At 33.0% G+C, this 72089-nt stretch overlaps 3 protein-coding genes, 2 long non-coding RNA genes and 1 other non-coding gene across 7 annotated transcripts; 4 read left to right on the top strand and 2 right to left on the bottom strand.

Moving 5' to 3' along the window:
* The first annotated feature begins 158 nt into the window (after positions 1 to 158).
* Positions 159 to 265, top strand: LOC150034558 (small nucleolar RNA R71). The gene has a single exon (XR_016531646.1). It is a non-coding gene; the product is annotated as a small nucleolar RNA R71 (small nucleolar RNA).
* An 8821-nt stretch (positions 266 to 9086) lies between these two features.
* LOC150034557 (uncharacterized) lies at positions 9087 to 10181 on the top strand. The gene is made up of 2 exons (XR_016531194.1): positions 9087 to 9363; positions 9452 to 10181. It is a non-coding gene; the product is annotated as an uncharacterized LOC150034557 (long non-coding RNA).
* A 1199-nt stretch (positions 10182 to 11380) lies between these two features.
* On the bottom strand, positions 11381 to 12950 carry LOC120083435 (uncharacterized). Its single transcript, XM_039039196.2, has 3 exons — positions 12478 to 12950; positions 12330 to 12391; positions 11381 to 11810 (listed from the first exon to the last, which is right to left on the bottom strand). The coding sequence occupies exons 1-3, from the start codon at positions 12563 to 12565 to the stop codon at positions 11685 to 11687; spliced, it is 276 nt and encodes a 91-aa protein (XP_038895124.1). The 5' UTR covers positions 12566 to 12950; the 3' UTR covers positions 11381 to 11684.
* Positions 12951 to 19704: 6754 nt separating this feature from the next.
* Positions 19705 to 35535, top strand: LOC120084225 (uncharacterized). 2 transcript variants are annotated; one of them, XR_005483592.2, is made up of 3 exons: positions 19705 to 20282; positions 20415 to 20837; positions 34811 to 35535. It is a non-coding gene; the product is annotated as an uncharacterized LOC120084225 (long non-coding RNA). The 2 variants fall into 2 exon arrangements; XR_016531198.1 differs by having other exon boundaries at positions 19850 to 20336.
* Positions 35536 to 53489: 17954 nt separating this feature from the next.
* On the top strand, positions 53490 to 55781 carry LOC120083801 (cyclic dof factor 1-like). The gene is made up of 2 exons (XM_039039680.2): positions 53490 to 53711; positions 54252 to 55781. The coding sequence occupies exons 1-2, from the start codon at positions 53604 to 53606 to the stop codon at positions 55434 to 55436; spliced, it is 1293 nt and encodes a 430-aa protein (XP_038895608.1). The 5' UTR covers positions 53490 to 53603; the 3' UTR covers positions 55437 to 55781.
* A 13655-nt stretch (positions 55782 to 69436) lies between these two features.
* Positions 69437 to 70378, bottom strand: LOC120083355 (uncharacterized). The gene has a single exon (XM_039039083.2). The coding sequence runs from the start codon at positions 70245 to 70247 to the stop codon at positions 69615 to 69617; it is 633 nt and encodes a 210-aa protein (XP_038895011.1). The 5' UTR covers positions 70248 to 70378; the 3' UTR covers positions 69437 to 69614.
* Positions 70379 to 72089: the final 1711 nt, after the last annotated feature.

Below are 72089 nucleotides of genomic sequence, written 5' to 3'. Positions count from 1 at the left end.
TTGCCAAGCTTCATGGTTTTTCGAGTTGCGATCAAGAATATTCTTTGCTTCATCATATGTTTTGTTCAGCAGACCTCCTGATGCTGCCGCATTGGCAATCGTCTGCGATGCAGAGTTGAGTCCATGATAAAAAAATCTCCATTTTGAGGCAATCTGGTAATCCATTGTGTGGGCAGTCGCGTACTAGTCTCTTGAATCTCGCCCATGCGTCATTGAGCGATTCATCATCTTCTTGTTCAAAATTGGTGACCAATTTCCTCCTTCTGGCATTTTCTGTTGGAGAGAAATACTTCTTCATAAACTTCTCCACAACTTACTCCCATGACGTTATCTTTCCTGGTTCGAAAGAGTAAGGCCATTTTCTTGCTTTATCACATAGTGAAAATGGAAATAACGTGAGTCGAACCTCTTTTGGGGAAATATTAGGGAACACAAAAGTGTTGCAAATTTCAATGAAGCTTCGTAGATGGGCGTGTAGATCTTCACCACGCCGTCCTCCGAACTGTGTTGCTATTTGTATCATTTATAACATTACTGGCTTCATCTCAAACCTTGATCAATCCAATGTTGGTCTCATGATTCCTGGGGAGAAATCATACAAGTTTGGTGACGCATAGTCCCAGATTGGTCTATTGAGATCATTTGTCAGTAGGATAGGATTTTCCATCATGTTGTTTTCATTTGCTACTCGTTCCTCAGGTTGTTCAGCCATTTTGTGAACTCTTCTTTCTCGTTTACGTTTGTTTCTCTGCCTTTTACAAAAAGTTCTTTCGATCTTTGGGTCGTACTTGAGTTCAAGGTTATGTCCTTCGCTCATACGATGCTTGCTTCTTCCTTCACAGGTGGAACAACAATACAATAAAGGTCGAAAACTATAAAGATCAAAGAGGTTTGATGTTAGCGCAATCTATACCATAATACCCGACAACGGTGCTAAAAACTTGATGCTTTGATTTATCATGCGATGTAAGGATGTGTGGATGCGATGATCATACAAATTTTCCTAACAAAGCCCAAGTATAAGCCTTCTTAGGGTCCTGATAAGTCCAGGGTCGAACGTAGGGATTACTAAATAGATATGCGACGGACTCTCTGATCCTATTGCGATGGTGATAAAGAAGTAGATGGTGATTTAACTTAGATTTTCTAATGCGATGGAATTAAATGTGGAATGATGAAAGGGTGGTGTTGTAACAAGTATGCGATGAAGGGGTTGAGAAGAGATTTAGCTAGCATTTCTTAAGATTTTGTACAAGTCATGCGATCATGTTATACACAAATATTAAGCACTACATTTCTCAATGCATAATGCCACATTTCCTATTTCTGGGATGCATGCAATGTGTATGGAATGTAGCAGATAGAATTTATTTCTAAGTCTCTACTTTGGCTAATGTGATCTAATTCGACTCTCTCAAGCCTAGATTCTGTCTTTAGACTACTCTCTTAAGTACTCCAAATGATGAATGAAGCATACATAAGACAAGATGATCGCATCAAGTACATAGCTTAAGTTATGCCAGCTAAGTACTTCTCAAACCATTCACAAATTTAGTTACTATGCATGGTGGGGAGAGTGATCATAAATTGAAATGAAGTTTCCATTTTTGCAAACAATGTGTTGAGTACAAAACAATAAATGGTGTAAGAAGTATCAAGCCAGGTAAGCAAAGGTCTTGCTTCCTCTGCCTTTTTACACTGCTCTTTCACTTCAACTCTTTCCTGAATTGTAGAATCTTGCTCTTGTAAGGGTTGGGTGTCTCTCCTTTGTGTTGTTTTCAGCAGTCTCTCGACCTCTCCGAAAATTAATTTCCTCTCAATAATTCCCTTCCCTCGGCTTTGCCTTGCCTCCTCACTTGCTTTCCTTTTTGGTTTGGTAGCATTGGGTATTTATAGACTTCTAAGTAAAGTAGTTCTTCTGACTAATGATTGCGTGGATGGGCAACATTAATTTTCATACCCTGTTGCATCATCTGATAGTCACCAGAAGTTCAATGTATTTACAACGGTATGGTCTTTCAGCAGCCGTCAACTATATTTCTGAATTGACCATTATCAACTTTACGTCCCATCATGTTTTATTATGATGTCGCCTTTATGTAAGGTTTTTACATGATCATCTTTGAGGTACCCTTAGATCGCAAACTCAAACGCGCCATCGCATTGTGCCCTTGGATCGTAAACTCAAGCGCGCCATCGCATTGTACCTGCACAGAATAATGCAATTTTAACTGTTTTTATGCGATGAGCGTTAGCGATCGCAACTTTCTTTTAGTTTGTCGCATTCAATTGTAATATTGCCTATTTTACCATCGCTTTCTCCCATTGTTTTAATAATTTGACTTTAATAACTTGTATTTTTAATAGTTATCAATACACACTCTAAGAGTGACCACTCGTTTGTTAATTAGGTCGCTAATGATGCATATGTAAGTTTTTATTTCGTAATGTAACTTTATTTATATAAAATTATCATTCAATAATTAGTCCTAATTATTGATGTATAGTTAGATGGTCGAGCTGAGAAAAGTCTCCACCTAGGAAGGGTCTGAACCAATATCAAAGGAAGAAATATGTGAGCAGGTGTTGGGCATAGGAGTGGCCCTTGGTAGGACACCAAAGGATAAAAAAATTAAAAAAAATAATAATAATAAATCATTGTCCAGTGCATCCTCATCGAAAGTCATACCTAGTTCAATTTATCTCTCATGAGCTATAAGATCATAACTTTCATATCATCCATCTCAGATTGTGTTATTTCTTCCAGATCGTCCAATCTAGCCAATCTAGCCAATCTAGTCTTTAAGGAACTAGGTATGACCAATTCAACTTTCGTAGTAAATTAATTAGAAGATTGTGTATGTTGTTATCCTGCAGTTATGGTAACAACATAAACGTATAATTATGTAAAGTATAGTTAGTGTTCTTAAGTTGAATTTGAATTTGAGTTTGTAGTTAAATTAAGTGGGGTTTTTAGTTGAGTTATAAGTCCTATATTGAGACTGAGAATAATGTTGAGATGGGGTATATGCTTAATTTCAATTTGTTCAGATTCTTATGTTGGGTTTAAAATTGGTAAAGGGAGTGATTGTCTAATTATGTTGACATTATATCTAACCTTTGGTTTTAAAGTTCAATTTGAGTTTGTGGTTCAAATAAGTGGGGGTAAATATATATATAAGTTTAAGTAAATGTAAATATGTCTTGTTTTGTTTCAATTGTTATGAGTTGGTTGGGTTTAAGTTGGGTTTTAAGTTCTATATTAGGTTTGAAGTTAAAGTGGGTTTTATTTGTTAATGTTCTTATATTGGTTTTAAAGTTGGTATAGGGGTAAATGTAAAATTATGATTAAATTTAAGTTGGGTTTTAAGTTCTATATTGAGTTTGAGATTGAAATATGCAAGTTTGAGTTGGTTTGTTTCAGTTCATTAATTTTCTTAGTTGAATTTTAAATTCTATATTCATTTTGAGATTGGTATATGGTATATTGAGTATTAAACTTATTAAAATTTTTATTTTATAGGTATCTCGAGATTTATGTTGAAGATGCATCTCCTGACAAGCGTATTTAGTTTGTAGATGTTAATGTTATTTTGGATTTAGGAATTGTGGATTAAGGTTGTAGATGCACCTCCCCACAGATAGTTTGTTATCATGTAATGTTATTTTGGATGTTATGGTATATTTTGGATTAAGGAACTATGGATGTTATAGTAACTTTTGAGATTCAAACATGTTTTCTATATATTATTTACTATTGTAGACATTGACTTGATTGGGCAAATTTTATTTTAGTTTGATTGATATTTGTAAGATTCAAATAGGTATGACATTTGAAAAAAAAAAAATTTAAAAAATAAAATAAAAAAAGAAGTTGATTCTGACGGTTAAATATGTAGTCCGGACGATACAAGGGGTCGGGAAAAAGCAATATTTCGTTTTCACCTTTTCCCGACGTTAAGAAACCATCCCCCGATGGTCTCAGGGGTCGGGAAATCCACTAAATCCCAACGATGAAAACGCACCCTTTGCATAAGGCACTTATCCCGATGGTCATAATTTATAAAGACCGTTGGGAGTTAAAACTTTGCCCGACGGTGTAAAGACACCGTCGGGATAATTGAATATCACTTGACGGTGACACTAATTTGTCATCGTTAGGAGTTATTCATTTGTCCCAACGATGTCGTTTCACCGTCGGGTGAAGTTTTAACTCTCGATGACCTTTATAAATTAAGACCGTCAGGGTTCGATCGCTTATCCCGACGGTTTTGTTTAGGTTCGGCAAAAAAGCCCCATCCTCCATTCGTCGAGATATAATTTTTTTCCCTACGACACGACTTTTATACCGATGGAGAAGGTTTTGCCAATGAAACTTTGTCGACAATCAGACCGATGATTATTTGACCGTCAGGAAAGGTTTGGCCGACGACTTTTTTACTAATTTTGACAGTTTGCAATGTCATGAAAGGCCCAAATTATTGTAGTGTTAATATAAATCACATTTATATTAAAATTAATTATATGAATCTAATTCACATAATTAATATTTAATACACATTTAAATACTTATTTCCTCTCAAATAAAATTTATATCATAATGTATCAAATACATTATACTAACTATATCATATATAATTAAATTAAATTAATTATATCATATATAATTAATTCCTTGAATTAATTTGAACAATTTAAGTTAATCCAAAATTAATTATCAATAATCCTAGTTGAGCTTCGAAAAGGACCTTATGGACTTGTAGATTGAAGCTCCAATGACACTTGAATAATTAATTAAAATTTTTTAATTAAATTACTCAACATCCATTAACTGTCGACCACTTCACTAAAGACCAACAGTTGCACTATTCATACTACAAATATATTTTTGTGTCTATTGGATATAACCAGTCAATAGTGCGATGACCTTTCACAAATTGCTCGTAAATATAGCTAGGCCAAAATTACCGTTTTGCTCCTGTAATTATATCTAAGTCCTTAAGTACCATCGATCCCTCTAATGAATAATAAGTCATAGTCCAACTATGACCAAACCCCTCTTGGTTCAAGAGAGAGTGTGGCACCACATTGTTCAAGGCCTAGAATCAGTCTTTAAGGGAGCAATTTATGTACTTACCCCGACGTCGGGGAAGAAGTGAATTTCGTTTTGTGTAGTTATGTTCTCAGCTCCCAATCAAATGAATCCCCAAAATTGTAGGCTTATTGAGTCGGCAATCTGGCCACTCTCACCCATACAAATCAAAGGATCGCCTTCATAAGCAGGAGTTCACAACTCACTCAGGATTCAAGTCATGTCACCTATGGTCATCCTAGTGAAATGTAAGTCTCTATTATGAACGACGTTATATAATGAGATTACTCATTTCGTGGTTCGGTCTTATACAAACTCCTTCGCATAGAATACCCCCGCTCACATGTCTCCACATGAATGATCATGATCAGATCATTTGTAACACTTTACAACAATTGTAAATCTACAGAGCAGACTAGATTCGTAGTGTCACCAGAATAAAGTATCCAACCTTATCCATCTACTACAGACCATTTAGGTTATCGCTTAAATGTGATCCACCTGTATGTCTCTATATACATGTTTAAGCTACAAATGATAACCTTGAATATTAGTTTATTAGTTTATGAGTTTAATGCTACTAAATGTCAAATAAAATGTCTCATATTTTATTAAATAAATAAAATGTTTGTACAATACAATTACAAACTACATGACTCTATGAGATCTAGGGCATCAACCCTAACGAAGATGAAGTATTCGTATCCTCTATAACACTTGTTTAATTTAATTTACACATTAATTAAATAATTATACATTAAATCCAATTTGTTGTATATATATTTAATTATCATAAACATCTTATGTATATGTACAATACCTATCTATTAATTAATTATTTGTGAATCTAATTCATTTGACTTAATTAATTGAATCTTATTCAAATATTACTTTCCAATTTAATTTGAATTATAGATCAAATTCATAATCAATTATATATTGATCACATTTAATATATGGTTTCTTCAAATTAATTTGAACAATTCAAATCATCCTTATTAAATATCCTCTAGTGAGCTAATAAAGGAACTTGGTGAACCTGTAGATCATAAGCTCCAACGATATGAGATTAATTAACTAAACTCATTAACTAAGTTAATCAGTATTCGTTAATTGTGGGTACACTCCACTAAAGATAAAGACCCACAACTGCACTCTTCTCACTACTAATATATTTTTGTGTCCACGGATATAGATCAATAATTGCAAGTTAGTCCTTCACGAGTGTTCGTAATTCCAATTGGGTCAAATATCGGTTTACCATTGGGTTACCTCTAACTCCTTAAGTCCTGATGCTCCTTTAATGAACAACCTATTTATGGTCCAACCAATAAATAGAAACTCTTCTCGGGCTAATGAAAGGGTAGGGCCTTTTATTCAAGTCCTAGATATACTATTTAAGGGAACACCCATCTACTTATCTTTAAGATAGGAATGAGTGAATTTCATCTTGTATTACTATGTTCCCAGCTCCCTACTCGGTCTTTTCCCCAAAATGGTAGGCATATTAGGTCGACGAACTGACAACCCTCACCCATACAAATCAAAGGACAATCCCTCGTGAACTGGAATTCATAATATACTTAGGATTAGAACTAAGTTGCCTATGTCATCCTATTGAAATAGGAACCTAACTAGTTAATAGGGTCAACTATTTCGCGATCCAATCTTATGCAAACTCATTGCATAGGATACTTCCACTTGCATGTCAACTACATGAACGCGTTGGATCATTGCATTTTTATCAAATACAAAATGGGTCGTATCCATAGTGTTACTAGGATAAGGTACCCAACCTTATCCTAATACTACATACCCTTCTGGCTGTATCTTAAATATTGATTCTTGTATGAGTTCAAGACATATAAGGCAGTTTTGGATGTTACTTTATTAGATTTATGGTTATTAAAAAAAAAAAATAGACAAACAACCCAAACAATAACATTTATTGAATTAACATCTATATAACTCTTTATTGACGGTGATTAATTAATAACGTTTACTATCTACAAGTTTTAGGGTATAAAACCTAACAGTGACATGTTTGCGAGATGTTGCAAGATAAAAAAAAAGTAGTTAAAACATTTGTAAAATCAACCTAAATCACTTAAAGCAAGTATAAAATTAAGTTGGGAATATACATTTCAAGTTTGGAAATTTCACCAAGAGGAGAAGAAAATTTGACTTGACTCAATTCAACATAAGAATAAGAGTAGAGACCCAAAAAAATCTATAACAAAAAAAATCATAAAAAGTTAACCACAAATATGAGAGAATGTTCCAGAGTAGTTCAATCTTAGGGCATGACAAAAGAGAAGTTTGGGAGAAGTTAGAGAAAAAGGAGAAAAAAGATGGGAGAGGATATATTTTTTTTTTTTATTTAAATTTAATTTAATGATAATTTCGACCTTTCACATCTAATTTGTTCCATCTCCTGAAAAATGTCTTATTTTTTCCGATTCCCCCGCCATTTTCATATCGTTCTTTGATGTCAACCGATGAATGGACCCTATTACTTAAAAAATTTCCCCTGCAACTTCAACCAAAAAATCTCAATTTACGAGGAAGATGAAGATGATGACACTGCCTCCGATGCCACCAACTTACTTACCAATGTCTAACAAGAAGTTTGAACTGAAGAATTCAACAATGCCCCAAACAAAATTAATTCTTAAAATCAGGTGGAGAAGAAGCAGAGCAAAGGACTCGGTAAATGTTCGATCATTTTTCTACTTCTATTTGAATTTTATTCATGAAATTCAGTTGTTAACTTGTTAAAGCGATGTAACCCAATTTTTGTACAACCAGGAAAAAAGGGTCCTCGTTGTTCCCTGAGATGTATGATGTGATCAATACGGTTAAGTGATTTTTGGAAGTCTAATAAAGTTTATAGTAACTGTGTGGGGTTTCATTTCATCGATTGTTTATAAGAAATTTGGCAGTAATGGTTTAGTTTGTGTTTGTGTGTGGGTCTCATTAGTGGTTCGGTTCAGGTGGGGACTTATGTTCGCTGCATAAACTAATCAACAAGTTTAATACAAAAGAATTTTGCTCATCTCTTTGTATTTACCGTTTCTCTTATTTGACTTTTCCATTGAAATTTCATCTTCAATTATTGTCTACCTACTTTCATCAGTTTCGTATCTGTCTTATCAAATGATGGAAGCCAATCATTAATTAATTCCTGCCCTTTAGTTTTTATAGATAGGGGCTGCATCATGCCCTAAGCCCTAAGTCCTAAGTTTTTTGAGTCTCCAATCTTGTCCATTTTAAATATAAACCTATATGACTTTTCTGTTTAGGATGACTCGTTTTTCTGTTGTGACTTTGTTTGCACAAGAGGCTAAGACAAATTTCAACATTGTGCCAATGTTTCCTTTTAACTCCCCCAATTTTCAGCCCTAGTGTTTGGACATGGTTGCCTGAGTTCTATGCCGTAATTTCTGTTAAAGGTCCATATTCATCCTCCAATCAGTTGAAGTGATTTTCTTGGAGTTTCTTGAAGTGATAAAGTGGGAGTAAAGATGGTTCTAGATTTGCTTTTTAAGGAAGATAAGTAAGTCTAATGACCAAACTAACGTAATAGTTATAGCCATTCAATGAGATGATTGTAGGAGTCCATTTAGATCACTGTAAACCAGTTCATAAGAGGTATGTTATAATTCCCTCCAGCAGGATTGAAGGATGGTGTAAGTTAACACTCATGCAGATACTGCAAAACTACTCTAGTTTGTTACTTGAAGGAATTTTGATATTGCAATAACATGATCTAAAACTTGTGTCGAGGATTTGCCTAATCGCTTTGCTACAGTTCTTGTGTTGTCTCTTTCTGAAACATTGCTACCTGAATGGATGTTGGACTTGGACATTTTGGCAACCAATACAAGATAAAACAGAAACTTTATTGGTATGGATGCTACCACTGAACCTCTAGCTGCCCAGTCTCTTTCACAAGTTTTAGTTTATATCGACCATAGTAGCATATAGTCACAGTGGATCCAAGCTTACTGCAAACTCGACAAACTGGTTTGTTGTTGCTGCGTCTTAATATTGCTGCTTTCCACCATGTCCTCTTGTTCTTTCATTTCCATGGTTGCTGAAGGTGGTTGTTGCTTGAGAACTTCTCGAGAGTCGATTTCAGTGCCATTCAATAAGCGGCTATGTCATTGACAGTTGAACTGCAGTAATCTATTTCCAAAGGTGATGATAGATAGTTGCATAGAATTCTTGCTATGTCATTGTCCTTCTTGAGTTTATTTGGCCAATAATCGGTAAGTTCTCAAATAAGATAGCGAATTGAAATAAGTTTTCTAATTATTGTTCATTAAGAGCCATTTTTATTTCCATTTTAATTTTTAGTTGAGTCTTTTCAAGCTGTCTAAAGAGAGAACTGATCAGCTCCAAAGGCATTTATCACAAGCAGAATTTTGAACTGAACTTGAATTCTTTTCTGGAAATGTAATGCTTTTTGGTGGAGATGCTGTTCTACCAAACAAAAATTCATCAAAGCTTCTTTACCATGAAGAATAGTTAGCACGTCAGTTATCTTAGCATCACAGACTGCCCAGCTAGGACTCTGTCGAAATAATTTGCAAACAAGATTTTGTTGTCACTGTCGTTGCACTTGAGGAAGAATGAGGTCATTTTTGGTTCATTTCAAGTCTCTGATTGCAGTTCAATCTGTTCTGATACAGAGAAAGGAACAACATAGCATAAGGAAAATGGTTTTGCTTGAAAGATTTGATCCTCCTCTTGAGGGGGAAAAAAATACCTTTTAGTTGTATTTTGATCTACAGTATTAAGTGTATGGTAATCATCTGCTGCTGAATTTTGGATTGGAAGATCTAGTAAACTTTGAAATGTCAATGATCAGACACCAATCTGCATCAAAATCTAGAGGATTACATCCTTTTTAGGTACTAATCTATGTCTTTAGAAGGAAAGCATGTAAGAAAAGTTTTTATGATTATGCTGTCTTCTTTACTGTAATTCCCTGTCATAATGTTTTTTTCCCCCAATCAGCTACTCTCATATGATTTTGTCAAGCTTGACCTTCTTGTTTACCATTTAAAACCACTCTTTCTACTCGCATCTTTAAGCACAAGTAAACAGAAAGTGCTGGAAGTTGTTAAGAATAAGATAAATCCTGTTACTGTTCTCTAAGTTGCCTTTTTACTATTTATTGATTCTAACTAACTTTGTAATTGTCAGCCATCTTCACAAAAAGTAAAACTATAAATTTCCATCAACCATGATTAAACTTTAAATTTTGCGTCAGTATAATTTCTATCTATTAACACTATTAACTAAATGTTGATGCACCGTGCCTACTGTACAAATGATAGTTGATTTCAGTATATCGTAAGTGCTGTTTTATTTTGTTTAATATCTACCAAATCAATTACATGTCAGTTTAACCATCCAAAGGTGTATCTTGTAACTCAGAGAGTAGAATTCTTATACAAATGAAGAGTATGATTTATTTGATGAACATTCTGTTTTCAATGATATATTGGAGCTAAAGTGTTTAATGCAGCCAGATACTGGCTATTGCTTGTATTCAGCTTGAAATATAATGTTGCCACATACAACTTAGAATCAATTAAATAATGTGTGTTATAGACAATAACTTAATATGGAGGGACTCCACTTCACTCCATTTTAGTGCTGTTTTGGTATTGAAATTTGTAGCAATTAATTTCATTGTGGTGGAAATTGGGTATGTTGCACTCAACCAGTTCATCCACTTTCTCCACTCACCAGGTAAAATGGCTTGAGATTTTTCAGGAAAAAACCTATAAACTAAGCAAACCTACACCAAGTTCTAAACCCTACTTGTAAATCTTGTAAAGCGTCCATTTTTTTCCCCATAATTTTCTATCAGAAAGTTCCTTTTATCATCTAAAAAGTCAGCAGTTTCTGGTCGTCCAGAAACAATTTCTTTTTCCATTTTCAGTATATTCTTCTTTGAAATACTTAAATTTATCACGAGAATAAGGATCCATGATCCAAGCAGTAAGGATCCAAATCACTTAGCAGATCTTTAAATATACTAAAAAAATTCCCACCAAACTCATGACAGTGGCCATTCATCTTTATTTGAGAGGTATTATATTTTTTTTTTTTCATTTTTAGTTCAGTGGGATTTAAACCACTAATCTCTTAGGTTCATACCTTATGTCAGTTGAGCATTAATGACTAATGTTAATGTCTGAAAGACTTAAAAGAGAGTTCGTGAACAAATTGATTAGAATCTGCAGCAGCAATAAATTTAATAAACAGATCCAATGGCGTTAATTTCAGCCCTCAAAATCATATATTACTGAATAAAGAAGCCAAGTAATGTCTCTTTGTTTTACAAAAGTACACATATTTTTGGTACTCATTTTTCACCTAATCTCATAAAATTCTCTACCCACCTCTTTCCTCAGCTTTTCAACAGCTTAATAGAGTGATGAAGAAGCTCAAACCCTGCCTCCATATTCCCATATAATACATATAAAATAGTTATAGATAGATAGATATTTCAAACCAATATATATTATAATTCTAAAGCCCAACCAATCCCTAAAATATGTAATGCAAAATATAATCAACAATCAGCACAGCCCCTAAATTGTGGCCTTGGTGTATGACGATTGTTGGCTCCTGACCCTGGATAGTCATTTAGTGCCACAACCATTCTTCCACGACTCACTTCTTCCTCTGTTGCAGTCACCTGCACAAACAGAAAACCTTCCATGTTATAACATAAACAGATAAGTTATGATAAATTTATTCTCGTAACACTCTAATTTTCAAAACCCTAGTGGTCATTGCTAGTTGTTGGAATGTCTTGAATCTGTAATCTAACGTTTCAAACGCCCCCGAAATCTAAGTTGTATTCATATTATGTTATTTGCGCTATTTACAATTTTGGTTAAAGGATTTAGAGAAATGCACTATATAAATTTTCTAAACCTACTGATGATTTTCTCTCTAATAAAACTGCTTTCTCCTCCAATCCGCGGAGGATGTAGTTAATACACTATTAGTAAACCACAAATCTGTATGTCGATTCTATATTGTTTTACGTTTCGTGATAGATGGTCAATTTCTTAACCCTAGTACTGGGAGAAGAAAGGACAATATAGAGTTTCAACACATAATCTCCTTCTCTGATCCTATGTAAAATTAACACGAAAGCTAAAACCTTGGAGGGATAATGACATTGAGGTTGATGGATAATGTAATATACCATGTGGGTGTTGCTTGAAACAAGAAGAAATGGATGAGATCCGCGCAAGAGGCTGACACTTCCTACAGAATCAGATCAGAAGTGTTTAGTTCATTTTGCAAGAAGAAGAAAGAAAAGAAGAGAAAAGGGATTGATTTGAGAGGCTTACTTGAAGTTGGGACAGCATTTGAACAAAGAAGGCTACAAAGTCCCAAGAATATGACAAGTAAACGAAGGAAATGAGTGGCTGCTGCCATTGATGATGAAACTGCTCTCTGCTTCAAAGCAGAGGAAGAGAATGGAGGTATTTATAAATGAAATCTCAAAGCTGATTGGTTTAAAGGGGAAAAAGAAAACGTGTTTGATGGGTGGTCTAGCTAGAGGGCAATTTATAAGATTGTTACACACCAAGTCAAAAAGAAAGTGACAGCAACAAGAAACATATTATATGGAGGTGGTTTGTCTGTATGTTTGAATGTTTTGACAGGGGTGGTTTTAATTAAAGCTTAGGATTCTGTGTGGAAAATGAAAGATGAAAACTTGGGAAGTGGGGGAAAAGGAAAAATTATGATATTTTAAAAGTCAATATGGCGAGAAAAGTTGGAAGACACTGTGGGAAAGTGGAGGATGACAGGAGAATATGAGAAGGGCAAACTCATGGTGTGCACTCATTTATAAGGTCAATGGGGTAGTGGGAGTATAATTATAATCATTTGGGTGTGAGGAAATGTTTGAAGGGAAAATGTATTGTGTTTGTGTTTTATACAATGGGGAAAGAGAGGTTTGAAAGGCTACAATATCTTGGAAATTTCACCAAAAGAAAGAGTGGTGCAATCCATTTCAATGGCACAATAAAAAAAAGAAAAAAAAAAAAGAAAAAAAAAGAAAGAGCCTAGTGGGTTTGAAACCAAATTTGCACCAAATTATGTGGTACTAGTTTTGCCATCACATGTGGGTATCAATGCACGTTGTCCTATGCTCCTGATTGGTACTTTGAGCTAACCAACTTTATATTGATAGTGTTTAAAGATAGGAGAAAAGAGAGAACCGAAAAGAAAGAACTAAGTACTAGTGTTTGCTCAACATTTCTCGAACAAATGCTTCAATTAGACTAGTGTTTGTGTAACCAAACAAAACTATGAATGGATTAGTAACCATTACTTTGTTTCTAAACTCTTAGTAGCAGTAATGATCTACATTAGTGATGTGTGTCATATATTCATAGCTGGAAGAAGGCAAGCTTTCTAGCTTAGACTTGTGGTTTACATCAATGAGTTCTCTCACCTACCTTGTTGGAAATGTGTGTTTGCTAATTCTACAGACGAACTAGGTATGTTTGCCATGACTCATACCTTATTGACAAATCTTGTATGCTTGCATTAACTTAGTATGCCAATTAATGATATCGATATATTCAATTATTCATTAGTGTAATATGTAAGTATATGATTATTGATATTCTGCGCGATATGTGTATTTTTTCTTTTCTATTTTAAAGTATAAACAAGATTTGAAATATCGATGTCAACGAAAATATCGAAGTCTCGATTTTATGAAAATATCGATATCGATAGAAATTCAGGAAACCTTATGGAAATTGATAGAAATTGTTATAATTAATTAATGAAACTTTAAGTGTTGATGAATTATACTATAATTGATTATTTTTAATCATAATTTCTATAAAATAAGATAACATTTAGATGCATATTTATTGGGCCAAGAGAATCATCATCGCCCGCGCCTTTAACCAAACAAAAATATTTATAAATCACCGAATCACTACTTATACTACTAGGTAGCACAAGTGGCAAGAATGAGATCGAACCACAGAGAGGCCAATAATTAAATCTTTCATAAGCTAAATATGACCGTGGAAAGTCGTAAAAACGGTTTTGGTTTTGGATAAAACAAAAACATGCAATAAATTAAATTGCAAAATGTAAATGTAATTTAAGATTGGAGCCTATTTAATTTCTAGAGTAAGAGGGAGAATTCTATACAATTTCTATCACGGAGTTCTTTAGTTAAACAAATATTCCATTCTATGCATGCAAACAACTAAATCAATTTGATTTAACTTGTCTCTACAAAGGCCGACAACTAATTAAAACCTAAGCATTAGTTAAGGTTGGAAAGTCATTCCCTAATTAAACTATATGCTCTTAATTCTATTGGTTTGATAGTGTCCATATAGAAACAAAGTTCAGACACATGAAGATTGAAGATTCAATTGTGTAGACTAATTGATTGGACAGCCTAAGTCAATTAATTAAATTGTTCTTTGAATCTAGGTTGAATATGCATTATATATTCTAGTCCAGCCTATAAATCAAAGCATGCACATTTAATCCTATGCCACCAGGGTAAATTCAAGCATAGATGAACACAAGGAAACACGCGAGTTCAAAATTAACTAGCAAAAACATGCAATTATGATAAAATCATCAATCCAACACATAAACACAAATTTGAATTAGATCAAGATTCAAAGAAAGTATAGAATCGAAGAACATTAAATCCAACTAAAGAAATCTCAAGAAATTAAACATGGAGCCTCTTACTCAAAGAAAAATTAGATGGAATTACCTCATAAATTTATTGACAAATTCAAGAAGAAAATCCAATCCATCTATTACAACCCAAAATAAAATAAAAATCTACTCTAAAGATGCTGAAAAGATAAAGGAAAAGGAGAAACTAGGAGCACTCCTCGGCCTCCATCAAATCAGCATCCTCTTTTGACCTAAATTGAAGAAACATATATATAGAAATTAGATGTAGCGTTGCAACGCTCTTGAGAGCGTTGCAATTCTCTTGTCGACACAGCCCCATAACGTTGGAGTAGTGTTGTGCAACGTTGCCTTGCACGTGCGTTGGTGGCACTCCGTCAAATCTTGTAGTGTTACAACGCTCTTGGGTAGAGTTGTAATGTTGCCCTATATCCATACATTCTGCTTTTAACGTTGCACGGGAGCGTTGCATGAGGGTTGCTACACTCCAATTAGTGGCAGACTTGTAACTTTTGGACCTTTTTCCTATTTGGTGCATCCAACCTCCAAATTAGCTCAATTTTTTGCTTGTTTTTCTTCTAATTGGTTCGTTGCCTCCTAGGATGAATTCACCTACAAAATAGGATATTAACATTAAAAATCTATTTACGAGGCTAAATTAAGCTAGGAATTATAGCTATTTTTTAGAGCTATCAATATTGTAAAGTATTTGTGTAAATGATGATGTGAGAGCAAAAATTTTAAAAAGAAATGAAAAATTATTGTAAAATGATATCAAATATTAGTGATTAACTACAAAATTAAAGGACATGAAATATATGTATATAAAATAATTGTAAATTGTTTATTATAAAATGAAGTGGATACAAAAATGAAAAATCATTGCATTATATTTACATAACATAACATAATAATGATATAAAAATCATAGCATTAAATATTAGAGCTATATAAAAAACGTAATATTAAACGTAACACAACATAATGGAAAAGAAAGAAGAAATAGAAAACTCTACAAGTAGATAGAGCATGAGAGAAAATAAGAGGAATATAAGAGAACTCACGTCAATTCAAGTTTGAGGTAAAATAATGTAAAAATTCAATGGTAAATTTGAATGAAGTTAAAAATAAATATATGTTACGTTTCTCAGTTTTGATTTCTTGACAATGAAAACTTTGAATGGTAAAAGAAACAAAACTTACGTCAATTCAATTCTGAGGTAAAATGAAATGTTTAGATGAAGTTAAAATATATATGTAGTTTCTCCAAAAAAATTATGGTAAAAGAGAAACCCTCAAAATTTCGAAAAATTTCGAGAAACTGGATGAATTTTTCTTCCTCTACCAAAGTTTTAAGTCTATGAAAATTCAATCAAATTTTTTTTTATATTAAATATAAATAAAAGATAAGAAGATTCAAACCACATACTTTTGATTGTTAACTTATGATGTGTGACATATATTATTGATAGATTATGTAAGTAATAATATCTCATCGATAATAATATTGTTCCCAAAAACCTAATTTGTTAATGTTGTTTTCTACTCCATAAAATATTTCTTTAAAAAACATCCTAAAAACCAAAAGTAATATATGTATGATATGAAATGGAGTCAAGTTGGCAATTGGGTGCACAAAATCCAGCCAAAAAGTTGTTGAAAATGATGATGAGAGAAAATTTGTTAACAATATGGGATGATGCCTAATTGGTCAAAATTGTACCAAATATTACTTGTTTCACATTGGGGAATACATACTATAAATAAATATGATTGTTTCAATATATATATATATATACATATTTCCTCACTACTATCATTTCAATACCATTTTCCAAATTCTTCCCTCACCCAAATTTAAAATGGGTGAAAAAATAAAGTGAGGATTGACTTCAAAATCATAATTAAATTGAATTAAAGTATAATTATTTCTTTTGTTGACTTCAATTTATATTATATTATTATATGTAATATAAAAAAGAAAATATAGCTTTCGTGGTCGCCTATTGTAATTTAATTTCATGCTTCTTTCACGGGAAGGAGACAACATACATAATTCACCTAAAACTTACCTTACTTTATAATATATAAATTATATACATTCCTCTTGTATTATATTATAGTTTTTTTACTAAATATATTTATATTATATTATAGTTCGTGTTCGTAGTCCGGACAAGAAAAAGTTAATGAAGAATGTTTAATCATAAAATTGATTACTCTATTTTATTATAAAATAAATCTTAAAAAAATGTTATTTATTGTTGTACTGTTGCACCCTCCTTACCTTCTAACTATTTTTTTTCATAAAATAAAAGGAGAATTTTCCCTCTGATACTGATAAAATATTGGCAATCGTAAAGGGATGAATAGAGTTTTTATTAAAATTAATGATTTTTTTCTAATGTGGATCCAATTAATTAAATTAATCAATTTTTTGCTAATAAGTAATTTAAACAATAAATTCATGCAAATAAATTCAACCCAAAATAATCAAGAAGTTAATAATATTACTTTAAAGCACCCTATTTGACTTTGATAACAATAAGATTGGTGAAGAATAAGTAAAGATGAATTCAACTAAACTAAATAAACTAATATAAGTAATTAATTTAAAAAATAAATATTATAATTAATTTCATGCGATAAAATATAATAACAAAATAATTGCAAAATTAAAGTAGTATAGAGATAGATAAATTAATATTAGAAAAGTTTTAAAGTAATTCGATCAAACTTGATCTACATTCATTTTTCTAAGTGTCTCTTGCGATTTTGAATAAGGATTCACGACTCTTTTCATGGATTAAAGACCAAGTGCTATTACGCTCTTTTTATAAGTTCAAGAGCAAACTCTCAATCTTTTTTACGAATTAGGATCAAACCGTTATGACTGCTCTTTTTTGGATCAAAAGTAACCCTTACAAAATGTATGAAAAAAATTAAAAAACTAACTTGAGAAACTCTCTAAAAATGTGAATTTACAAATTGCAACATTCATTGAATCAATTCTCACAAATACAATATATCTCTCTCAAGAAAAAAAATGAAAATAAAAAAATTGAAATTTGGAGGGAGCCACAATGGAGGCCTATTTTTGGTGGGGATTGAAAATTATTAAAAAATTGTTGTTCAAAATTTGGAGAAGATGAAGTATTTAAAGATGGGGTAGATGAAACCCAAATTCAATTTGAGTCATCGGATGTTGATAAAAGAAAATTGAATGGTGGAGATTTAAACTTAACTAATCATTAAGACACAAACAAAAAATAATACTAAATTCACTTTCTTTTTAAAACCAATTAAAAAATAAAATGTCCACCATGTGACACTCCCCCGTTATTCCAAGTGATACATTTAAGTTGATACACTTTGATGAATAAAATATGCTACGTCATCAACAACTTGAGATTTTTCTGTTAAGTTTAATATCGTATATTATTCGTTTGAACCTTGATTTGAGTGGTTTAAATTTTATTGAAATCTTTGTTTCAAGCACTACGCAATGAGCACTTCAAAATACTATTGTTAATAAATAAGAACAGTTTTGTTATCATCAATGAATTAATTTGAGATGAAAAGTAAAAAAACCAACCGTAAATAGGTTATATCTATTTTCAATATAATCATAAAACCTTTTAAAACTGTTTTTCTAATGAAAAAAATTGATTACGAGTTGGATAATATAATTTTTGATCTTGAAAATAGTTGAAAATCTAAAATCCCAATGGATAAGGCCAAAAAATGAATTTCAACTATCTCACTTAAATTTATCTGTTTTTTCAATTTTATTCCTAGCTAAGCTCTGAAAATAAAAACAAAATTTTCAAAAAATATATTTTTTAGTTTCTAAAACTTGCTTTTAATTTTAAAAAAGTTTTAAAATGGGGAATTAGTTAGAACTCCAATCAACTCGGTATTTGGGCTTTATGGATCTCTCTCAAACGGATCAACCTTTGTGTAAGGAAGACACAAGCCCATTATATATCAAGTTTTGACCCAAACTGGCAAAGGCCCACGTTGTTTAGGAAAACTTTGCTTTCATGACATCAATACAAATTTTACTTTTTATTCTTAAAAATGTCGTTTCTAAAATTTGACTCAAGGGTTCGTCAATCATTTTCCGATTAGAAGGCCAATTAAGATTGTATGGTATATTCAAATCTCAAAAATTATTATCTAATAAAAAATTAAATATTATCAACAAAATTAATTATTAAAAAATTATCATCACAATCTTTTTATTCATAAAAAAAAAGCAAGTTATTAAGGTTTAGACGACATACCAAAAAAAAAAAAAAATATATCTTTTAAGTGGAATAGCCCACCTCATGTTTAGGCTCCAATTATGATAATTGATCCTATAATTAATTAAATGTTATTATTTCAAATCCTTCTACGTTAGAGTGTTTACTATTTTTAACCTATATTAACATAGTTCGTACCCCAGTATATAGACCATAGCCTATAGACTATTATAAGTTACCTCGAACATAAAAGAATTGTTTTGAAATTTGGATATTATTAACATAATTATTATATGTGGATAATATTAATAATAGTTAGTGGACATGCATGCATCCAAACATCATTAATCAAAGTCATATGTTGTTGTGAGCTTATGTTGACTTTAAAAATTAGATAATAACTTATTGAATCGATAAGATAAAGATTCTTTCATTGGTTCGTACATGCAATTTATCGGCTATTTGAATAAGTAAAATATGTTGATGCATCTAATATTTATATAGGTGTACAATCTATTTAAAACTACACATTGTTATATAAATAGTTTTAATTATTTTGTCGTATAATTGGAGTGGTTTTACCAATTTAAGTATTACTCTTTTTATATATAGTTTTACTTGTTTAATATCAAGATCGTATATATTTCAGATATTTGTATCAATGATTATTGTTTTTTTTTTTTTTTTTTTTAAAATATTTCCTTCACTTTTTTTTCCTAAATGTTAGATGATAGCTTTTGACTCGTGAATGATATAAGTTTTTGCTAGTTAGATTAACTCTTTGATATGTTATATATTTATAATTCGTGCAGGTAGGTTTTAGCCTCATCTATTGATATAAATTATTGTTTATTTTTCTTTAGAAAATGGTTGGCAATGTATACTGTCTAATCTCTTTTCTCTTTCCTATTTGTCTTCATCTTTTCAATGTTCTGTCCTCATTTTTTTTACAAATTAATGAATCAATACCATTTTCTTTCAATAATCAGCTAAGATGGGGAAGGGGAAGAGGAAAGTAGTTTTTTTCCCTGCTTCTTTATAGTTGTTTTACTTTTATCATTATTTATCCTTCTATTTCTGTTAGAAGAAATGAAGAAACCTGATCCAATAATGAAAATGAGATTGGTGAAACGAAAGATGGAGGGAAGACCACGTCGACAAGCTGAATGATGAACATGTGTGGGTGAAAACTCTTCCACTTCTCTGTCGAGTAGGTGAGATAACTAGTTGAAAGATTAATATGGTAAAATTACTCTCTCTTAACTTAGGTATGAAGGTTTTCTCTCAATTCTCTCTTAATTTCTCTTTGGATTTTGCAAGATAAATTGATAATTTTAAGCATGTAGGTAAAAAATGAAAAGGAGAAGAAGAAGTTGAAGACATTGATATACGTGGTTCGGCCAATGGAGCCTACATCCACGAAAAGGGGGAGAAAATTTTATTGAAGGCTCTTACAAGAAGATAAAACTCTTTCTTTTTACAAATTTCTTCTCATGAATGTAAAATAAAATTTAAATGTAGATATACTTATATAGTATGTAGATTTCGTTACACATTGTTAAGAGACTGCTGTAAAGAGTTTAAAAAAAATTGTTGAGATCATATTTGCTTCAAATCTCCACCTTGATCTCAATTCTTGTAGCCTTCACCCTTCCAAATCTGATCTTGTTTAACCTCTTTTAGGGAAATCTAAGCCAATCAACTCTAAGTATTTGAGGAGCTTGAGCTTTGAGATGGGCTTCATGAGCATGTCAGCAGTGTTTTCAGAGGTATAAACCTTTAACACTTCAATTTCTCCTTGTTCTATTATATCTATTACAAAATGATACTTAATGTCTAGCAGTGTTTTCAGAGGTATAAACCTTTAACACTTCAATTTCTCCTTGTTCTATTATATCTATTACAAAATGATACTTAATGTCTATGTGTTTGGTCCTTGAGTGATATTGTGGGTTTTTGGAAAAATGGATAGCACTTTGGTTATCATAGTAGATTTTAATTACTGATTATGATATACCAAAATCTGCCATGATCAAGCCTTAATGCCTCTTTAATTTCTTCTGTCAATGCTATATATTCTGCTTCTATATAGATAGGGCTATTGATTGACTGTAAATTTGCCTTCCAACTTAGCAATTAGGACCATATAGAAATAGGTAGCCTGACAGAGATATCCTTTTGTCTAAATCCCCTGCAAAATTAGAGTCAACATAATCATACAAATCTAGATTTGTCTCTTGTGTGTTCTGATAGGCCAACTTTGCATTTTTAGACCAAATTAGGTACTTAAGTAATCCATTTAGTAGCTTCCTGATGTCTTTTTCCAGGTTAGACATATATCTACTCACAAGACTACACAATAGGATAGATCAGGCCTTGTTGAGATAATTAAATACATTAAACTTCCCACTGTTTGATTGTAAGGAGTTGTTGTATCCGAGTTAGATGTTCAATGTCTATTTCTGTAGGAGAATTAGCTGAAGATAGTTTAAAATGATGTGCAATAGGGATGGTTATTGGTTTGGCATTAAATAAGTTAAATCTTCTTATTATTTTATCACAATAGCTAGCTTGACTGATACTTAGATTAGAGGTATCCCTGTTGTCTTGTGATTTCAATCCCTAGGATTTTATTTGATTGACCATATCCTTCATGTCAAACACTTTCTTTAGAAGATATTTGACATGAGCTAAATCATCTTTAGAACTCCCTGCTAACAACATGTCATCAACATATAGAAGTACATATATCTTTTTCCTTATAGAAAATTGAATTCAAATAGGTATAAAATATCATAGGTATCATTTGAACCCAATACTCTCTATGTAGTCATTAAAAACCTTCTGTACCAGTACCTAGAGGACTGTTTGAGTCTATCCATAGATTGACTTATTTAGAAGATAATAAAGGTCCTTCTTCCCCTTTTCCTCAAATCCTTGAGGCTGCACCATGTATATAGTCTCATCTAAATGCCCATTAAGAAGGTAGTCTTGACATCTAGCTGATCTAATTTTAGGTTATCCTAAGCAACCAAAGGCAATAAGAGCCTAATAAAGGTCTGTTTTACCATTGGAAAATATCTCAGAATAATCAATGACCTTTCTTTATGTGAATCCCTTAGCCACGTGTCTTGCTTATATCTAGGCTTCTGATCAATAGTAATTCCCTTCTTTAGCTTATAGATACATTTGGATGCTATTAGCTTTGCATCCTTTAGGGAGAGAGAGCTAGGGTCCATGTGTTCTTCACATTTAATGATTGCATTTCCTCACATATAGCTTCAATCTAACTTCTTGCGTCAGGGAAGCTCATTGCCTCATCAAAGGTAGTTGGCTCTTGGTCACTCAGGGCCACTATAGCATTCAAAACTAGGTTCATATAGTTTGTTTTAGTACACCTAGCTGGAGGAACAATCACCCTTCTCTGTTTATCCCTTGCTAGTGAGTATTGACTCAAATCAGGTTGAGCTGCAACATTTTCTCCTTGCTCACTTGTTGTTACCTCTTCTTCTTCTGAATCACTTAGAGGATTGACATCTTGTTGATGTATCTTTTGGATTATCCATCTCAATTCTAGTGGTAGGGCTCTTAGGAATTTCAACAGTCACATTTTCCTTTTGGATAAACATTTCCTTCTCTCTAAATGTAATATCTCCATGGACAATGAATTTTTTCTCAATAGGATTCCGCATCTTGAACCCCTTTTGTTGATGTATCTTTTGGATTATCCATCTCAATTCTAGTGGTAGGGCTCTTAGGAATTTCAACAGTCACATTTTCCTTTTGGATAAACATTTCCTTCTCTCTAAATGTAATATCTCCATGGACAATGAATTTTTTCTCAATAGGATTCCGCATCTTGAACCCCTTTTGTTGATGTATCTTTTGGATTATCCATCTCAATTCTAGTGGTAGGGCTCTTAGGAATTTCAACAGTCACATTTTCCTTTTGGATAAACATTTCCTTCTCTCTAAATGTAATATCTCCATGGACAATGAATTTTTTCTCAATAGGATTCCGCATCTTGAACCCCTTTACTTCATCTGTGAATCCCACAAACATAGCCCTAGACTTAAGTTTACCTTGGTTTTGATGTATGCATCCAACACATCTAAATACCCTTAGGTCTTCTAAGTTAGGAGGATGTTTGGACGACTTCTCCTCAGGTGTTAAGAAGTCTAACGATGTGTGTGGGCATCTATTTAAGATATAAACTGTATAGGTAGTAACTTCAACCCAATATTTCTTACTGGGAATAACATTAGAAAATAGGCATCTGACTCTTTCTATGATTGTTCTATTCAACCTCTCTGCAACCCCATTTTACTAAGGTGTATACCTAATTGTCTTGTGCCTAGTGATTCCATTTTCTCTACAAAACTTATTAAATTTCTCATTACAAAATTCCAGCCCATTATCTTTCCTTAGGTATTTAATTTCCTTTGTAGTTTGCTTCTCTATCATGAGTTTCCCTTCTTTAGATTTATCAAAATCTTGATCTTTAGATTTAAGAAAGAAAACCCAACTTTTTCTGAAGAAGTCATTAATAAAGGAAAGCAAATACCTTGAGCCACTTAAGTTTGGAGTTGGGGCTGGTCCCCATAGATCAAAGTCAATGAAGTCTAGGATAGATTTGATTGACTACTGTGCCTTTGTGAAATTGTGTATGGTGGCCTTCCCCAATACATAATGCTCACAGAAAGTAAATTGATCAAAAATCCCTTTAGGTAGAATACCTTGTTTAAATAGAGTTTCTAGCCCCTTAGCACTGATGTGTGACAACCTCTTTTGTCAAATGTCAGCCTTTGTTAATTCCTTAGTGGTCACTGTATAGGCCCCTGTTATCATTTCAGCCCCTGTCATCATTTCAACTCCTCTTATCACAAATAGGTCATTGACCTTCTCTCCAACTAGGACTACCTTAGAATCTTTAAGAACTTCAAGAGTGTTGGGGTTGTTGCCTTAAATCTCGTGGGTCTTGTAGTTTTTAATTGTAATATACAAATGATTTATTTATTTAATAAAATATGAGGTATTTTATTTGATATTTAGTAGCATTAACCACAAAACCAATAAACTCACATACGAGGTTGTCTTCTGTTGCTTAAACATGTATGTAGAGACGTACAGGTGGATCATGTTTAAGTGATAACCTAAATGTTTTGTAGTTGATAGAAAAGGCTGGATACTTTATCCTAGTGATACTACGAATACGACCCCCTTTGTAGATATTACAATTATTGTAAAGTGATACAAATGATCTGATCTTAATCATCCATGTAGAGATATGTGAGTGGGGGTGTTCTATAGAAAAGAGTTTGTATAAGACTGGACCACGAAATGATTAGTCTTATTATATAACGTCGTTATTAATAAAGACTTACATTTCACAAGGATGACCATCAGTGTCATGACCTAAATCATGAGTGAGTTGTGAAATCCTGCCTATGAAGGCGATCCTTTGATTTGTATGGGTGAGAGTGGCTAGATCGCCGACTCAATAAGCCTACCATTTTGAGGATTCATTTGATTGGGGAGCTGAAAACACGGCTACACAAGGCGAAATTCACTCATTCCCTAACGTCAGGGAAAGTAGATAAATTGTTGATTCCAGGGCTTGAATTGTTGGGGTTGATGCCCTAAATCTCGTAGGGTCCTATGGTTTGTAAATTTTTTTGTACAAACTCATTGTTTATTTAATAAAATATATGATATTTTATTCCATTTTCAGTTGCATTAACCACAAGCCAATAAACTAACATCCAAGGTTATCTTGTAGCTTAAACATGTATGTAGAGACATATGGGTAGATCATGTTTAAGTGATAACGTAAATGGTCTGTAGTAGATGGATAAGGTTGGGTACCTTATCCTTGTGACATTACGAACCATTTTGTAAGTGTTACAATTGTTGTAAAGTGCTACAAATGATCTGATCTTGATCATTCATGTATAGACATGTGGGTAGGGATATTCTACACAAAAGAGTTGGTATAAGTTCGGACCACAAAATGTCTAATCTCATTATATAACACCGTTTATAATAGAGACTTATATTTCACCAGGAGGTAACATGACCTGAATCTTGAGTGAGTTATGAACTCTTGCCTATGAGGGCAATCCTTTGATTTGTATGGGTGAGAGTGGCTAGAACGCCGACTCAATAAGCCTACTATTTTGGGGATTCGTCTGATTGAGGAGCTGGGAATGAAGCTACACAAGAAGAAATTCACTCCTTCCCTGAACTCGGGGTAAGTAGATAAATTGCTCCCTTAAAGGCTGATTCCGGGGCTTGAACAATGTAGAGCCATACCCTCTCCTTGCCCGAGAGGGGTTTAGTCATAGTTGGACTATGATCTGTTGTTCATTAGAGGAATCAATGGAACTTAATGAAGGAACTCTTGTGAAGAGAACCTTGAGGAGAAGCGGATAGTCCACATTTCATTAATTATCGAATACTATCTTTACAGTAAACATACTACAAATATGCATTTAAAGTTAAATTACAACATGCTTTTATAAGAAACAAGTTCAAGAAATATTACCTTTAAAGAACCTTTCTTCACGAATCCCTCGAACAGTTACGAACCTCTTGAAGACCTTCTTTAACGAAACCTCAAACAGAAATCTAGACACAACCATAATGGAGTCCTTGGCATTCTCGGGATAAGAACTCAGGAGTGGTGGGCTCTGACTGTTTTGGTTAGGAGGGATAAGTCTTAAGGTGGAGGAAGAAGAAGTTGAGAGATTTCACACATAGGGCAAACTCACATGACTTTTCTGTAACAAACTCTCAATCGTTCAACGTATCAGCAACAAGAAGAAGGATTTTTTTTTTCTAGTTTGCCTAAAAATAACCACCACCCACTAATGTGGGTGGAGAGAAAAGATGGGAAAAGAAGTTGTAACTCGCTTTCTTATTATTCAAATAATAATAATAAAATATAAATAAATATGATAACTAACTTATCATATTATATTTATATTAAATTATATGTTATATCAAATATAACATATAACCTATAGTTTTAATATTGTATCACATACAATATAAACTATAGTTTATTTTCTCTATTTTATGGCATTTAATATAAATCATATTTGTATTAAATTTAACAACTATGAATCACATTCATAGAAAATATATTTGAATCTCATTCAAATATTTATTTCCTCCCATTTAAGTTATAATGTATCAAATACATTATGACAATTATATCACATATAATTGAAATAATTTAATTACATCATATATAATTAAATCCCTCTATTAATTTGAACAATTCAGACTAACCCAAAAATCGATTCTCAACTAAATCTTTTTTAGCTACCAAGGGGACCTCATAGACCTGTAGCTTGAAGCTCCAACGACATGAATAATTAATTAAACTCTTTAATTACATTATTCACCATCCGTTAACTATCAGACACTCTACTAAAGACCGACAGCTGCACTCTTCGCACTACAGATATATTTCTGTGTCCATTGGATATAACCAATCAACAGTACGATGATCCTTCACAAATTGCTTGTAAGTACAACTGGCCAAATTACCGTTTTGCCCCTATAGTTACATCTAACTCTTTAAGTACCATTGATCCCTCTAATGAACAATAGATCATAGTCCTACTATGACTAAACCCCTCTTGGGCCAGTAGAGTATATGGCGCCACATTGTTCAAGACTCGAAATCAGCCCTTAAGGAAACAATTTATCTACTTACCCCTACTTCGGAGGAGTGAATTCTATCTTGTGTAGTTGTCTTCCCAACTCTCCATTCAGACGAATCCCCAAAATGGTAGGCTTGTTGAATTGGCGATCTGGCCACTCTCACTCATACAAATCAAAGGACTGCTAACATAGGCAGGACTTCACAACTCACTCAGGATTCAGGTCATGTTACCTATGGTCGTCCTGGTGAAATGTAAGTCTCTATTATGAACGAAGTTATATAATGAGACTAAACATTTCGTGGCCCGGTCTTATACAAACTTCTTTGTATAGAATATCCCCACTATCTAATACATGAATGATCAGAATTAGATCATTTGTAGCACTTTACAATAATTGTAACACCTACAAAGTGGGCCATACTCGTAGTGTCACCAGGATAAGGTACCCAACCGTATCCATATACTATATACCATTTAGGTTATCACTTAAACATGATCCACTCGTATGTCTCCACATACATGTTTAAGTTACAATGATAACCTTGGATGTTAGTTTATTGGTTTGTAGTTAATGCAACTAAAATATCACATATTTTATAGACAAAGTGAATAAAATATCAAATATTTCATTAATCACATAAAGAGTTTATTCATACAATGTTTACAAACTATAGAACCCTATGGGATTTAGGGCATCAACCCTAACAATCTCCCACTTGACCTAAAGCTAGTGGGTTGTACAATATAAATAAAAAATGAAGTACACAAACAATAAACTAGGGGATAACACGCCCAGTACAATATCTCCCACTTGCCCTAGTCCAGACGTGGTCTGTCCCATAGACCCATACTCTGCAGGTGACCCTCAAACTCTATAGCCGTGAGGGCCTTTGTAAATGGATCAGCAACATTGTGCCCCGAAGCTATCTTTGTGACAATCACGTCCCCTCGATGCACAATCTCTCGGATGAGATGATACTTTCGCTCTATGTGCTTGTTGCGCTTATGATTCTTAGGCTCTCGAGAATTAGCCACAACACCACTATTATCACAATAAAGTGTGATGAGCTTTGACATGTCTAGAATAACTTCCAGATCAGTCAAGAATTTCCTGAGCCAAACGGCTTCCATAGCAACTTCTCAAGCCATTATATACTCAGACTCCATGGTGGAGTCCGCGATGCACCCTTGCTTGGTGCTTTGCCATACTACTGCTCCTCCGTTAAGAGTAAACATTGATCCTGATGTAGATTTCCTAGAATCCTTATCAGTCTGAAAATCAGAGTCCGTATATCCCATAAGGATCAAATCCTTAGAACCATACACAAGAATGTAGCCCTTCATTCTCCATAGATACTTGAGGATGTTCTTAACGGCTGTCTAGTGATCTAATCCTGGATTAGATTGATATCTACTTACTATCCCCTGCAGATGTCAGGTCTAGTACATAACATCACATACATCAAACTGCTAACGATAGATGCATAAGGGATTTGTCTCATCTTCTCAACCTCCTGGGGTGTCTTAGGACATTGTTCCATAGACAATGTAACTCCGTGCCTGAAAGGCAATAATCCCCTCTTGAAATTCTGCATCGAATACTTGACAAGTATCTTGTCGATATACAACGCCTGAGACAGTGCTAGCATTTTTGTTCTTTCGATCTTGAAAGATCTGAATACCCAAAACCAACTGAGCCTCTCCCAAATCTTTCATTTGGAATTGGGTTGCTAGCCAGTTCTTAACTGTAGTCAGTAAACCTACATCATTCCCAATGAGTAGGATATCATATATATCATTCCCAATGAGTAGGATATCATATATATACAACACTAGACCAATTAAAAACCTTTTGCTCTTGACCTTGGATTATGAATCCCTCGGGCTGTACCATATAAATGGTCTTTTCAAGATTGCCATTAAGAAAAGTAGTCTTGACATCCATTTTCCATATCTCATAGTCATAATATGAGGCAATGGATAGGAGGATCCAAATAGACTTCAGCATGGCAATAGGCGAGAAAGTCTCCTCACAGTCAACTCCCTCTACCTATATATAACCCTTTGCCATCAGTCTAGCCTTAAAGGTTTGCACTTTCTCATCAGAACCCTGTTTCCTCTTGTAGATTCATTTACGACCTATAGGTTTAACCCTATCAGGTTGATCTAGAAGATGCCATACTGAATTGAAGTACATAGACTTCATTTCGAGATCCATGGCTTTCATCCATTCATCTCTGTCAACATCCTAGATAATGGATCCTCAACTTCGCCATTAGCTACTATAGCTAGGATTTTTGTTAAACCCATATAACAAATAGGTGGGTTTGCACCCTCAAACTACGTCGAGGTTTCCTCAATACTTGAGGTGTATTTGACATATTAGATGAATCTACTTCAACAACTCTTGTTGAGGTACTAGGTTCTTCAATAACTCTTGTTGAAGATTCAATAGTTTCTTTGGAAATCTCATTCAACACAATTTTACTTCTGGGTCTATACTCTCTTATGTGGTCTTCCTCAAGAAAAGTAGTATTTGTCGATACAAATACTTTATTTTCTTTGGGATCAAAGAAATAACCACCTCTCGTTCACTTGGGGTAGCCTACAAATAGGCACAACTTTGAACGTGGTTCCAATTTCTTAGGATTAGCCTCAAGCACATATGCTGGGCAACCCTAGATTCTAAAATGACGTAAATTAGCTTTAAGACCATTCCATAACTCCAAAGGTGTTTTGGCAACACTCTTGGAGGGAACACAGTTCAAGATGTACGATGTAGTCTTCACTGCATAACTCCAAAACGAGTTAGTAAGGAAATGTAACTCATCATAAACTGAACCATGTCCAACAGGGTTTGATTTCTCTTTTTTAATACACCATTTTGCTGAGGTATACCAGGTACTGAGAGTTGGGATACAATTCCATGTTCTATCATATAGTTCTGGAATGTTAAATCCATAAACTCTCCACCTCGATCAGATCGAAATGTTTTAATCGTCCTATTTAATGCATTTTCAACTTCAGCCTTGAATTCTTTGAACTTTACAAAAGATTAAGACTTATGTTACATGAGATAAACGTACCCATATCTTGAATAATCATCAATAAAAGTGATGAAATATTCATAACCTTCTCTGACTTTTACATTCATCAGACCACAAAGGTCTGAATGTATTAGCTTTAGAGGTTCCTTGGCTCTTTGACCTTTTCCAGTAAAAGGTCTCTTAGTCATCTTGCCTTCAAGGAATGACTCACAACGGGTCAAGAATTTTGTTCTAACTTGCTTAGAAGTCCATTCTTCACCAACCTCTCAATCCTATTGAGATTAATATGTCCTAGTCTTACGTGCCAAAGTTGGGCATTTTCCTTACGAGAAATTCTAAGTCTTTTATTTTTAGTTACAACAGTTTTAAACATTTCTATGTTATGGAGGGCATTTATTGCTAACGGTCTAGCACATACAATATATTTTTCAGTTTTGCAGAACATATATTAACATCATTCTTTGTAATAAACACTTTATTGAAAGAAAAGTTAATTTGATAATTATGTTCTAATAAACACTTTATAGAAACTAGATTCCTTTTTAAATCAGGAACTACAAATACATCATTTAAAATGATAAATTTTCTCTGTAAAGTTAATCGTAGACCTCCCACTGCCACAGTTGAGACGACGTGTCCGGTTCCAACTCGCATCATCATCTCACCAGCATCAAGTTGCCGCCAGGAACTAATTCCCTGAAATGAAGAACAAACATGGTTAGTGGCCCCATAGTCAATAATCCAGGTAGAATCATCATTCTCCATTAAATAAGTTTCCAAGTTAAGCAAATCACATTTACCTTGTTTGGCCTTCTTTTTTTCTGCCAAATATCTGAGGCAGTTCATCTTCTAGTGCCCATCCTGGTTACAATAGAAACATTTTCCCTTGTCAACCTTGATAGTTTGTCTACCCCTTGGAGCAGCAACTCCTGGGTTAATAGTAGCTTTCCCCTTTCCACCCATCTTCTTCTTCCACTTTTTGGTACTGGAGGAAGAAGGTACAGACTTAGTTCCAGAGCTCGAACCTTTCTAGAACTTTTTGGAAGATGAAACAACATTTGCTTCACCCTTCTTCTCCTTGCTTTTCAATAAGGTTTGAAAAGTCTGTAGCTCGTTGAGCAGGGTAGTCAGGTTGTAGTAAATCCTGTTCAGAATAGCATTGCTACGGAAGTGCAGGAAACTTTCAGGTAAAGATTGCAGAATGATGCTAACTTGGCTGGCCTCATCGATGCTTGACCCGTTCATATCTGCCACGTTAAAGTGGATCATCATGTTGAGAATGTGTTCTCGAATAGATGCCCCCTCTTACATACGGGCCTTGAAGATGTACTTAAGAGCATCGTGCCTGAGCTGTGCAGACGGTTGTCCGAACATTCCGCTCAGGGACTCCATGATCTCACAGGCTGTGAGCATGGGCTTATGCTTCTTGACCAAGACTTCATTAAGGCTTGCCAAGATATACGCTCAGGCCTTCACGTTTGCCCTTGTCCAATGCTCGTATGCTTCTCGAATATTTTGAGGAGCATTAGAAGGTAGAATGGGAGGACACTCCTCCATCAGGATGAAACGCAGGTCATCGATGATTAAAATAGTGTTGATCGTATTTTTCCAACTAGCGTAGTATTGGCCAGTTAATTTATTGGTGGCAAGTAAACTAAGAGTCGCGGTAGCCATTTTAAATTGCTGAAAAAGAACAAACTTTATTTAGTCTACTTGCATTAAACCACTTTTAGAAAACCAATCAAGTTTTAGCAAAACAATCTAATGTATCCTAAGTGACATTTATTTTGCAATGATGCTTCAGTGAGGCAGGACAAAAGTCACCGTAGGGTGACTAAGTGCCCCTTCACTGAAATTAGACATTTTCAATAATTAGACAAAAACAACTCATTGTAACTGTAACTAATAGTCACCATTGTTTAGTCTAGAATTTGTTAACATCCTGAACAATTCTATGTAAGTGTAACCGCTCATTTTAGGTTATAAAGTCCCGCTCCAATGAGCCAACCTTAGGGAAAAGCCGATTGGAACAAGAAACTAAAGCAACTCTATCCATTTCTAGAGATAAAATAAAGCGTCATGCAATATTGTCATCCTTTAGGGGACACCCACGATGTCTCGAGGCAATGCATGAAACTTTATCTAACCTAATGAGAGAGACCGAGGGATATGCCGTCACACATCCCCCTTCAACTTACTATAAACATTCTCTCCATTCACCTTAGTATTGACCTACCCAAATGCTACTCGTAGAGGGACACCCATGGTACCTCGAGGCCGAGAGTAGATATCACGGTGTGAACTTTTAGGGAAAAATGTGTAGAGGTTAAACGGAGTATCATATACTCCATTTTCCTCCCAGCGAGTGTTCTACCTAGGGTTAACTAACTTAGGAAAATCCCGCTACTAATTTAATCTAAGTGATTGTTTAATTTGCTAAAAAATAACTCTTGTCTTTGATGATTAAACAACTTTGATTCAAGTCTCATTAAATTCTTTAATAGATTTTCATCAAACTTGCATGCATATAACAAATCTATCTAATTCATCTTTCCAAGTAGGTTCCCAGATATGGGTGCGACGTTTCCATCGACTTAAGTACCCCAGCCTAGCTAGAATCCACCTTAGACATAAGATCCCTTATAGATACATTTGTTACATATTTAATCTTTTATTAAAAATCAATTTAATCCTATTAAACTAATTTAAAAGATTAAACTTAGATTTCTAATCTCATTAGAAACGTGATCTTAGGTCTATCTCAATCATATTTCAAAACAATTTTAAAAAATGATTATAGCCTAAGGTTTGCATGCAACTCTTTATTATTGATTTTAATTCTAATTTCATTTATTATAACAATTATAAGTAAATGAAACAATTAAAACCAATCATTACATGATAGACATACATAAGTTCATTATAACAATTATAATTTAACCTAAGGTAATATCATGCTTCATGCAATGTTCGTTCATTACTAATATATAACTTTTATATAGTTAAGTAATGAATCATGCTATAGCATACATGCCATATAACCATTCAACCTTATATTATAATACTTATAATATAAATGTTGTATGGATATGCTACAATGCATGCATACTATACTATAACTCTTATATTATATGATGCTGAGCATGCTTTATGTAATTTAAATCATGTATACTAATATATTATAACACTTATAATATAAAATGATAAATGCATAACCTATAGTGGATATTAAAACTATGTGGCATACATTATGGCATATAATAAAAAACATACATCACATGTATATTTATACTAAAAGTTGATGGACCAGGATAGAAACTCTCTAAACAAGAAATTAAAAGGCTAACTATTACAAAAATGAGTCCACCGGTTCGAAACAAGTGAACTGAGTCTTGAACCATTCGACCCAAACCACTCCTCAAAGAACCCTTGTAATTGATCATGTAGCAAAGGCCTATGCGTCGAGCAACTATGCGTCGAGTCTATGCGATCGCGTAGCTAATGACTATGTGATAAGCATGATAGTCTACACGAACGTGTAGAATGCAAGCTTGCATCGAGTATCCAATACCATGCAATCGTTCAGCAAGCAAGCACCTATGTGATCATGTAGCCAACACAACACGATTGTGTAGCAAAACCTACATGATCGCTTAATATTAGCTATGTGATCGTTTAGAAAATGCTACATGATCGTGTAGCAAACTCTACACGATCGCATAACAAAAGCTATCCAATCGTTTAACTCTAGCTACACGATGCGGTAACCTCTGTTTCGTCTTCGCCATCAAAACTCCAATCTGCAACCCTTCTTTGAAGCTTCATGAGTGACTCAAAACTAACAAATCTACAGACTCGATTGCAATGTTTAATGCCCAAAAACATAGGGGCCTTTACAACCAACTTTGTAGAATATACTTATTCTTTGAAGAAGAGGCAATATCAGGCTTTTTAGAAGACAATCCTTGTTTGTCAGTAGTAGTAACATTTACTTCTGATTCTAGTCCTTTAGTCCTCATCATGGTCTGGTAAGCCTGTAGCTCATTGAGGAGCATAGTCAAGTTATATTCTATTTCGTACAGAACTGTAAGGAACTCTTCAGAAGAGATTCAAGAATAAAACCAACTTGACTCTTTTCATCAACAACAACACCGTTTACTTCTGCCACGTTGAAATGGAACATTATGTCCCAGACATGTTCTCTAAAAGAGGCTCCGTCTTTCATAGGGCAGTTGTAAACGTATTTGATAGCATTATGCCATAGGGAGAAGAACGGTTGTGCAAACATCCCACGCAGAGATTCCATAATCTCTTTGGCAGTACTCATGCTCTCATGTTTCTTAGCCAATACACCAGATATGCTGGCAAGGATATAGGCACGGGCTTTTTCATTATCCCTGATCCATCTGTTGTATGCATCCCGAACATTTTGGTTTGCAGTTGAGCCAGGAACGGAGGACACTCCTCTGTTAAAATGAACCGTAGGTCATCTATCACCAATATAGTATTTAGGTTTGATTTCTACATAGCATAGTTATCCCCGATAAGTTTATCAGACGCCAATAGTTGTACTAAAGAACTCTTCATTCTGAAAAATATAAACAAATTTTATTAGAGAATTGCTTTTAAACCCAACCATGTTTTAGTAAAGTAATAATATACCTAAAATTCTCATTATTTTGGCAATGATACTATAGCAAGACATTCTTGACTAAATATTATCCCCAGAATAACTCATATTCTGATAGTCATTTAGTTAACGTTTTTTATTAGAACTTACTAACACTTTAAAAATTTCGTAAGTGTAACCCTCTATTTTTAGACCTCAGAGGTTGAGTGATGACAGACAAAAATGCACATCAATGTAGGCCTTTTATTTAGAATTATGAGGGCTATTAAGTAGAATATGCGGTGAATATGTTAGGAATTCATGACAAAACAAGTTTGCGTCGATCGACATTAAGAATCTTGGCTAACCCACTATTATGTGTTATTATGCGTTCGATTGTCTATCTTTGTAGCTAACGCGGGAAGCGATCGCATACGTGGAAGCCGGGCTATGGTAAAGACGACCGCATGCAGGGAATCTCCCCATTGCAGAAGCGAATGCATACGTTCAACGCATGGATATTGTGGCCATCGACCGCATGCGTCCATCGCATAGAAGTTGTGGTTGTCAAACGAATGTGGTCATCGCAGAGAAGTTGTGGCTACATAATGATAACCATAATAGAAGGATGAACACAAGGCAGGTGGAATGCAAACATGAACGCATACCTCGATAGAATCAAAATATGATGTTGACATTTCACCTACTACGCCCTTAGCAGCAGAGATTTAGAAAATGACCATCGCGCTGCGAATGTCAGAATCGGAGCAACTTCATTAATGTTGTCGGTGATCCAGCTCTAAAAATAGAAGCCGTTGAGCTGAATTTCAATTTATCCAAGGTTTTTCACTTGAGGCTCCCTGCCTTTGGGCAGATCATTGTGATCCAGACCAAAGCGTGAGAAGATAGCTTGAGAGTTCTTCATCTCTTTCATCCATTTCGAGTGACGACCAGAGCCTTCGTCGGAGTTAGAGCTCAAGAGAGTCTGCTCCACTGCCCATCCATGGCGCCACCGGCAGCCTTGACACACATCTGCTGGAAGCAAGACATTGCTTCCAGCTTGTCCTTCCATTTCTCTTCTTTCCTTATATTGTTTTGTATTACATTTTCGCTTAAGGAATTAATACATTTTGTGATCAATGCATTTCTATATTTTCCTTCAATTCCATCTCCATCTTCATTTACTTAGCATCCTTAACTTTCATTGCATCATTGAGTAAGACTGTTAGAGTATCGCATACTTAATCATGTGGCATAGGAATATGAAACATGTAGCAAACTGTGTGTGTTGCGTGAATGTTGTGAGAAAACCTTATTTTCTTAGTGTGAAGCTGTAGCAACGCTTGTCTATAAGCGGACGCAATGCTTGTCTATGAGTAAAATCAGTAACAACTAACTGCCTAGGAGGGTAAGTGGTTGGTCGTATTAAGCAATATAAGCAGGTGTTCACTAGAGATAGGAATAATCCTACGTCAGCCAGGTTTATGTGATTACCTTGTCTTATGAGCGCATCATTCATCATTTAGGCAAACTTGGGAGAGTAGTCTAAAAACCAGATTAAGACTCGAGAGAGCGGATCAAATAGCATAAGCAAGAATAAGGAATTTAGAGATAAGCTCCATTTGCTATTACACAATGTATGCACCTTACGGATACGATATTGCATGCGTCCAGAAGTAGGATACGGTGGTATGTGGTCATCACACTTATGTGTGAGAGCACGTGAGCGGGTTATAGAGACTTAGAAATAGGCTTCTCCGCACTATCGCATATACATCGTATGCATCCTAGAATTAGGCACAAGTGTGTGTAGCATGATCGCATAGCTTGTGCTGGCTGGGTTGCCCTTGTGGTCAAGCTTAGTGTTACAGTGAAGACATCTTCACATTCTATCTATTTTTCCATGCATTTTACTACGCGTCAGCAGTTGCCATGTCTCTACCTTTTTTTCATACTTCCACTGTTTAATCTGTTAGTTAGGAGTAAGAGTAGTGCTTAGCTTATCACCCCCATCATTCTTTTATTTATCCGCCGCAAATGCATCACCGCATACATTTAGTCCCTGAGTTGGACCTCGAATCACCCGAGAAACTTGCGTTCTCGTTATACTTGGTGAGAGCATAAGAAAACTTGTGAGAGGAATGCATGGTCATTGTATATGAGATCAACGCATACATTCCATTCCGATGCATGGCCACCGACGCATAAGATCCAGCGCATAACTTAAGACTTGCTTTGCATCTTACATCCACCTAATTTTTAATTCCTTACTAAATACTATCCCCAGAATAACTCATATTCTGATAGTTATTTAGTTACCGTTTTTTGTTAGAACTTACTAACACTTTAGTAATTTCGTAAGTGTAACCCTTTATTTTTAGACCTCAAAGGTCGGCCCCAATGATGCTATCGAATTGGAAAGTCAATGTTGGAAACGACCTAAGAAATCCTATCCATTTTTGGAGTTTGAATTGTTCCGAATCCTACGTTACAACCCTCTTAGGGGATAGCCGTCGTTAAATGACTAGCGAGATCGATTTAAAGACGACAAGTAGGCACAACATAGGAATCTCACGGTCCAAATAAATGGAAAAGACCGCAGGACACATTGACACATATTCACTCACTTTCTGAATGGATGTCACTCCCAGGGTGACATGAAACGTCATATAAATCTCACTGTGTGAACTTTCTATTGACATGAGAGTTGAAATCAATATATCGTATATTTGATTTTACATCGAACAACTTCCCTTCATTCACCTTGATATTGACTCATGCAAACACTTTCCAAATGGAGGTCACTCTCAGGGTGACATGAAGCGTCACACAAATCTCATGGTGTGAAACTCTTAGGATGTGAGAATGAAAATCAAAATATCACTCTGTGAATAACTTCCCTTATTCACCATAATTTTGATTCATGTACTCACTTTTCGAATGGAGGTCATTCCTAGGGGGACACGAAGTGAAACGTGGATCGAGATTATGAACTCTTAAGGACACGAGAGCTAAAAATGACATATCATATATGTTATTAATCTCTCACTAAAGCATTCTAAATTCCCACTGAAGTGTTCTAATAACATATCATATATGCTATTGAACTCCCACTGAAGTATCCTAACATTTGCTTTACTTAGGTTTGTTCCGGCTAATTAAACAATCTATGTCTAGGTTTTTATCCAAGTAAGATGTTTATATTTGCATTTAACCTACAATGTCAAGGTGATAAACCAATTTTGAAACCTCACACGCTCACATATTACTCATAAAAATGGTTAACAACACTCAATTATTCGGCTATAATCCCCAGGTAGGAGGTGTTCTACAAATCGACAAATTAAATACCTCAAGCCTTAGACAGAATTATATATCGGTTGAGTTTGTAACCATATTTTACAAGATGTTGACCTATTTTAACTATTAAAATAGGTGATTAACCTATGTGAGCATGCAACTTATCTTTGTTATAGATTTTAAATGTCTAACCCAATTTATAACAACATACAAAATTTTAGACAACTAAACATCCATAATATACATCAAAGGCATTCAACATTTAATATAACATTTGCATTAAAACATATGAAACCCTATACATGCATACTATATATTATAACACTTTATAACATACTTTTAATGCATGTAACATGCTTCCTATATGGTGGAATTTTAAATCTACATGGCATGCTTTATGCACATACAAGATTTATTTAATTATAACATACATCACATGTATAAATAATTAAACACAAACTGATATGGTTTTTTTTTTTTGGCATTTTCAAGCAAGCAAAGGCCTAATTATTACAAAAACAACAAAAACCGGCTCCAAAACACTTATGGATTGCTCGAACCGCCTTGAATCGGACCCAAACCTCTCGAACCGGACCTCCAATGCTCAAAACTGTGCTGAACCAGGAAAAAACCATCGAGTACTATCAAGCATCAAGTATGCCATCAAGTATTGAGTATGCCTTTAAGCACCATCAGGCATTAAGTTTTTCACTAAATACCAGCACGGGGCAAAAACCATCAAGTATGCCTTTGAGTATCATCGTGTATCGAGTATTTCACTAAATACCATCGAGTATGAGCATCAAGTACCATCGAGTATGATATCATGCATCGAGTATTTCACAAAAACCATTGAGTATGAGCATCGAGTACCATCGATATGGCATTGTGCATCGGGTATTTCACTAAATACCATCGAATTGCTCATCGAGTATGACATCGTGCATCAAGTTTTTTAGCATCGAGCATCGAGTATTGGGCAGTGGCTAAAACTCTAGTTCCTACTACTCGACCTTCTTCACTTCTTTCTTCAATTACAACCTAATTGCAATTCTAATAACTCCAAAAAAATTACAGACACTTAAACACACATTAATGTTCATCAAACAAGAGCCAATACTCATAAAAACCATATAAGTTCATCATTTTCATACAACTTATGAAAACACCCACCAAGCCAAAGTTAAACCAAATTGAATGCTTAAATGATGCTCTAATACCAATTGTTGGATTTAGGAAGCAAGCAGCGGAAGAAAAACAGAATCATTAAGCATTTTAATTCATTAATTTTGGCTTCAAACTAAACATGCTTATAAACTAAAAAGAGAGTTTCAACACTAACCTTTGAAGTGCCTTCACGATCTTCAGCTGCAATCTCATTCTTCTTTGGATGTGAACCACCACAAGGTCTTCTCTACTATCCTCTTGGAGCCTTAGATTGAGGTGTGAGACTCAAAACAAGCTTGAATCGAAGGGAATTAAAGAGGAGGTTACTAGTATTACACAGTGTAAAGAACACTTCTTCAAACACAAATTCTCAGCATTCAGCAATCATTGCTCTTCTTCTTCCATTCAAAATTCTAGTTTTATATTGCATGACTTTCATGCAACTAACAGCTTTGCATGAATCACAACTCATGCTTGAATAATTGAGCTTAAGAGAAATGAATTATGTGTGAGTTGCTAAAATTTAAATGTGGAAAAATCCAACTTTTGGGATTTTTCCATTTTCAAATTTCCTTTGATTTTTTTTTTTAATTTTGTGATTTCCAAAATCAAAAAACATTTCAATTAAAAATTGAAATTTTATTAATTTTATAAAATGAATTCAATAATTAATTTTCTAATAAAATTAATAAATTAATTAAATAATTTAATTGATTTTATTAATTTAGTATCAAATATTAAATTAATTCGTCACCAATTCCATGACCATGAATCTTTATTCATGAATTTAATATTTAAATTAAATATTAATCGATTCTCCAATTCCGTTTAATTCCAAAATTAAACATGAAATTATATCACATATAATTAATAATTCCTTTAATTCTAGTTTGAATGTTTTAAATCCACTTATCACGCTACTTTCAGGCTAATCCATTTGTGAGCTAGTAGGGGGACCTAGTGGACCTACAGATCATGTGCTTCAACGATCCGAGATTAATTGGCTAAACCCTTTGTACCGAATTAACCCTCATTCTTTAACTACTGGGTCACTCCACTAAAGTCCATAGTTGCACTCCTCTCACTGTAGATACACTGTGTTTACTCGATATAACCATGATTAGTAAGTTAACCCTTCATAGGTTGTTCATCATAACAGTTGGGTCAAAAGATTATTTTACCCCAAAGATTACCTCTTGTTCCTTAAGTGCCATTGATCCTCTAATGAACAATTGGTTTGTAATCCGATCATCAAACTAAGTCCCTCTTGGGCCAATGGGAAGGTGTGGCCCCTTGTTCAAGACTCGGAGTCAGCACTTAAGGGAATAACCTCACTACTATCCCTGAAAGTGAGCAAGAGTGAATTTCTTCTTGCACCAGTCCCCAGCTATCTACCTGATCTTACCCCTGAAATGGGAGGCTTATTAAGTTGGCGCTATTGAGCCAACTCTCACCTATGCAAATCTAAGGATAATCCCAAATAAACAGGAGTTCATAGTTAGCTCAAGATTAAGATCAAGTTACCTAGGTCATCGTTTTGAAATAGTCAGTCTTAAACAATGAACAATGTTATAAAGTAAGAGTGACTTATTTCTTGGTCCGATCTTGTGCAAACTCATTGCACAGAACGCTCCCACTCCTTATGTCATGACATGTACAAATTAGGATCACTTCGTCTGTAGCACTTTACAACTTCTTGCAACAACGATAGAGTGGGCTGCATCCGATAGTGTTACCAGAATAAGGCACCCAACCTCATTCATATACTATAGATCATTTTGACTATTACTCAAATTTGATCCACTTTTATGTCTCCATATAAAGTTCAAGTACTCATATAATAGTCATGGATCTTTTAGTTTATTAGATTTATTTTCAAAACAAAATAAGAAATTCATATATTCAATAACAACATTAATGAATTACAGAATGAGTTTATTGTTTACAAACCACGAGTTTTAGGATATAAAACCCAAAAAATTAAACATTCACTTAGTTAAAATTAGTAGCTGAGTTTTTCCTAAGTTAATTAACCCTAGATAAAACACTCAGTGGGAGGAAAATGGGGTATATGATACTTCATTTTATCATTTACACATTTCTCCCTATAAATTCACACTGTGAGATCTACACTCGGCCTCGAGGCACCATGGGTGTCCCCCTACGGGTGGCATTTGGGTAGGTCAATAACAAGGTGAATGGAGAGAGTGTTTATAGTAAGTGGGAGCAGGACGTATCCCTCAGTCTCTCTCATTAGGTTGAAATAAAGTTTCATGCATCACCTCGTGGAATCGTGGGTGTCCCTCTAGAGTATGGCAGTATTGCATGACGCTTTATTCAATCTCTAGAAATGGATAAGGTAGCTTTAGTTTCATGTCCCAATCGGTTTTTCCCTACGATTGACTCATTGGGGTGGAACTCTAGAACCTAAAATGAGGAGTTACACTTACAAGAATTGTTAAGCAAGTTAACAAATTATGGACCGAACAACGGTGACTATTAGTCACAGTAACAAAGTGTCGTTTCTGTCTAATGGTTGAGAATGTCTCATTTCAGTGAAAGGACATCTGATCACCCTACTATGACTTTTGTCCTGTCTCACTGAAACATCATTGCTAAAATTGGTTGGTTGTTTAAATGATTAATGCAAATTAAACTAATTTGAAAATAGTTTGTGATTTTTAACAATTTTATTATGGTTACCGTTGCATTAAATTTTCTTGTCGTGGATAAATTAACGAGTGAAATTTATGCTAGTTGGAAAAACACCATAAACACAATATTGATCATCTTCATTTTTTCCTCGTGGAGAATTTTCCTCCCATTCCAGCTCCTAATGCTCCTTGAAACATTCAGGAAGCTTATGAGCATTGGATACGGGCAAAATGATAAGGCCTGAGCGTATATCTTGACAAGTCTTAACGATGTCTTGGCCAAGAAGCATGAGTCCATGCTCACAGCTCGTAAGATCATGGAGTCCTTGAGGGGAATGTTCGGACAACCGTCTGCACAGCTCAAGCATGACGCTTTGAAACACATCTTCAATGCCCGTATGCAAGAAGGGGCATCTGTTCGAGAACATGTTCTCAACATGATGGTCCATTTCAACGTAGCGGAGATGATTAAGTCAAGCATTAATGTAGCCAGTCAGGTTAGCTTCATTTTGGAATCTTTACCAGAAAGTTTCCTACATTTCCGTAGCAATGCTTTTTTGAACAGGATTGACTACAACCTGACCACTCTGCTCAATGAGCTATAGACCTTTCAATCCATGATGAAAAGAAAGGAATAGAAGGGTAAAACAAATATTGCTTCTCTTCTAAGAAGTTCCACAGAGGTTCAACCTCTGGGACTAAGTCTAGGTCGACCTCTGGGACTAAGTCTATACCTTCTTCCCCCGGCACCAAAAAGTAGGAGAAGAAGAAGGGTGGAAAGGGGAAAGCTAACCCTGTAGTTGCTGCTCAAAAAGGCAGAAAATTGATCAAGGCCACAAAGGGAATTTGTTTCCATTGCAACTAAGATGGGCATTGGAAGAGGAACTGCCCCAAACTTGGCAGAAAAGAAGAAGGCCAAGCAAGGTAAATCTGATTTACCTTTTTTGGAAACTTGCTTAATGGAGAATGATGATTCTGCCTGGATTACAGATTCTGAGACCACTAACAATGTTTGTTCTTCATTTCAGGGAATTAGTTTCTAGCGGCAACTAGATGCTGGTGAGATGATGATGCAAGTTAGAACTGGGCATGTCGTCTTGACTGTGGCAGTGAGAGGTCTCCGATTGACTTTACAGAATAAATTTCTTATTTTAAAGAATGTATTTGTAGTTCCTGATTTAAAAAGGAATCTAGTTTATGTAAAGTGTTTAATTGAACAAAGTTATAATATCAACTTTCTTTTAAATAAATTGTTTATTTCTAGGAATGGTGTTGATACTTGTTCTTCAAAACTAGAAGACAATCTTTATGTGCTAAGATCATTAGCAACTAATGCCCTCCATAACATAGAATGTTTAAGACTACAGTAACTCAAAATAAAAGGCTTAGAATTTCTCCTAAAGAAAATTCCCATCTTTGGCATCTAAGACTAAGAGACATCAATCTCAAAGGATTGAGAGATTGGTGAAGAATAAACTTCTAAGCAAGTATTTACTTGTGTGTGAGTTTTGCCTTGAAGGCAAAATGACTAAAAGACAATTTACTGGAAAAGGTCACAGGGTTAGAGAACCTCTAGAGCTAATAAATTCAGACCTTTGTGGTCCAATGAACGTCAAAGCTAGGGGAGGTTATGAATATTTTATCACCTTTACAGATGATTATTCAAGATATACGTACGTTTATTTAAAGCAACATAAGTCTGAATCTTTTAAAAAGTTCAAAGAATTTAAGGTTGAAGTTGAAAATGCATTAAACAGAACGATTAAAACATTTTGATCTGATCGAGGTGGAGATTTTATGGATTTAACATTCCATAACTATTTGATAGAGCATGGAATAGTATCCCAATTCTCAGCACCTGGTACACCTCAGCAAAAATGGTGTATCAGAAAGGAGAAATCGAACCTTGTTGGACATGGTTCAATCGACGATGAGTTATGCTTCCTTATCTGACTCGTTTTGGGGTTATGTAGTAGAGATTGCAACATATATCTTAAACTGCGTTCCATCCAAGAGTGTTGCTAGAACACCTTTAGAATTATGGAATGTTCATAAAGTTAGTTTACATCATTTCATAATCTGGGATTGCCTAACACACGTGCTTGATGCTAATTCTAAGAAATTGGAACCACGTTCAAGATTATGCCTATTTGTAAGCTATCTCAAAGGAATGAGAGGTGGTCTTTTCTTTGATCTAAAAGAGAACAAAGTGTTTGTATCAATAAATGCTACTTTTTTTTTTTTTTGAAAAAGACCACATAAGGGAGCACAAGCCTAGAAGTAAAATTGTGTGGAATGAAATTTCCAAAGAAACTACTAAATCTTCAACAAGAGTTGCTGAAGAACTTAGTACCTCAATAAGAGTTGTTGAAGTAGAATCATCCGAAAGGTCAAATCCACCTAGTGTTGAGGGAACCTCGACGTAGTAGGAGGGTTGCAAAAAGACAATAGAGGATGTTGAAGTAGCTGATGGTGAAGTTGAGGATCCATATGTTGAAGTAGAATCATCCGAAAGGTCAAACCCACCTATTCGCTATATGGGTTTAACAGAAATCCTGACTATAGTAGCTGATGGTGAAGTTGAGGATCCATTGTCTTACAAAAAGACAATAGAGGATGTTGACAAAGATGAATGGATCAAAGCGATTGATCTCGAAATGAAGTCTATGTACTCGATCCCGTATGGAATCTTGTAAATCAACCTGATGGGGTTAAACCTATAGGTTGTAAATAGATCTACAAGAGGAAACAAGGTGCTGATGGAAAGGTGCAAACCTTTAAAGCTAGATTAGTGGCAAAGGGTTATACCCAGGTTGATGAAGTTGACTATGAGAATACTTTCTCACCTGTTGCCATGCTCAAATCTATCATAATACTTTTGTCCATTGCCTCATATTATGACTATGAGATTTGGCATATGGACGTCAAGGCTGCTTTTCTAAAAGGCAATCTTGAGAAGACCATTTATATGGTACAACCTAAGGGATTCATAATCCAAGGTCAAAAGCAAAAGGTTTGCAAGCTTAATCGGTCCATTTATGAACTGCAACAAGCATCTCGATCTTAGAACATAAGGTTTGATACTGTGATCAAATGTTATGGATTTCATCAAAATATTGATGAGTCTTGTGTTTATAAGAAAATCATTAATAGTTCAGTAGTTTTTCTAGTATTATATGTAGATGATATTCTACTCATTGAGAATGGTGTAGGTTTACTGATTGAGGTTAAGAACTGGCTAGCGACCCAATTGTAAATGAAAGATTTGGGAGAAGCTCAGTTGGTTCTGGGTATTCAGATCTTTGAGGATTGAAGGAACATAATGCTAGCTCTATCTCAAACGTCGTATATTGACAAGATGTTTGTCAAGTATTCGATGCAGAACTCCAAAAAAGGTTTATTGCCTTGCAGGCACAGAGTTACATTATTTAAGGAACAATGACCTAAGACACCTCAAGAGATTGAGGAAATGAGACAGATCTCCTATGCATCGATTGTTGGCAACCTGATGTATTCGATGTTATGTACTAGACCTAACCTCTACTATGCAATGGGGATAGTCAGTAGATATCAATCTAATCCAGGATTAAATCACTAGACTGCCGTTAAAATAATCATCAAGTATCTACGAAAACGAGAGACTACATATTCGTGTATGGTTCTAAGGATTTGATCTTTACAGGATATACGGACTCTGATTTTTAGACTGATAAGGATTCTAGAAATTCCACATCAGAATCAGTATTCACTCTTAATGAAGGGGCCGTAGTTTGGATAAGCACAAAGCAAGGGTACATCGCTGACTCCACCATGGAGGTTGAATATATAGTGGCTTGTGAAGCTGCTAAAGAAGTTGTTTGACTCAGGGAATTCTTAACTGATCTGGAAGTCGTTCTAGACATGTCAAAGCCCATCACACTTTATTGCGATAATAATGGTGTCGTGGCTAATTCCCGAGAGCCTATGTGTCACAAGCATGGAAAGCATATAGAGCGGAAGTATCATCTCAATTGAGAGATTGTGCATCGAAGGGAAGTGATCTTCACGCAGATAGCTTCGGAGCACAACGTTGCTGATCCGCTTACAAAGGCTCTCACGGCTAAAGTGTTTGAGGGTCATCTAGAGAGTATGGGTTTGTGGGACAGACCACATTTAGACTAGGACAAATGGGAGATTTGTACTGGGTGCATGTTATGTCTTAGTTTATTATTTGTGTACTTTGTATTTTGATTATTGTACACCCCACTAGCTTTAGGTCAAGTGGGAGATTGTTGGGGTTGATGCCTTAAATCTCGTAGGGTCCTATGGTTTGTAAATGTTTTGCACAAACTCATTGTTTATATAATAAAATAAATGATATTTTATTCCATTTTCAGTTGCATTAACCACAAACCAATAAACTAACATCCATGGTTATCATTGTAACTTAAACATGTATGTGGAGACATACAGGTGTATCATGTTTAAGTGATAATCTAAATGGTTTATAGTATATGGATACGGCTGGGTACCTTATCCTGGTGACACTACGAGTATGGACCGCTTTGTAGGCGTTACAACTGTTGTAAAGTGCTACAAATGATCTAATCCTGATCATTCATGTATAGAAATGTGAGTGGGGATATTCTATACAAAAGAGTTTGTATAACATCGAACAACGAAATGTCTAGTCTCATTATATAACGTCATTCATAATAGAGACTTACATTCCACCAAAATGACCATAGGTAACATGATCTGAATTTTGAGTAAGTTGTGAACTCCATGAGGGCAGTTCTTTGATTTGTATGGGTGAGAGTGGCTAGATCGCCGACTCAATAAGCCTACTAATTTGGAGATTTGTTTGATTGGGAAGCTGGGAATGCAGCTACACAAGAAGGAATTCACTCCTTCCCCGAGCTCGACGTAAGTAGATAAATTGCTCCCTTAAGGGCTAATTCTGGGGCTTGAACAATGTAGCGCCACATTCTTTCCTTGCCCGAGAAGGGTTGAGTCATAGTTGGACTATGAACTATTGTTCATTAGAGGAATCAGTGGTACTTAAAGAGTTAGATGTAACTACAAAGACAAAATGGTAATTTTGGCCCAGCTATACTTACGAGCAATTTGTGAAAGGTCATCGTACTGTTGATTAGTTATATCCAATGGACACATAAATATATCTGTAATGCGAAGAGTGCAGCTGTCAGTCTTTAGTGAAGTACCCGACAGTTAATGGATGGTTAATAATTTAATTAAAGAGTTTGATTAATTTTTCACGTACTGTTGGAGCTTCAAGCTTTGTGTCCATGAGGTCCCCTTGGTGGCTCAATAGGACTAAATAAGAATTAGTTTTTGGATTAGTTTGAATTGTTCAAATTAATTGAGGAAATTAATTATATATGATATAATTGTGATAATGTATTTGATACATTGTATTATTTACGAGAGGAAATAAATATTTGAATATGATTCAAATATTAATTATGTGAATTGGATTCATATAATTGAATTTAATGTAAATGTGATTTATATTAAATATCATTTATGAGAGGAAATAAATATTTGAATATGATTCAAATATTAATTTTGTGAATTGGATTCATATAATTGAATTTAATGTAAATGTGATTTATATTAAATACCATATGTGAGAGAAAAGAAACTATAACTTATATTGTATGTGATATAATATTGAAACTATAAGTTATATGCTATATATGATATAACATATAATTATATATAATAAATTAATTATTATATATATAATTATATTATATTAATTTAAATTAATTATTTATTTATTAATTTGAATTAATTGGAGAGAATTAACTTCCCTTCCTACTTTTCTGTCCACCCACGTAAAATGTGGGTGGTTGGAAATTCTTAATCTTCTTCTCCCTTATCTTCCTAAGAAAGCACAAAAAGGTTCAGTGATTTCTTAGAGAAAAAGAAAATTTATTTTTGTTCTCATCCCCTCCTTCCTCTCAATCTTTTTCCATTTCCTCACCAAAATCACTAGAGCTCACACCTCCTAGGTTCTCAGCCTGAGATTACCAAGATCTCCTTCGTGGTAGTGCCCAATTCTAGTTCGAGGGTTTTCCATATCAGTGTTCAAAAGTAAGAGTATTCTAAAACCCTAAGTTTTATGCGTATGAGCATGCTGTAATTTTGTAAACGCATAAACTATTTTTTTTCTTTTCTATAAAAATTTAGTTATGTGTAAAAATGGGATTTGGGTCGATCCCATTTCCGCTCAAGGTTTCCTTTCAATGGGATCCTTCATGAGCAATATGGCACCACACCCTCTCTTGCCCCGAGAGGGGTTTGGTCATAGTTGGACTATGATTTATTGTTCAAATTTATTGAAGGAATTAAAATTATATATGATCTAATTAATTTAGTTTAATTATATATGATAAAGTTAATATAATGTATTTGATACATTATAAAATAAAGTTTATTTGAGAGGAAATAAATATTTGAATATGATTCAAATATTAATTATGTGAATTGGATTCATATAATTAAATTTAATATATATTAAATATCATAAATTATTGAGAGAATTCAAATTATAGGTTATATTGTATTTGATATAACATGAAAACTATAGGTTATTGTTATATTTGATATAATATATAGTTTAATATATATATATATATATATATATATTATTTGATAAGTTGGTTATCATATATATAAACATAGGTGTCATGATCTGAATGAAAGAGGTTTGTATAAGACCGGACCACAAAATGATTAGTCTCATTATATAATGTCGTTAATAATAGAGACTTACATTTCACTAGTATGACCATAGGTGTCATGACCTGAATCTTGAGTGAATTGTGAACTCCTGCCTATGAAGGCAGTCTTTGATTTGTATAGGTGAGAGTGGTCAGATTGCCGACTCAATAAACCTACTATTTTGGGGATTCGTCTTATTGGAGATATAGGAACATACACAAGACAGAATTCACTCATTCCCTAATGTTGGGGTGAGTGGATAATTGCTCCCTTAAAGGTTGATTTCAGGGCTTGAACAATGTGGCTCCACATCCTCTCTTGGCCAAAGAGGGATTTGATCATAGTTGGACTATGACTTATTGTTCATTAAAGGGATCAGTGGTACTTAAAGAGTTAGATGTTACTATAGGGAAAAACGGTAATTTTGGCCCAACTATACTTACGAGAAATTTGTGAAGAGTCATCGCACTATTGATTGGTTATATCCAATGAATATAGAAATACATATATAGTACGAAGAGTGCAGTTGTTGGTATTTAATGGAGTGACCGACAGTTAATGGATGTTGATTAATTTAATTAAAGGAGTTTAATTAATTATTCAAGTGACATTGGAGCTTCTACAAGTCCATAAGGCCCCTTTTGTAGCTCAACTAGGATTATTGAGAATTAATTGTCGATTAATTTGAATTGTTCAAATTAATTAAGAGAATTAATTATATATGATATAATTAATTTAATTTAATTATATATGATATAGTTAATATAATGTATTTGATAGATTATAAAATAAAGTTTATTTGAGAGGAAATAAATATTTGAATATGATTCAATTATTAATTATGCAAATTGGAGCCATATAATAAATTTAATATAAATTTGATTTATATTAAATACTGTAAATTATTGAGAGAATTCAAATTATAGGTTATATTGTATTTGATATAACATGAAAACTATAGGTTATATATGTTATATTTGACATAATATATAGTTTAATATATATATATTAAATAATTTATTAAATTGGTTTTTTTAATTTAATTAAGGAGGGAGTTATAACTCTCTCCTCTAGTTTCTCTCTTTAATGAGACGTGGGCTGTTAAGAGACGAAAGCAGAATCTCCTTCTTAGTGTTGTTTCTCTCTGGATTCACATAGTGCATGTTCTCTCAGAATTCTTCCCTATAAAATCCTCTCTCAAAGAAAACTTCTTCTCAAGAAAATTTCCCTCCCCCAAAAAGATTCAGAGCTTACAACTCCTTAGATTCTTAAACCCTATGGAGAATATAGAGGATTACCTCTTGGTGGTGGCCATCTTGGATTGCAATTTTTGGTTCGAGGAGATTCGAAGTGTTTGTGACCAGATCAAGAAGGAATTCGTGAAGAATTGGTTCTTCAAGGGTAAATAATTTCGAACCCTAAATTCCCTTAATCTCTCTATTTAATCTCTAAAAACATGTTGTAATTTTCTGTAAAATGCATATTTTTTGTTTCTCGGTTTTAGTTATCCGTGAGACTTGAAAATTGGGATCGATCCCACTTCCGCATCAAACTTCACAGTCCTTCAAAGAGTTACTCCCTTTCCTCTGTGTTCACACCTCACTGCATCTAGCATTCCCAAGGAAATCAAATTTATCTTGAGATGTGGCACATGTCAGACATTTCTAAGGAGTTTCACAGTTCCATCTTTGAATTTTAATGACACTGATCCAATCCCTTCAATTTTACAAACTTGGTTGTTATCCATATAGATCATTTCTCCATCACTTTCCTTGTAGGTGTTGAACCAAGGTCTCATAGGGGTCATATGGTAGGTGCATTCATAGTCCAAGACTCAATTATGTTTTCCTAGGGGGTTTACATGATTGGCATTGTCTCATGTTGAAGCTAGTGCATTAGAGTAGATATGGGACCCTTCTACAACTGAAGCTTTAGGCTATTTGCCTTTAGCTTCTTTCTCTTTTTCCTGATTCTTCCTTTTAAGAATAAAACAATCCTTGATTAGGTGACCTTTCTTCTTGCAATATTTGTACTTAATCTTCTGTCGCTTGTTCTCATCAATATGCTGTTGTTTTCCTCAGAGTGATTAGGCTTAAAATTTCCTTTCACAAACAACCCTTCACCACTAGGTTGTTCCTTCTTCATTAATTGTAGTTCAAGTTCTCTTGTTCTTAAGGCTGTGATGATGGCATCAGTGGTTATAAAGTCCCTTCCATATTTCAAAGCGTTATTTACTTCTTTGTAGGAGTCCGGTAGAAAGTTTAGAAGCACATAAACCTCATTTTCATTACCTATTTTCTCCCCAAGGTTCTTTAATTTAGAAGCAATTTTCTTAAATTCATCAAGGTTTTCTAAAAGGGATCTTGATGAGTCCATTTTAAATGTAAAGAGCCTCTCCCTTAGGTCCATTTTGTTTAAAAGATCCTTAGTTTCATATAGATCTTCCAACTTAGTCCAAATCTTGTAGGATGTCTCTTGATTAGGGACTTGCCTCAAAACATTGTCATTCAGATTTAGAACTAAAGTACCATAAGTTGCCAGCTCCCAATCTTCCTTTTCTTGAGCAGTGACTGTATTTGGTAGAGTAAATGGATCAAGAAGGGTCTTGTGAGTCTTTTGGTGGCCAAGGATGGCTCTGATTTTGTACCATTTCCATCGAATTTCTCCACTTCAAACCTTGCTACTTCCATGACTACGCTGAATCTTGAATTCTTGATTCTCCAAGAATTACCTTCTTGATTGTCTTGTACTCTGATACCACTTTGTTGGGCTTTAAATCTGATTTTAGGCCCAAAGAAGTGAAGATAGCTGATCCAATAATGAAAATGAGGTTGGTGAAATGAAAGATAGAGGGAAGACCTTGTTGACAAGCTGAATGATGGACACGTGGGTGAAAACTCTTCCACTTCTCTACCGAAAGTGAGATAACGAGCTGAAAAATTAATTTAGTAAAATTACTCAATCTCTCTTTGAACTTATGTCTGAAGGTTTCTCTCAACCCTCTCTTCATTTCTCTTTGTGTTTTATGGCAATTTTGCCAGATAAACTGATGATTTCAAGCATGTAGGTAAAGTAAGAAAAAGAGAAGAAGAAGTGATATATGTGATTTGGCCAATGGAGCCTAAATCCACGAGAAGAGGGAACAAATTTTACTGAAGGCTTTTACAAGAAGATGAGACTCTTTCTTTTTATAGATTTCTTCTCAAAATAAAATTTAAATGTAGATCTACTTATATAGCATGTAGATTTTGTTACATGTTTATTAAGAGATTGTTGTAAAGAGTTGAAAAAAAAAAAAAAAACCATTGAAATCATATTTGCTTCACTTTCCATTTAGTTGATTTGTTAAGAGTAGATGACATTGCTTTTTACTTCAAAGAAATATCATCTTTTCACCTACACGTATAAATTTTTTCCATGAATTTTCAAGTTCATTAAATTGCAACTTAACCTTTAATACATGTTATAAGATTCTTTACCTTAAATTTGAAGGTGTTATGATTTTACTCTCAAATTGCCTCTTCCATTGCTGGTATGTGCGCTGATTAGCCTAAATTTTGTTCACGACTTGATTTTTTTTCGGTTCGAAGTTATATAATTTTGCGACATTACTATATATATATTTTTTTCTTAAATTTAGTTTATGGTTCAAGGTATAAAATTAGATTTCTGTGGCCTTTTCCATAAAAGGATCAGAAAAGAAAAATGAGGAAAACAGTCCTCTACCTTGGGAGACTAGTGATAAGTGGAAGATTGGGAATATTTTATACTAAGTGGACAAGTGTCAAGACCTTGATGGACCATGTGGCAGTGTCGCAGCCAACTGTCATGTATTTGACTCTTTATAAATTTCTCAATACTTCTACTACAAACAATAATAATTAAAAAAAATAGAACTATTGTGAAGTAAAACTTTCAGAATATATATTAACATTTAACTACTTAAAGGCTTCAACCCCACAAATAGAATAAATAGAAAGTGTTTAACTAATTGATGATATATTTGAAAATAGTTTATGAGTACTCATACAAAACATTCGAGATATCCACTAAATTCTTGTATTATATCGTGTTGATGGTAAATTATGTATATGGAAAAGTACTTGACCCTATAAATTTGAAATTTAGGGAAGAACGTGACTTACAAAATAGAAATATTTATATGTCAGTGTGTGCTTGCCATATAAACTCTGATATTTAAGTTAAAAAGTGCAATTGTGCAACTAGTAAATAATTTAAGTATTAAAATGAACTTACTTCTTTTGAAGTCATAATAATGTATTTATAGTTAAATCCTGACCTATAACATATATCTCTAAGTTTTTGAGTTATATTAAGTTTACTCCAGAGCCAAATGAGTGCATTTAAAATGCCTTACTCATCAAATTTGGAGGCTCGGTCTTATCCTTGGTTGAGGAGGTTAGTTTAGGCTTTTGACCCAAACTATTCTCTTCTCAAGGCTTGAATAGGTTGTAGTATGCTCTATTTACCAAATGGAAAGAGTTGGTCTCGACATCATCCTTGCTCGAGGCTAAGGCCGATTGGGCTACTTTGGCTCAAAATCAAAATAGTCCTTTTTTCTTAAGCCATCTCATCCTCTTGCCCGGTTTGCTTGTATGTACTGTCGTTTTCTTAACTTAGTAGCGTCCCCTTCTTCCTTATATCACTTTTATTCTTCAACCTAAAAATCAGCCCGCACATGTCAAAACCTTTTTATTTATGAATAAAATGATTCCTTACTAATAGTAAAGAGTAGTTGTAAAGTTTTTCAAAAGGTCAAAGGAATTAATGCTATAAGACCTTTTTAAAAATTATGAATATAGTTGAAATGTGCTCCAAACTTCATGAGTATTTTCCATTATTTAACCATTTTCTTAATATATCTATAAGTTAGCCTTAAAATAATTAGTTCATTGGGGGGGAAGGTGCGACATATTTAGCAAGCTCCAAAAGGAAAAATAAGAAGTGATTTTTTTTCTTTTTCTTTTTTTTTTAAAAAAAGTGAAAGCAAAAAGCAAAAGACAATGAAAGATGAAAAAGAACCAAATAAAAAAGTCCACGTGGAAGGCGGCACCCAAACTTAGGCAAGTGTGTATTAGGGCATGGTATCGGGTGCACCAACTTTTGGTGCAACCCAGAATCAGAAAAATGGAAGAAAATCTTTGTGTCCACATAAACTTGTGGCTCACAATCAAATTCACTCGCTTACGTGGCACCCCACTCCTTCTTTTAACGGATTCATTCCCTAACTTCCTTCCCCTGCTCTTAACTCTCCCAAAAATCTCCTCTTTCTTTCAACTTTCAACTTTCAACTTCCCAACTCCTCCTCCTCTTCTTCTTCCAAGAATTTCAATTATGTTCGATTCTAAAGATCCTACTATTAAGCTTTTTGGCCGTCAAATTCCACTTTCCGACGAGGGCGAAGCTCCGGTGATTCTTGACAAACATGCACAACCCAGAAAGGTACAGACTGTTCTAAACAGAGGACGCCATAGAATTCTATGGAAGTTCTCTTATTCTTCAATCCGACTGCTCCCCAATTCACCAAATGCTTTATAAAATTCTCGGTCGTTTTTACTTTTTCACTTCGGTTTACTCCTACCTGAATAAAAACCCATTTTTTCCTTCCTTGCTTTTTACTTTTGGTTGATTATGTATCCTTCAATTCTTTTGTCTTTTTTCATCTGTAATTTGGATTTTTTTTAATAATTTTTTTTTTTTTTGTGTTTTTCTTTGGTTATACATACTGTTTGGAATCCATAAATGTTTTGGGGGGAAATTGAAGTTTTTGGGTTATGGCGAATTCTTCTTCCTCTGTTTTTCAATCAGTTTTCCAATCATTGACAGAGAAAAAGTTACTGATTTACTCGAAAAGGAAAAAGGGCTTTCTAACTTTAGATTTTTCTCAATTGGGATTTTAACAATGAACTAAAACAGAAACTGGATTGACTTAATTTCGTCTATATGGATCATAAAACTTTCTTTTCCTTTTGTGGATTTCAGGACGATGCTGTTGATGATCCTGAGAAACCTGTTGATGATTCAAATGATTCAACAAATCTGGAGGGAGGGGAAGAAGCTAGCGTGAATCCCAAAACGCCATCTATAGATGAAGAAACTGCGACGCCTATTAATGGAGAAACAGAGAGTGAAAAACCTAATTCAGAGAAAACCCTAAAGAAGCCCGATAAATTGCTTCCATGTCCTCGTTGCAAAAGTATGGAGACAAAGTTCTGTTACTATAACAATTACAATGTCAATCAACCTCGCCATTTTTGTAAAGCTTGTCAAAGATACTGGACCGCCGGTGGTACCATGAGGAACGTGCCGGTAGGAGCCGGTCGTCGGAAAAGCAAAAACTCTGCTTCTTATTACCGTCACATCACAATCTCTGATGCTCTTGAAGCTGCTCGAATTGAGACTCCAAATGGAACCCACGAACCAAAATTCATTGGTAACAATGGCAGAATCCTTAGTTTTAATTCGGATGGACCGAGTTCTGATCCTGTGGTGGGCTCTGTTTTAAACCTTGCAGAAAACAGAGTTTTGAGTAATGGGGTAAAGAAGTTTGAAGAGAGAGGATCTGATCAAGGGTGTGACAAAAGCTCGAGTTTATCTTCTATGGCAGTTCAAAGTTCATCAGAATTGAAAATCAATGGCTTTCCTTCTCAAATTTCATGTATTTCTGGAGTTCCATGGCCTTTTGTTTGGAATTCATCAGTTCCTCCACCAGCTTTTGGCCCTCCAGGATTTCCCTTATCCTTTTTTCCAGCAGCTGCTTGGAACTGTGGGGTTCCAGGACCATGGAACACTCCATGGTTTTCACCACAACCTGAAAAATCTGTGGGTCCTGACTCTAAAGCTTCTTCAACACTGGGAAAACATCAAAGAGACAATGAAATGGCCAAAGAAGAAGCCATTTCAAGTAAAGAAGAGGGTGTTAAGCAGAGAAATGGACACGTCTTGACTCCAAAGACTTTAAGGATTGATGACCCTAGTGAGGCTGCAAAAAGTTCCATATGGGCAACACTTGGAATAAAGAATGAATCAATCACTGGAGGAAAAAATCTGTTCAAAACCTTTCAACCTAAAGGCCATGAGAAAGTTCAAGTAACTGAAACCTCCTCAGTTTTGCAGGCAAATCCTGCAGCCTTGTCGAGATCTCTCGTCTTTCATGAGAGCTCTTGAAGGTGTATGTCATCGTCATCGTCAACGGTGGAAAACTCTTCATGTAGATTAGAAGAATGAAGATGGGATTTTGAGCTCACTCAAAGTGAGTCAGAATTTGCTAACCTTTGAATTAGAGAGTATCAGGTAGCTGGTGAGCCAAATGAAACAAAGATGAGGAGGAAAGAGCCATCGGTTACCTAATTTTCTCAGCAGTAGAGCCAAACTAGTACTAAGAAATGCAAATTATAATATTATTCCCCTTTTTAACTGTTTTCACTTATTGTTGAGCTTGGTTTCTTTCTTTAACCATCTAATGTACAGCTATATATAGAGATGTGAAATACTAACGTAGATTTGCAGAAATTTTTTGTTGTTTGTGTTGGCTCTTATGACCTACAAAAGTTTCATCTCTTTTTCCTCTATTTTTATCAGTTGATTTATAAACCTCAGACAACCCACACAGCCACTGCAGAGAGTATCTTCCTAAAAGTTGAAAGAATTGATGAAAAGAGAAATGGCAAAAAGACTCAAAAAGCCAAATTATATAAGCAACAAAAAGTGATTCTACTGTGTGGCTTTATTTAACGCCTAAGCACCAAAAGTTCTTATCACAACAGCTGTAATAGGATAAGATTGAGAAAGCAGACAGTTGAACCTTTTCTTTTGTACTACTTTTTTTTTTCTCTTCATGTTGTTTTTATATCCAACAAGTTTGTGGGCTATATTGTTATTCCCCCCGCTAGATGAAAGAGGATTGTTTGGTCTACCAATTTTAATAGTAATTACTATTGAAGTTTATAAATTTATCAAATAATTTAATATTATATAGATTTTCGAACTCCAACATATTAACTTTAGACTTCATAATTCAATTTAATGCTAGACTATATTATATCAGTAGTACGAACTAGAAAGAGAGGTGAAAGAGGATAATGAAAAGATGGGCTTGAATTTTCAAATGGTAAAGTGGGGAAAATGGATCATAAATGCAGAGGGAAAAGTTTGCACAGGAGTCTCTTCACAAAGAGAGAATGAAAGGATGGGTAATGAATAGAGAAAGGGGAGAAAACAGGGTGAGATATTTAGAAGGTAGAAGCAAATGATAGCCACATTTTTATTATATAAAAAGATGAGCTAGCTGTTCAAATGGGACCCAAATTAACATAATGCCATGAATCCTTTTTGGAATTGTCTCTTGCTTTTGCTTTCTAACTTTTTGCTCCTTTTCTTTTTTTCTCTTTTATGACCCAAAAAAAAAAAAGAGAGACTTGAAATGACCCTTTTATTGGCATGTGTATCCCTAATTTCAGCTTTGTAGGTAAAACCATTAATGGGAGTTAGTTCAAAAAGATTGGTTTTTTGGTCCAAACAGAGGAACCCCACTAGGAAATTCACCATAAAAAGTGTAAGCAAAGAACATGGATCTTGAGGCCACAAACACAAGTGCAAGTGCCTAACAGTTACACCAAATTTGTGGTTTTTATGTTAGATGGTATGGGAAAATGAGGAAGGTTTTGGAACTACTTTATATGTCAATAATCATTATGTTCGTACAAAACTGTCTGATTAAGCCTTTAGAAACCCTTGCCAATCAAATCTAACTGCCCTATAGTGTAAGTTGCCATTATTTTCTTCTTTTTCTCCACTTTAACATTTAGATTTTGGGTCAATTTCTCTTGGTTTCTGTAGTTTTTAAAACTTTCAATTTAATCTCTACAGTTTTGGATTTGTTTCAATTACTATGTGGCTTTCCAAAGTTTCAATTTCCCACTTATGCTTTAATCAAGTTTCATGAATTCTTTTTGCTATTAACATTTTGAGAAATTTTGTACGTGACAATAAGTTGGTATTTTTATATTTAATTAACTATGTTAGTTGACTATATTAAAGTCTAAGAGCAAAGAAAACAAAGAAGGTGAATAGATTTTTGGAGTGGGTAAAGAACTACTTCAAGGGTAACATGCGAGATTTAATTTATCCATACATATCAAATAGAAATAAAATCAAATACATATTTTATCCTCATAATTTACATATACTTCACAGACTGCCTTTAAATAAATTTACTTCACTTGAATCAACCATTTACTCTTGAGGTTTGTATAATTACCGATGAATTTCATCTTCTCTCTTTCTCTCCCTTTCTCTCTTTCTCTCCCTTTTCCTACATTGATTTCAATAACTCTACCCAAGTCAACAAGAACGTAGCTCAACTGGTATTGTATTCATACTATTGACCTCGAGGTTAGAGGTTCGATTCCCCATCCCACCCTACAATAATAATAATAATAAAATAACTCTATCAATAAGAAAATATTAATATTTTAAAATATATATATATTGAAAACAAACCTATCAATTTGAAATCTTATCAAATTAGAAAATTTGATTCAAATTATAATCTGCAAACGGGTCAAATTTGGGTTAGATAAATTTCAAATTTGATTCCCTTTAAATCCGTCAAATTTTTATCCCAAATAAAAATTGAGAAAATCTATTTTATAGAATTCTACTCAAAATTTAAAATAATTTTAGATAAAGTCAAACTTATATCTTAAATTAAATTTAGATATATTTCAAATTTTATTCAAATACATATATACTTTAATAGAGTTATGTCACATAAAAGTTTGTTATGTTCATATTCAATTTCATATTAAATTTGAGTGAGATTGAAAACGAAAAGGCACAATAGATAATGGACTGAAATATAGGTCTAAATGTATACTATACATATCAAAAAGGAAAAGCAAATAAATAAAAATACAAATTTCGAAATTACAAGTTAAATAACTATACATACCAAACCCATATTATTTAACTTCACAACCTAATTAACTCCCCCACCCTAACTCTCATTTTAATCCAGCTAATGTTACCTCCTAAATTTTAGGAACTAGATTGTACTTATAGAAACAAAAGTTATTAATCTTAATGATATTATTAATGAGTAATGACGGGCTCACTCTTCTCTCCCACACACTTTTGTAGTATTTATCAAAAATAAATGAAAATTTATTTTAAATGGAAAAACGGTAAAAAAATATTATCAAATATAGCAAAATGTCACAATCTATCAGGGTACACATTGATAAATATTTATAAGTGTCTATTAGTCATATATGATAGTAGTTTATTAGTGTCTATCCATACTTATTACTGATATTTATAAATATTTTGGTTTATTTTACTAGAAAATAACCCAAAATAAATCTTTATTTTATTGTTCAAAGTAATTTGAAAATAATAGCTCAAAATTAGTTTTTTAATTTTTTTTTTTAAAAAAACCTATAATTTAAAACTTTAAGAGTCAAACAAAATTTGGAACACAAGTTGGCATCATAACTCCAAAACTTATTATCATTTAAGTCTATAACTTAATATAGTACAAGCATTGAAAAACCAGAATTGCTCAAAACCATGTTCTTTTTTTCTTTTTTCTTTTTTTTCTTTAACCTTTTTCTTCTTCTTTTTTGGTGGACTAATAGTAATATATATAGTTAGTGGTAGTATAAAATTCAACTGATGTTAAACTTAATGCAATGCCTAAAGTGTAATAATGGCATGGTTCTTTAATATCTAATTGGCTCAAGGTGCCAAGCTTTTAACAATATCAAATTTTTCTTTGAATATTTTAATTAATTTTGTCTGCAATATGGATAGTTTCATAATTCCACTACCAAAAAAAAAAAGAAAAAAAAAAAAAAGAAAAGAAAAATATCATACATACAAACAATATGAACAATGTTCTAGAATCAAGTGCATAACTTTTTTTAAAAGCTAAAACTGGTGGAGAAAAAGATGTCACATGCAGCTATTGGGAGTTGGGGCTCAACCCCCCCACTTAAACTAATTATCTTCTAAGTATTTTTTAAAACAATAATCATTTATTATTTATATAAGGGAAAAAAAAACACATACACAGAATTCATTTTTTTCTTATTTATTATACGAAACCGAATATCTGAGTTGTCAAAAAAAAATTTCAATTTAGCAATTGACGAGAGACATGTTGATATAAGTATATTATCCATTGAACTATATTTGAATTTACTAATATTGAATATATTTATTTTCTTTATTAAAAAAATATAATTTTGTTTTTAAAAAGGTCACATTTGTTAACATCCATTTAAAAAAAAAACGATCTTAACTAATATATGGATATATGGGTTTGGATTTTAATTTGGTGTGATGCTTGAACTTCATTAATTCAATTAGATTTCAAATCTAAAGTAGCTAATATAATGCTTCGATGTTTATATTCAAATCCTAAAAATCCAAGATTTTTTTTTTTAAAAAAAACATGATTTGACTTGGAACGTTGTCTTTGATTAATCTAATTATAGAGTTTATGATTAAAAAAGAAAACACTATAAGTAAGAAGGCAAAAAAAAAAAAAAGTTCAAATATATGCTTGAATATTTGAAAGCATATGACATTAAAAATGAAAAATGGTTGACATTTTATGTGGTTTTGGTCAAAGGGTGAGTGGAACACGTGTGTAACAACTACCAAAAGTGTGCAATAAGAAAATAAAATATATCATATAGTGCGTTTTTCTTGGCTTTAATTAAATCTTTTCATAAAAAACACATCCCCTATCTATATTATATGAATCTGCTTCATAAAACGTGTTTCTTTTTTCCTTTTTATGAAACATCTCTTTCCAGCAAACATCAATGTTCAACATATTATTCAAAAAACTTTATATACTTTAATTTTTTGTGTGGACAAATAATGGAGGATATGTATGATCCTTTTATATATATTTATGTATAGTTTGATAACTACTTAACATTTTGTTTGTCACTTGCTCCTATCGTCTTCTTGATGCAGTATCAATGTGTTTAGTTTCTAGAAAATATATTTAGAATTGTGATAGTTTGCCAAATTTTGTCTTCATAAAATGATATTAGATTTATTTGAATATGAGACATCATTTGAAAATGTCATGGAAGTTTATTTTGTTAAAGAATGAATGAATGACCCAGTAGGTTTGTATGCAAGAAAAGGTAGAAGTATGATACTAATATATCATCACAAGGTGTGAGATTTTATTTTATTTTATTTTATTTTTTTATAGGATGTTCAAATGATTTGACAACTTGGATTGGACCAAGTTGAATTTTTAATTTTTTTGTTCAACCCACCCCAAATTTCTAATATTTATATATATAAATTAAAAATATTATAACTCATATATATTTGTATGAGAGTGAGCTTTGTAATAAATATATTGGATTTTTCATATTTCATATTTAAGTTTTATGAAATTTTAATTATTAATATATGTGTTGTAAAAAATTTAAGTATTAAAAATCAGATAACCCAATCCAACTCGAATTTTAAGAATTGAATTGAATTAGATTGGAGACACTATTTAAATCATTCAAGTAGCTAAAAATCCTCAAACAGACGCATTTACACTCTTAGTTTTTGAAATAGTGGTATATAATTAATCTTCAAATTAATATGTTTATATTATTCACATGCAATATCCACAGCTATATTTGCACTTTCGTCGTCTAATCATTCTATTGAATTCAAGTTATTAATATATTGTTACAGGCAATAATTTTGGACCAATTGAGAATGACCAAGAGAATAAGTCAAAAGTTTGTGAGTTAAAACAAATAAAGTTGTCTCATCCCGAATGGATTAAAAAATGAACAAAAATATGCTTAAGAGAGGTACAAGTGTGGCAAGATAATTGGGTCTAAGGCCAAGGTCAAGACCAAACTCATGTTGGGATTTATGTCCTAAATTTCATAATCTATAAATTTTTTTGTAAACAATTTATTAATAAATAAATTATTATTTATTTTCAAATAAATGTTATTTATTGTATAACTCAAAATCCAATAAACTAAGATCCAAAATTATTTAATATAACTTGAAATGTATGTGGTTGACATACTAGTGGATTATGCTCAAGTAATAACCTAAAAATGTCTATAGTATATGGATAAAGTTGAGTATCTTATCCTGGTAACATTATGATTACAAACCACTTTGTAAGTGTTATAAATGTTGTAAGTATTACAAATAGTTTGATCTAAATCGTTTATGTCAAGACATGTAAGTGGAGTATCCTATACAATGGGTTTATATGAGATCGGACCACAACATATATAATCTCTCTTTGTAACATTGTTCATTAAATAGATTACTATTTCAAACAATAATCATATAACTCGATTTTAATCGTTATGAATTTTTGTTCATGAAGGTCGTTCTTTAATTTGTATGGGTGAGAGTGGCCTTAGTTACCGACTCAATATGCCTACCATTTTGGGGACAATACCGAGTGGGGAGCTGGAAACATAGCTACACAAGATGAAATTCACTTCTTCTTGACCTAAGGGTAAGTAGAAAGGTTGTTCCCTTTAAGTACTGATTTCAGAACTTGAATAATGAGACCTCATCCTCTCGCTGGCCCAAGAGGAACTTGGTTTATGGTAGGACCATAAACAAATTATTCATTAGAGACTCAATGATACTTAAGGAGAAAGAGGTAATTACAAGGGTAAACGATAATTTGATCAACTTGTAATTATGAACAACTTGTGAATGTTTGACTTACATAAAATGGTTAAATCAATGGACACATAAATATACTGAGTTCATAAGAGTGTAGTTATGGGTTTTTACTAGAATGCCTCATAGTTAATGAATGTTGATTAATTTAATTAAATAGTTTAATTAATCAATATTGTATCATTGGAGCTGATAATTGTAGGTCCATTACGTCCCATGCTAGCTCACAAATGGATTAAACAAGGATTTTAAAGTTGGAAAGTTTTGAAGTGTTCAAATTAATTTTTAAGGGAATTTATGTTAATTGTATATGATAATTAATATAGTGTAAATATATACATTATAGTATAAAGTTAATTGTAAATAAGATTTAAATCAAACTATATAATATTAGAGTATTAATATTTGAAAAATATTCAAATATTAATTTAATATAAATTAGATTCATATTTAAATTATAGGTTAAAATTAAAGTGATTTGGGATTCATATTAAAATTATAGGTTAAGAGAGATTATATACATTAGAATATGATTAACATGTACATTAATTTAAATATATGATATTTAATTAAATTGATTAAATTTAATATAATTAATTAAATTAAATTAAACTAATTTAAATTAAATTAATTAAATAACTAACCTACAGTTGCAGTTGAGGAGAGTGGATGGTGAGCAACTCCTCTATGTATTAAAAGGGCAAAAGAGTTTACATTTGCTGTGTGATTGAACTTTTTTTTCCCAAAGAAACTCTCACAACCTCACATGCATTCTCTTGCTCTCAAAATTACAAAGAAAAGTTTCCTGCAAAAAGATTTCCTTTTTTTTTTACTTCCAAAAGGATCCAACCATCCTTGTTCAAAGAGAATAACGGAGAAGATCTTTGGTCGTACTCAAGATTTTACGTGTTGTTTTAGAAGACCTTGAAGAATTAGATCTACAAAGATATAAATCTTCTTTCCTTTTCTAATGTAGAAAAACATGCTTATTTGTTCTTCTTGCTCGATTCTGTATTGATTCCTATAACACATTGGGGCAAAAGTGATCACATGCTTCCACATAGGAATTCAATTCCTTCAACTCACTCCTCTCTTTGGAACCTATACTTGTAAAGCCCCTATTTAGCATCATGTGTGGCCCATTCCAATCTTCTCAATCTTGTTTGTAAAAAGAGGAAGGAAATCCTAAATTTAACCCCTTATATATAGAATACGATAATAAGTTCTTTTTTGGTTTTCTTTCCTAAAAATTTATTCTCACCATTTGCTGAAAATTTAACCATAAAAAAGTGTGTGTCAAACATCACATACTACTCTAATTGTTTCGTAGATGAATTCTTTCTCAAAATAGAAATTCATCGACACCTAAGTGATATATATATTTCCTTGGCCAAAGATTTTTGGCAACAAAATATATATATATATATATATATATATTACTGTCAAAATAAGAACCTGATCAAATTAAAATTTAAACTTCATAATAAATGTCTTAATTATCACAAGGTATATAATAGGTGGGAATATTTCATATAAGTAGAGATGTCCACGGGACAGGGCAGGGCGAGGCCAGGAATACCATTGCACATCCCTGTCCCCGCTCCCTATTTCATTCTCCATCTCCGTGAAATTCCCTACGCGGATCGGGCGGGGATTCCCCATGGGAAATTTTTTCCCGTTATTTTTTTTTGTAAAATGGCAATTAATTTAAATCACTAATGTTACCAAATTTTAATTAAATAATTAACTTTGTCACTAAATTATTTATTGTGGTTAGTTTTATATGAAAATTTGAATTTAAGGATAAATTATTCAAATTTTGCCTTAAAAAAGCTAATTAATTTTTTAGTAGAAAGAAATAAATATAAATCAAATTATTCACATATATAAATTAAATTTAAACATCTTCATTATCTTTCCCAATAAATAATCAAATTTTAAATTTAAATATAATATTTATATAATGATAATAATAACATAATATTAGATAACTATACTAAATAAATATATAAAAACTAATCGGGGCAGGGAATGCAATTCCTGTCCCCGTCCCCGTTTAGCTCACGGGTAATTTTTCCCCCACTCCCCGCCTAATCGTGGAATCCCCGTGGGGCCACATCTATGTGGAAAAATTGCACATCTCTACATATAAGATAGTAGGTAAATTATAAAAGAATTGGATCACCATCGTTGTTGAACAATATCTTTTATTATAGGTTAAATTATAAGTGTCTAATAAATTCATGTTCTTTCATGAATTTTGTGTTTAGTAAGTTTTAAAACTTTAAAAAAAAAATATTTAATATATCTTTAAATCTTCAATTTTGTGCTCCAATTATTGAATTTTCAATTTTTTTGTTATCTAGTAAATTTTTGGCATATCCAACATTTTTTAAAAAATTCAATATTTAACCTAAACTTTTATTGTTCAATAAGCTTTTGGTGTGAAGAATTGCACGTGGGTTTAATGAACTACAACATATGTATAGTAGGAAAGTGATGAAACTTTAGAGAAATATTGACATTTGATTTTTTTTTTTTTTTTTTTGGTAGTTCTAGTTGCAATTACTTAGCATAATATTATCAAGTTTACAACTTATCAAGTTGAAAGTTAAAAGTTTTTTTTTTTTTTTTTTTTTGGTGAAATGATTTCTTAGAGCCAAAATGCATACATAACAAAAGGTAATTTATTAAAAGCTAGCTAAAAATAGACCGGAATGACTTTGCACATTTGGCCTATAACAAAAGTAAAAACGTGATTAATTCCAAGATTTAATCTCAGTTAATTTTAAAATAGTTTTTAAAATTAATTTAAAACGGTTTTTTGTTTTAAAACAAATCATATATTTACTTTAAATAACTCTTAGTTATTTGAAAAAGATGAACGAAAAATTGATTCTCTCTCCTCTCTGAGCATTTTTTTTATCGATTTCATCCCTTCCTCTGACGAGTGCACGCTTGAGTTGGGAGGTTGTGTTAACCTTGGAGAGCAATCGACTTATGTGATTTAGTATCGAGATCATATATCGAATTTTGCTTTTAAGACAGTGAATCTTCTACACAACACAAGAATCAATTTCTTCGACACTCTACCTCTATGCAATATTCCTCCTCCTTAATAATTAATAGTGGAGACCCAACCAAAGAACGCAAAATGCCACAAAAAAATAGTTTCCATCTTCTCCAAATCTCCAAGGAATCATAAAAAATAAACCAATCTAGTTAAGCTATGAGCAACATGATTACACTTGCTTATTATTATTAAATTACAAATTTAGTTCTTGAATCTTTAAGTTTGCGTCTATTTTATTTCTAAACATTTAAATGTGTCTAATAAGCCTATAAACTTTTAATTTTGTAAAATATCCCTAAAAATGTTTAAACTATTTATAAGATATAATTTGAATTTTATCTCTAATTAGAAACCTAACTTTTAATTTTATATCTAAGAGATTTGTAAATTTTTTTTTTAAAAAAATCAATAATTTAGAAAAATAAACTTATAATTTTAAAAGTCTATATTTTTTTTTGGGATTTTTACATCAAACATATTCCACATATTTCAAAAATGTCTTTGAATTTGAATTTTTTCAAGAAAGACTTTTAGTATTATTTTTGGACAAGTTTACCATTTTTTTAAATTATTTTTATTCTCAATTTTTATATATATTTACCTATTTTCGAAGCTTTGTTAACGATGGAGAGAGAAACTGCATTTATTATAGATAGAGAAGATGCATTTAATAAGATTTTTTTCATATTTTCAAATACATTTATTTGTTGAGATTTTTTTATCTTTATTTAATTTAATTGGAGAGAGAAAATGCATTTAATGAAATTTTATTTTCAATATTTTGTTGGTTTCACTTTTTTTTTTTTTTTTTTTTTTTTTTGCAGATTTATGATTATTTAAAATATACCTCGAAACATTTTTTTTAGGTATTTGAAAATATTCTAACCAATAATGAAATATACCACGGTATATAAATTAGAGATTAATTCAATGTTTGACATAAATCACTGTATAATTTAATATATGAAATATACTAGGATATATAAAAAATATTGGCTTAATGTTGGACATAGATCACAGTATATATCATAAATTTCATTTACAGTGTAGATACCATTTAAGTAATCAGAAATCCCAACACATAAAAATTTGTATATATCACAAAATTTAAATAAAAGAAAACTCTCAATTAAATTTTATATTCTTACAAATACCTTGAAATATTGTTAATATACATGTCAATTTACTTTGGAACATATACAAAATAAAGATTATTAGATATTACAATATACAAAATTAAGAGTATATATTGTTTAATAGAAATTCTTTATTAATTATCCCATAGTATATAAATCACATATTGACTTAATATTCAACATAAATCACAATATATATCAAATAAACAATGATATAAACCACAATATATAATTCACATATACCAAATAAAAGAATACATATTTTCTTGGGGGTTTATAACATATATATTTAGGATTTTTTTTTTTAAAAAAAAGTTCTCCTTGGTCTTGGTGCGGTAGATTTGTATAGGTAGCACGAACAAAGTCTATCTTCATCTCTCCATCTTCATATGTGGTTTATAACACATAACCTCCATCTTCCTCTCTTATTCTTCTTCAACCATGACCACCACGAATCTGTATAGGCGACTGGATCATGGTGCATGTCACGAATGAAGGAAGCAAACCACAAATGGGAAAGAGAATCAACGAGAAGACAATTGGTGGCTTACCTCGACGACCGACAATCAGTGGTGTACGAAAATCGACAATCAAATTCAACAAGCGAATGACGGTAGTGGTGGTCGGTCGAATGGTGGCGGTGAATGACGGTGACGATGGTCGGCCAAATTCGACGGGCAAACGACGACAAAGCAGGGGTGTGAAATCGTCGGAAGAAGAAAATAGATGAAGGAGGGAGCCGAGAGGGGAAAAGAGAGGATGAGGAAGAAAGAGCAAGTGGATGAGTCAATGATTTTTTTTTTTTTAAAAAGAAACATTGATGAACGTGAAGGCTTGCATAGAAGAGAGAGAATCATAATTATATATATATAGTGTATGGGCCCAAAATCTAAATTGTAAATAATCATTGACATTAGTGGAAAAACAAAATCCAATAAACTTGTTTTATAAAAAAAATGAAATGTACAAGTCATTAATATAATATAACTACTCTTTTAAGTCTTTTAGGTCGAAACCCTATTTATTATTATTATTATTATTGGCAAAGGTCTCAATGATAGAAATAGAATTGAGAATTGGAGATTGCATTTTCTGCGCTCGTATTTGTACTATTTGCGCGCCAAATAGTCAAACAAAGACTAGCTATTTCCCACGCTTTTCTTTTTCTATTGTGATTTTCCGAAAAGTATTATGAAATTTAATTAAAAATTTAAAATTTACAAAACATGCCTCTTGCAATTGGTTATTCGTAATTAATTTTAAACATAATATTTAAACTATCCTTATTTTTTTAGATGATATCAAAATTCTTATATTAAATTATTTCATTTTAGTCGAAAATAAATGTCTAATAAATAGCCACTTTCACACACACCCACGTTTTTGTTTATACAATTTAATTAAAATGTAAATTTATGCTTTCTTAGAGTTATTAATTTACAAATATGTCATTAATAAATAGTTGTAAATTTTACTAAAAAAAATTAATTATAGATAATAGCTTGATTATTATCAACAATAATAATTAAAAAGAATACCAAAAGTATTTTTTTCTACCACAGATTTTTTTCTTCATTCAATTATAATATATGTATGGAATCTCAAAAGTTTTGGGTTTTTTTTTTTTTAAAAATAATGTTATTTCAATAAATAATGACAAAAATAGTGTTGTAGAAAAAATAATGATGAAAATAGGGTTAAAGAATTGTGGATCCAATACACGATTCCAGAAAAACGTGTAGTAGTCCATGATTCCTTAAATTAATCATGGACTTGATACACAATTTTTGGAAACTGTGGATTGTATCCACGAGTTCCTTAAAAAAAAAAAAAACTTATATGTTTCATCGTTGCTTCACTCCTTTCTTCTCCCCTAAGTGAAGCCTTCGTGGGACAGGATTCTTAGATATCTCTTGTCCAAAAACACACCCCATTAAAGTAAAACTGTAGTTGAAAACTCAGACCTCATTTAGTAACAATTTTGTTTTTTTGTTTTTTAAAATTAAGTTTATGGACACTACTTTTACATCCAAATTTATTTCTTTATTATCTACTTTTCACCAATGGTTTAGAAAACCAAGCCAAATTTTAAGAACTAAAAAAAGTAGCTTACAGAAAGTTGTTTTTGTTTTTTAAATTTAGCTAAGAATTCAACCATTCTACTCAAGAAATATACAAATTATTATAAGAAATATGAATGAAATAGGCTTAATTAGAAAAAACAAAAACAAAAACAAAAACAGAAATTCAAATAGTTACCGAACCTTGATTGAATCATTTCTCCATCACATTCTCGCGATTTCTCTCCGACAAGGATGACTAAATTTGAAGTGAACTGAGCAAAACCCAAAAGAAAACCCTAATAATTTTTGCTTTTGGAAGAGGAAAAAATGGGAATGGAAACCAAATATGAAAGTGAAATAATATAAGCAGAAAGATTTTTGGAGGCAAAAGTGAGAGAAGGCAACGATTTGGAGTTTGCCACAATTTCTGCCACTATCGGCTCAATTTTTTAAATAATCACACCTTCAAATTAAAAAAAAAAAAAAAAAAACTAATCCATAAATTTTAATTTAATTTAAGTCCCATTTAGTAATCATTTGATTTTTTATTTTTATTTTTAAAAACTAAACAGATTTTATCCACATTTCTTACAATAATTTGCATATATTTTTTTTAAATATAATGGTTGATTTCTTAGCTAAACTTCGAAAACAAAAACAACTTTTTGAAAGATACTTTTTTTAATTCTCAAAATTTGGTATGAAAAGGATAACAAAATAAGAAATTTGAAAGTGCAAGTAATATCCATAACCTTAATTTTTAAAAATAAAATGGTTACCAAATGAAACCTTAATTTTCTGTTGTGGTTTCATTTAAATGGGGTGTATTTTTGGGCGAGAGATATTTGATAATGCTACCGGGTGAAGGCCTTCCATAGGGTAGAAGTTATTTTTTTCTAATGGAAGTCGTAGACGACTTCCACATTTGTGGAACTCATGGACCCTGTCCACAATTTTCAATGCTTAAAATCGTAGAACTGGTACATAATTTTGGCCTAATCGTGTATTGTGTCTATGATTCATTAACTCTATTTTGTCATTATTTTTTTCGGATTAAACTTTTGAAATAAAAGTGAACATAATTTAATACTAATTAATATGTATTGTTGTTTAAAGTCAGATATGATTTCCTACCCATAATTATGGTAAAAAAATAATAAAAGAAAAAACGCAATTTTTCTTTTAACCAAAGTGGATTGAGAAGAATTTTTCAAAGCAACAAATGGTTCTTCAAGCGTGCATTAAACGTTTATGTCATACTACACAATGAACAATGTTGAAGTCTCTTAACTTCTTGAAAATAAAAAAGTCTCTTAATTAAATGCAAACCTAAAACGTTTATTTTACATATGGGAACACACTCACTACAGACACAGAGCTGTTTTCAACGAAAGCTCTGTTCAACGAGCTTAGCAAATTCTTCAAAATCTATACGCCCATCTCCATTACTGTCAAACCCACTTATCATTCTCCTGCATTGATCAACTTCTAAAGCCACTGCAAATCCCATGCCACACAACACCTTCTTCAAATCCTCTACATCAATAAACCCATCACCATTATCATCAAACAAATCAAAAGCTTCCTTAACTTCTCCCAAACTCAGTTCTTCCTCAAATAGCCCCACAATCTCAGCATTCAACTCAAGATTATTACTTTCCGCGTTGTTATGCTCATGATCAAGTGTCTCCATCATAGTTTTCACATCTTCAATCGTTAGTTTCACTTCCTTTGTGTCATTAACGGGCATGACCACAATGTCTGTATAGCAATGCCCCTCATGAGCATTTCGTCGAACACTTGGTGTGCATGTCGCATCGGCCGCCTCGAGGCGTTTGATAATGTTGCGGTGGGCAGCCCATGAATTGCAGAGATAAAAAAGGAATGCGGCACAGAGTATGAAAACGTACAGTAAACCTGGAAAGAAACGTTCAAGTACAAAATTGAGAAAAATCAGAAACAAAATCTGGAAAACTGAAATGGGGCTAGCATAATCAAGCTCATCAATGGGTGCCATTTTCGAAAGAGTGAAAGAACAAGTAGCATATATATCTAATTGAGCAGTAAGCAACAGACAAGAGAAGAATTCCCATGCGATAGCGATTTATATGGAGTTAAGAAATGAAGACTTTGAGAATATTTGTATTGGGGTCAAGCCTTACAGTGATTAAACTTCTGAAGTCATTGATTTGGTTTGCGTGTTTCAGAATCGACAGTGAAACATTCGAGGAAATTAGAACATTAAAATCCAGAAATGGAGGAGTGAAAGCAATGACTTTATTTTGTCTTTCTTTATGAGCTTTTTCAAGAAAGGAAAGAAGTTTAATTTTATGTTCTGAGAAGTTTCGGAATCATCTTCTTGAGTTTTCTCTTGGACTTCGTCTCTGACGCGGCTAAGGGTTTCAATGGATCTTGCAATGAAATATTTTTAGGTTAAATTGTTAAAACAGCGTCTTCCAAGTCAATTTATGTCTTTTTTTCCCCTCTCCTTTTCTTTCGTCACTTTTATGGAAAATTTGTATGGATGATCTATTTTTTAGGTCCAAAATATGGAATGATCAATTTTTTAAAAATAATATCAATTTACCATCTGCTAACATCATCGTCATACCAAATTACGTAAATTGCCTTCATAAGTGCCTCACATTATAAGTCTCGCTCTCGTCTGGTTAAACTATAGGTAGAGTGTCATACATCCCTCCCACTACATCGAGGTACCCTCGCAAATAACTTTTGTTACAGTGTCAACTTTAACAAATAACTCTTTATTGATATATATTGGCTTTTATGGAAACTAAACAATACATAGTGATCTCGTATATTTTTCCAGAAAATTTAGTATTTGTCAATACAAACACTTAATTTCCTTCTACTTAGAAGAATATACTACTTTTGGATTGCTTACAGATAGGCAGGTCCTTTTGAATATATTCCAACACTTAAGGGTTCGACACTAACACATGTGTCGATCTTTCTGTATGTCTGAATTATGTAAACATCTTTTTACATATCATAAATAACTTTTATGAGTTCTCCATATCTTATATGGAGTTTCAGAAAATACCTTAAAATTGGAATGATGTTCAAAACAATTAAGGCAACTAGGTGTAGAGAGTTTTTACTGGATTTCATGTTCTATCAAAATAGACCTAGAAATCTCAAATTCTCTTTACTCTTTACTTTGATCCAATCGAAGTATTTTAGATTTATTTTACCTAACAAGTTTTAGACAACTTGAACCTTTCCAGTGTTCTAAACTTATTACTTAGATTAAATAACTCTCTGCCTCATTCATTTGTAGCCGATAAAAATCTAAATATTTGCAAAATGACTTTTAACTTGGTTGGTTCTAATAGAAGTTGCTTTACAGTAGAACAAATGTAATTTTTGCTAATGAACATTTTATTTATAACAAAAGGTTTATACAATTTGTTCCTTACAAAAGATAAAATAACTTTCATTACAATAACAAAAGTAAACAAGTTTATCTTTCAATAGCAACTACATCTCCCACTGGCTATTCTGAGAAATTCTCCCCTATTCAAAACTTAGAGTTTACAAGGAACTAGTTTCCTTTTCTTGCTTTCTCTACTCTTTTCTTCGCAAGGTATTGTGGACAGTTTCTCTTCCAGTGCACTTCTTCACCACAGTGGAAACATTTTCCTTTATCTATAGCTTTTTCCTTGCTCTTTCAACGAATAGGTTTGTTCTTTCCTTTCCCTTTATTATTCTTTACCGAAATACTCTTATTCTTTGAAGAAGAAGTAATATCAGGTTTTTTGGAGGACGTTCCTCTTTTCTCTGTAGTGGTAACATTTACCTCTGGTTCTAGTCCTTTTGCTTTCATCATGGTTTGGTA

Source organism: Benincasa hispida, chromosome 8, assembly GCF_027475165.1.
Source record: "Benincasa hispida cultivar pf3 chromosome 8, pf3_genome.v1.1, whole genome shotgun sequence".
Classification (NCBI taxonomy): Eukaryota; Viridiplantae; Streptophyta; class Magnoliopsida; order Cucurbitales; family Cucurbitaceae; genus Benincasa; species Benincasa hispida.
This window is presented reverse-complemented; position numbering and strand designations above follow the sequence as displayed.

What these genes read in the sequence shown, in the direction of transcription:
- LOC120083435 (XM_039039196.2), bottom strand. Translation starts at nt 12,565, where the DNA reads ATGGCAGCAGCCACTCATTTCCTTCGTTTACTTGTCATATTCTTGGGA. An exon ending in AAATGCTGTCCCAACTTCAA is followed by an intron (nt 12,392 to 12,477) that starts GTAAGCCTCTCA and finishes CTGATTCTGTAG; the next exon opens with GAAGTGTCAGCCTCTTGCGC. An exon ending in TTTCAAGCAACACCCACATG is followed by an intron (nt 11,811 to 12,329) that starts GTATATTACATT and finishes CTGTTTGTGCAG; the next exon opens with GTGACTGCAACAGAGGAAGA.
- LOC120083355 (XM_039039083.2), bottom strand. Translation starts at nt 70,247, where the DNA reads ATGGCACCCATTGATGAGCTTGATTATGCTAGCCCCATTTCAGTTTTC.
- LOC120083801 (XM_039039680.2), top strand. Translation starts at nt 53,604, where the DNA reads ATGTTCGATTCTAAAGATCCTACTATTAAGCTTTTTGGCCGTCAAATT. An exon ending in AACATGCACAACCCAGAAAG is followed by an intron (nt 53,712 to 54,251) that starts GTACAGACTGTT and finishes TGTGGATTTCAG; the next exon opens with GACGATGCTGTTGATGATCC.